This window comes from Macaca fascicularis, chromosome 1 (assembly GCF_037993035.2).
Source record: "Macaca fascicularis isolate 582-1 chromosome 1, T2T-MFA8v1.1".
Lineage (NCBI taxonomy): Eukaryota > Metazoa > Chordata > Mammalia > Primates > Cercopithecidae > Macaca > Macaca fascicularis.
The window spans coordinates 137856311-137928399 of record NC_088375.1 but is presented as its reverse complement, the minus strand read 5'-3'; the positions used below and the strand labels follow the sequence as shown (position 1 = coordinate 137928399).

General features: G+C 39.0%; 1 long non-coding RNA gene across 1 annotated transcript; it reads left to right on the top strand.

Annotated features, from left to right (window-relative positions):
* Window positions 1–34025: 34025 nt before the first annotated feature.
* On the top strand, window positions 34026–37359 carry LOC135968697 (uncharacterized). Its single transcript, XR_010583637.2, has 2 exons — window positions 34026–34235; window positions 37056–37359. It is a non-coding gene; the product is annotated as an uncharacterized lncRNA (long non-coding RNA).
* The last annotated feature ends 34730 nt before the right edge of the window (window positions 37360–72089 follow it).

Here is a 72089-nt window from a genome sequence, read left to right as displayed (position 1 = left end):
CTTTAACAACAGAAGCTCGTTTGTTCCCCTTCTGAGGCAAAGAATGTGGTAACAGCTATGGCATTGTTGTTTCTGGCGTGCCAGCTACAGCCCGGAACAGGACTACATGCCATTGATTTCAATAATTCCTGTATGTTTTTGAGGAAACACACACACACATACGCACACACTCACACGCCGTCATACTTTAAATAAATTCTACAATAAGCCACCTGTTCATTACATACGATTACACAAAAGTGATTTAAAATGCTTACTGAGTTTTCCCTTGAATTCCCTTTTTAAAGACAACTTGGAAGTCACCTGTAGATTCCAGACCATGTTGTGACCCCTTTATGGCTTCTTTCCAAACTCAAAATCAGTGGCATAATTGCCAGCTTGGGTTCAAGCCTTCTCTATCTTCTGAATACGTTACCAACCAGTGAAATGGTACACAGAAGCACCTGCAAACCATCTAACTTGGTCAATCACTTCAAAACCTCTCTCTGGCTTTTTGCAGGCCAGGCTTCACGCTGCCTGACGCAGCATGCTGGTTGTGTTCAGCCATTATGCAATGATGTTCTATGTTGCCAGTAAACCATGGCTTTATGCCACCGTTCAGTATAGCAGCTCCATTTAGCTTCATTTATTGGATTTTTAAATCCTCTTGTACAGTAGGTGCTGATCTCTCTTGAAGTTGTGATTACAGCTCTAACTATTGACACTTTGATCACAGCCAATCCCTCCATTCTTTGCCCTCATGCTGACATGGAATGGTAGTTCTCCCAACTCTGTAGTCTCTGAGTTCTTCAGCCCCCACCCCACACACTTGGCCACACGAGCATAATACGGAGTACCTATATATGCTGATTAGTTCATTCTGTTAGCAACTTGGAACCCTCACGTTGCCTTCCCTTGCTGTGTTGCTTCTCTGCGGAGACAGGGGAACTGTGGTGCTAAGTCTGACCACACACAGGGCTCTAAGATTCGTTTGCATCTAAAATGCTGCCTCTTTTCCATTCAGAAATTTGGTTTCTGACATTATCCACCTGGAATGTTGTCTACTAAGTTATTGAAATAATTGAGAGCGAGCACTTGTTCAGAAGAGATTCTACCTTTCTGTTTGTTGTCTCGTCTCGGGGATGAGATTTGCTGGATTTGCAAATTCCAGCACTTTGAGTGTAATGGGAATGAACCGACATTGAAAATCACAACATCCAAGTTTGAATATCAGCTTAGCAATCAATTAGCTGTGTGATGAGTAAGTCACTCAACTTCTCTGAACCTCAGCTACCTCATCTATAAAATGAGAACTCAACCTTCTTCATAGCCTTAGTGTGAGGCTTTAAATGAGAAAACACGTGTGGAAGTATCTGACACACAGCAGATTGTCAGTTAGTTTTTATTTCATTTTCAGTTTTGCCCTTTGCTGTCTCGGGTTCACTAGACCAATTGTTGCCCATGAAAGACGAGACAATCATTCTGTCATATTTCTTCACCTTAGTGTAGGTCAGATTAAGGAGTTTGATCTTATCATGCTGCTAGTCTGACTTGTGTTACCCCTACTGGCCTCGTCTTGGTGCCTGGAATTCTCCTAGAATACACTCCCGTTAGTGGAAGCAATGGTTCAGTGATAATGAACCCTGATGGATGTTTAACTTCTTACTTAATTAAGCAACTTTCAACTCTAACATATATTTACATTGGTTTTAAAATATACTGCTCCATTCATAGGTTCTAATTGTTAGGAAAAAGAAAAGAGAAATATACGTGTGTGTGTGTGTGTGTGTGTGTGTGTGTGTGTGTGTGTGTGTGTGTAGATATATATATATACTGCTCCAAGTAGATCCAGGATATCTGTGGAACAATCCTATAGAATTCTTACTGAAGAAATATATAAACCTTGTATATAAGCATTCTATATCTTTGGCAAAGGAAGACCTATTTAATATAATATCATTTCTAGAAGAAAACACCTAGAAGGCTACAAGGAGATGGAGCAGCTCCATTCCCTTTTGACAATTAAGTAGATAATTGTCTTTTGGTTTGAAAAGACTAAATCAGTAGAGAACAATTCACATACTAATTGTACAAAGTGCTAAGTTTGCTGTTGCTTTCTTTTTGCTTATGAAATGTGAAAAAGAGAAACAAGGAACCATTAAGAGAGACAGATAACACAGAAGAAATTAGGTAACCGATCATCAAAGTTCCTTGCTATGACTTTCCTAGACACAAGAGCTAAAGTCTCATGAAAAGTAATTTATAGGCCGGGCGTGGTATCTCATGCCTCTAATCCCAGCACTTTGGGAGGCTGAGGCTGCTGGATCATTTGAGGTCTGAGGTTCGAGACCACCCTGACTAACATGGAGAAACCCTGTCTTTACTAAAATTACAAAAAAAAATTAGCCAGGCATGGTGGTGCATGCCTGTAGTCCCTTCCCAAGGTAAGCTCCAAAAATAAAAGGGAAATCCAGGCCAGGCACAGTGGGTCACACCTGCAATCCCAGCACTTTGGGAGGCCGAGGCACATGGGTCACCTGAGGTCAGGAGTTAGAGACCAGCCTGGCCAACATGGTGAAATCCCATTTCTACTAGAAATACAAAAATTAGCCTGGTGTGGTGGTGGACTCCTGTAATCCCTTCAGGAGGCTGAGGCTGACGAATCACTTGAATCCAGGAAGTGGAGGTTGCAGTGAGCCGAGATCGTGCCATTGCACTCCAGCCTGGGCAACAGAGTGAGACACTACCTCAAAAAAAAAGAAAAAAAAAAGGGGAATCCAAAGTATCAAAGTCTAGAGGTCACTGTTAGTGTATTTGGTGCTTGGTACTAATTTAGTGATTATAAGGGCACAACAAAAAGACCCATAGTTAAAGTACTAGAGCAGATTTCACAAGATCAGCATTCTGGCCACAGACCTGCTCCAACCAGCCGCCTAATTATAACCACAGGCATGCCAATTAACAGCTCTATGTCTTAATTCCCTTATCTATAAGATGAAGTTGAAGTTTCCAGAATCTAGATGAAGATTAAGCACCCATCAGTTATATCATTCATAGAAGTGCATCTCAGAGTTAGGAGGCTCCTCTTAGACAGGTGATGAATCATCCAAGTAATGAATTCCTGTTGCTGTCCCCAAGAGGTGAACATCAAGCTCTATTTAGACCTTTTAGTGCAAGAAACCCATTCTTGCAAGAAAGTCCATTCTGCTTTGGACAGATCTAGCTGCAAGAAAATTAGAACTGTTCCTTATTTTGAATGAAGTCTATCTTTCTATAACTTCCCGTCATTTGTCCTTATTTAATTTTCTGAGGTCATAAAGAATTACTCTGAACTTTTAAAAATGTGCAGGCAGTTATCATCTTCCATAAGTATGTTCTTCTCTAGCATACATATTCCTAGTTTCTTTAACCATTCTTCTGACATAGTTTAGTTTTCCTCAACACACTGTCTTTTGAATATGCTATGGTTTTTTGACGTCTACATAAATCATGGTACCGCAAATGGAGTAAATACCAGACATATGTTTTTTGTGGCCAATTTAAAAGAGAACAATATCCTCTCTTCCACGTTTCCCAACATTATATGTATATAATGTGTATATAGATGCCTTTGGCATTTGCTATGTGTGCCAGGCACTGTGTAACATGCTTTACAAACAGTGATGTATTTAATTCTCACAATAAACCTGTGAGGTAGGTACTTTGGTCATTCTCATTGTTTTAGATGAGGAAACTACAATCTAGTCTTCATCACTGCCCCTCAAACTTTAATGTGCACAAAAGTCATGTGTGGTTTTTATTAAAATTTAGATTCTAATTTAGTGGCTATCTGCGGGCCTTAAAATGCTGCACGCACCAACGTGATATTGATGCTACTGGTCCAGGGACCATAATTAAAGTAGGAAGGGTCTATATAATGTGACAAAATTATATGAAATGATAAAGCAGAAAAGCATCAATCTCCAGTAGCAAGAAGTATTTTTAATGACATTATAGATATAGAAAGTTTCAGAGAACTTATGTGTATTTGAATAAACTTTTTAGCTTAGACCCTAATTGGGAAGATTTTCCTACACTAAGAACTGGCTTATAAAGCCCCTTCTACCACTGAAGTATAAAATAATAACAACAACTAACATTTCTTAAGTACTTGCCATATGTCAGATCCTCTTCTTAGAAGCTTAAACATCTCACATCATTTCATGCTTCCCACAACCCCATGAGGTAAATCCTTTCATTACCTTGTTTTAAGAATGAGAAAACCCAGGCAAAAAGAAGAACAAAACTAACCCCTCTTTGTTTCTGGTCAGAGAAAACAGAAAGATTAAGTAACTACACTGAAATCACAAAGCTAGTATGTGGTAGAGCGGGATGCAGAGCCGCCTGACTCCTGACACCAGACACCTGACACCAGCGTCCAATTGCCTAACTAGGAAGCTGCACCACCTCACATTTCATCTCCTGGAGAATAAAGGAAGCAGTGCAAGAGATTCAAGGGATGGAGAAATTGCAGGGGCAAGTGAATAGAAAAAGGTCACTTCCTCAGTTTGATGGTAGCTGTGAAGCAGGCATTTCCCTAATATTGAAGTAAATCAACCTTCAATAGGTTGTTAAATTCTACAATAAAGGCAATACTAAGAGTGCATAGTACTCTGATAGTACACCCTGATCAAGTACAGAGAGACTACAGATTTTCTGTAACTAATAAGGACTTTAATGTTTAAAATACCAGATCTAGCTGAGATCCTGTGCTAGATACAGTCTTACACATGTGAGTGATGTCCTCTGTGAGCTCACAGTCCATCTGGGGAGTCATTGATAAACACATAACTCGCTAGTACACTATAACCACTGTTGCGATAACAATGGAGCAGACAAGGTGGTTAACGAAAAGCTACAGTGGAGACAGTCATCAGGTGATTTGAGGCTAAAGAGAATTCTGGCAGAGCAAACCATGAGAGCAAAGTCAAGGATGACCTAATGTGACTTTTTCTTAGTTGTAACAATACATAGGATAATTTTTAACCAAATGTTTGCTCCATAAGTGTGATTCATTTTAATGATTCTCAAATTTATGTAAGAAAACACTACCCTCAGGTAAAGTCAACTCTTAATTGTAATTTTGATTTTCCTTATATTTTTTCTTAAACCAGTTGGCATCTACTTTGGCTGATTATTAAGAAATATCAAACAGATATTAAGGAAACCGTTAAAGGTAGATATTTGAGCCTAGCTTAATAACGTGGATAGTAAAATTATCCCTAGAATCTTTCCACCACTAAATTAACATAAATCAATTTTCATATTATTGCCAAATGCCGTAGTTTTCAGGAGCTGTGCAGTGCAAACAAGTATATTTTGCCTGATAAGAATTGTTAAAGTCACGTGTTTTGATCAACTTTATATTTTATGTTTTAAAAGTTGGGTGCGTATCTTAGGCAATCATTCATGGCAAAAGTGAACTGGTCCTACACATCAGTAATACAAGCAAATTCAAGACACACAATAGTATAAGTAACAAAAATAAAATAATTTAAGTTGAGGAATTTATTTTTGCAAGTATGTGCAGGAGAGATTGGTCAAGGAGCCCCATGTGAATTGCAGGCACAGCACATGGCTTGTGGTTTACACACTGTGACCAAGTCATTTTCCACCAGCTGGTACCAGTGTAGCTCAGTTTGAGAAAATATCCAGGGGTAGCAGAGAAACTTCCAGTGTTGAAAACTCTACAACTCTACAAACTCTTAGTTTGCTAAAACATAGCAAACATCATTTGGATAGAAATGTTTTACCTATCTGTTTGGGAAGAAGGGATGGTAAAGAATCAAAAGAGAAAAGAAGCAAAAAGATGGTTGGCAAATCTTGCCATCTCATCACTTTTTTTCTTTCTTTCTTTTTTTTTTTTTGAGATGGAATCTCGCTTTGTCGCCTAGGCAGGAGTTCAGTGGGGCAATCTCGGCTCACTGCAGCTTCTGCCTCCCGGGTTCAAGTGATTTTTGTGCCTCAGCCTCCTGAGCAGCTGTGATTACAGGTGCCCGCCACCACACCGGCTAATTCTTGTAGTTTTAGTAAGAGACGGGTTTTCACCATGTTGGCCAGGCTGGTCTCGAGCTCCTGACCTCAAGTGATTCGCCCATCTCAGCCTCCCAAAGCGCTGGGATTACAGGCGTGAGCCACCGCGCCCGGCCTATCTCACCACTTTTTAGGAACAGCCTTCTGTAGCTTCTTGTGCTACTTCAGAGTTACACTGCACCTGAGCAGTGGGCACATGCCTACGTATTGAAGGTGTCTGTTTATTCACACTGTAGGTTTCCCTGAATCATTGATTGTCACTCTAGTATTTGCTGGGGAAATAAATGCCTCATGCCATCTACCAAAGGAGCTAACATTTGTAGTAGAGAAAGACAAACTTGCAAAGAAAGGTAACTAGTAAAGCATTGTAGTGCAGGTTAGAGTTGGAACAAAGGAGAAGAGCCATTTTCACTGAGACCAAGTGAAGAGGGGAAAGAGTGTGAGGGGGAGAAGAAATGCTTCTTTTAGGAGAGAAGTGACCTCTGATCAGAGTATGAAAACTGAGAGCAGAATTTTAAGCAGACTAAAAGGAAAGAATTTTTTTAGAAGGAAACAAAAGGAGGAATTTACAAAGGCACAGGGATTTTAAAGAATAGGGTTTATTTAGGAAAACACAAATAATTTGGTATGGCTGGAGCTTAAGGTGGTACTCCTTGCTACACATCTATTTCCTGTAGTAGCTGTTTGGAGACAAGGAGATGAAATTGAGTTCTATTGCAGTAGTTGAAACAGATGATGAACATCAGAATGGAGGGGAGAGGAGATGGCAAGGAGGACTAGATGGCTGTGACTAGAGCTGAGCCAACTTTAGTAACAGATTGTCCACTGGGAGTGAGGCAGAAGGGCACTATGAGGATGACTCCCAGGACTCAGTTTAGGAGTGCATAAATGGTGACGTCAATTGATACATACATGGATATGTATCCAATTTTGGAAATTTCTGTCATTGGTCTTCTGATAAGCTTCCTTCAAATTAAAGAGAGGATACTAATTGGGAAGGAATTCATTGTATTATTTTGTTCAAGTAAATTATAACTATTTGAATGATTTCTCATAGTCTTTGGGCTAAAATTAGACACTGTATGATGTTTTAGTGTACCACATTATTATAATATTCCCTCTCATTTGGGACATGGCAATTGCTTTTAAAACAGCATGGAAAAATAAATCATAAGGAGTTAAAAATGTAAGAGAGAAGCATCAAGTTACTAGGCAAGGCTTTGAGAAGATAAATGGTTTGTGAGAGAAAATGTAATTAACAGGTTACACTGTATATGTTTGCAAAATGCCTATGATGCATGAAAATGTTTTTGTCTACTTAATTTTCCTAAGATTGTGTGTTTATAGTTAAATTAATTAAATGCATACAGCCTTGTGCTCTAAGTAATTTTGTAGTAACTGGTATGTGCAGTCAAATCAGTAGAATGTAGTTAAAAATGGCTAACCCAAAAGCTTGCGGCCCCAGAAGTCATTCTCACCGGTTAGGGCCTGAAGACAGTTGTTCCACAGAGTAAGCTTCCGTCCTTAAGGGGAAAGAATCTTGAAGCCTCAGTGTGTAGCAGCCAGAGCCTTCCCATACAAAGGGAGATTTGCAGCTTATTAAGGCTTCCCAAGAACATAAGCACCTTGAGAGCAGAGATATCCATCTCTTTTGTTCACTGATATATCCTAAGTGCTTAGAAAACACTACATGTCCAATAAGTATTTGCTGGATTAGAAAGTCACTGAATAAATGCCTCAGCAACCTGACAGCATAATATGAGAGCAAAGATTTGGTTTCGGAGTCCTGGATTTTAACCTTCATTGGTAGTGTGATATTGAGTAATTCAATGTTTCTAGACTATTTTCTCATCAGTAAAAAATGGGGACAATAGTTAGGAAAATGAGTTTACAATGGAGAATTTATGTGAAAGCACATCACAAACATTAAAGGACTAATGTATTCAGTTACCATCTTAGGGGCAGAGATTCTACTTATGCATCACTAATTAATTCTCAGTCCCCAGTGCTTACGTATTATTTATTTTCCATTCCCCTGACCCACAATCAGTCCATAGTAAATGTTTATTAATTTGACTTAAATTCACTATGGCTGGTCCATCTTACATTGGGGAATGGGGAAGAAAGCAGGTTGGTGTGAATGGTAAGAACTCATTGCCAGAAAGTATCTGGAGTTGGGGTTTCTAAGATCTAGGTTTCTTTCTCAGTCTGGTGCCTCTCTACACGTGCTTTTTAGAATCATTTTCAGTCAGGACAATTCTTTCCCCTACGTCCGTATAAAATTACTACATTATGTAGAAGACTGGCCTAAACCCATTGGCTCTTTGCAGCACGGTGCTATTGCTGACCAAATGGTACCTCATTTGAAAATGTCATCTACAAATACCATGTATAGATATGTCCATAAACATTTTTCTATTGGCATAGAAAAGTATACATATACTTGGATAAGTCTCTGTCTCAGGACAAATTACTTTTCAAAATTTCACTTGTAAGAATTCTATTCAAGAATTTCTTCAACAAACATTAAGTCCTAGTTGTGTTAAGACCTCTGTGTTGAGCACTGGGAAAGAAAGATCCCCTATCAGTCATCCCTGCCATCTCTGGCTACTCATTTTCTATAGAAAAGGAGAACAAAGAGAAAGCTATATGGTAATATGAGCAAAAGATGCCTTGGTGGCAATGCAGATTTGGAGGAGGGCTTGGAAGAGTGAGATATTGACAGGTCTGCATGATTATTTGGATATGATGGAGTCGATGGAGTAGGTATACTCTAAGATGACTGTGTGGATTTATGGCTTCAGTGAGTGGGTGAATGGTTTGACTCTTTATGAAGAGACACCAAAATGATAAGCAGTTTTAAGCAGAAAATAATTATTCTAATTATGTAATTCTTCTAATTACTTAACATGACTCTGGAGTTCAACAGATAGTACCTCACAAGTATCTTGCACATAGGCACTCAATATGTATTAAATGAATAAATCAGTGAATTGAATTCCTGCTCTGACACTTACTAGATGTGTGACTTTGAGTAAGTCACATAACCTCTTTAAGTCTCTTATTTTTCAAACATAAAGACAATAATACCAACTTCATTAGGTAATTAATTATTTATACAAATAGAGTGAAAGGCTGTATGTAAAGTGCTTGGCACAGGTAGTACCAGGTGTATACTAAGATTTCAATAAGCAGTGACTGCTTTTATTAATCCCTGTCTCTTTATCATTATGTCGCTCATACAAGGCAGAGACAAAAAATGGACAGATATATAATTGGTAATTATATTAATAGTATTAGCACATTTTTTACAATTGTTGACTGAATCTTTCACTAACACAGAACATATAGCTTTAGTTTATTTTTGGGGGGCATAGCAACCTGATAAACTGAGTCCAGCACTCTCCACGTTGGGGTCTGGTTTAAATTCCTGTCAACACTCAACACTCTACCAGCCCAGTCCCTATGCACCTTTTCTTTGCCTTTCCCACAAGATGGCTAGATTAGAAGAAATCAAGGCAAGAAAACTTAAGAACTGACTCCCACCAGCCTATTAAACTTTAATATTGTGTATAAGGGCAGACCATACAGTCAACATAATCATATGCATAGTATATGTGAATATGCAAAAACATGTAAATCATACTGCTTTAAATGCAAATGTGTGCGTGGCCTTTTTTATTATCTTTGCCACTTGAATATGACCCTCAGGATAACCTTAGTGGAAACTACTGTCCTAGGTACCATTTTTTAACTAAATCACTGATCTGAGATTTTCCTAAAATGGAATTCAGAAACGAAAAAGAAATATGTTTTACAGTTCACATCTGTGTGGGTTAAACCACCTGCTATGATTCTGTAGATTGTTTTCCTTTTACTGCTTTGTAGTATTAGTTGATTTTTATGTGCACATGTTTTCTATCCAGCCGCCCCCAACCCCAGATTGCAAGTTCCTTGAAAGAAAGCACTGTGTATTCTAATCCATTATGTCCTATTATAACCCTGGCAAATCAGGTTTTCAAAAATAAAAGGAGCTCCCTCCCACATGAAATGATATCATGTTATCTGTTCCTCATTGTTCGTCCCAGTCTCCATACCCCCTAGCTTCCACATTTCTATCCTTTTTTCACCTTGCTAGTCCTTCTTGGTCTCCTACCCTCCCTTCCCTGTGGACTGTGCTTTTGTCTCTCTTCTCTGGCTAGGCACACTCACGGATGTTCTGCTTTGTAGCAACCCTCTGCCTTTAGATGGATCCCCAAAACACCTCTCCCTGCACCGTGGCCTCCCAAGTATTCTCCCACCAGTTCTCTACTAATCTCATTTTGGAGTATGCTCATCCATGGTTTCGAATCCTCCTTTTCAGATTCTACACCCAGAGTCTTTCTATGCAGTTTGAAACTATCCAGACACCTAGAGTTTTAAGGGCTTACATAATATCATGTTCCTTCAGTAGTATTATTGTTGGCCCCCATAGTCACCCAAAATAGACTGCATGCTCCTCAGGTGTACCCTAACAATAAGACCTCACACAACTCTTTCCCACAACCACATCTCACACTGTGGTAGAATGGGATGCCCTACTTATAGGTAATAAAAATTGCTAAGCTTAATGCCCTGTCCAGTGGCTCCTTAAACTGCTTCTGGGATTTTACCATCCTTATTTTCTTTTTTCTTTACTGTTGTAATGTCTCCATTTCATCCGGGAACTCTTCAAATCCAAGTTAAAGTTTATTGACTGCTGCTTCATTCCCAGGTACCTGCCTAAACCCCAGGTCTGTCTGTGCTAAACTTGTCAATGGTTTTTCTTGGTTTAGGCATATACTACCTGCTCAAATAGCTTCTAAGGTCCTCTGGGAAATGAGCAATTCATTTTTGTTCTGTCAGCCCAAATCTATAGAGGATAGTTTACAACTGTGTTGCTGTTTTTTAGGGAAATAGCTCTTTTAAGGAACAGCTCTATTACATATGCCAGGGAGGTTCAAGGTATTTTCTGAAAGCCTGCATGTTTCTATTCTTAAAAACCTTTTTCTATACAGTAGAGGTCAGCAAACTTTTTTCTGTAAGGGCCTGATGTTAGTACTTTAGATTTTGTTGGCCGTCCAGTCTCTCTGACAACTGTTCAACTCAGCCACTGTTATGCAGAAGTATCCGTACAAGGTACCTAAATAAATTGATGTAGACTGCATTAAAACAAAGAAAGGGAAAGAGGAAAGGAGGAAAGGAGGAAGACTGGAGAATTTGAGGGGAAGGGTAAAGGGCCTTGCTTTAATCTGGCAAATAATACATAATATAGCAATACTTTGATATCCAAAGGTGATCTATTCTTCCCATGTCTATACAAGTCAGTATGGTGGAGCAGAAAAGCAATGAGTGGTTAGGATTAAAATACTCATTTCTTATGTTTTCATCAGTTAGTGATCTGGCTGCTCATTCATAAATTGAATCTGATTTTTGACCTACATAATGGGAATAATAGTACCTGCATTACTCGGTTGTTATAAAACACAGTACTTTGTAATCTATACAGAAAGCTTTAAAAGGGAGCCTTTTGTGTTATTATCATTCAGATATATAAAATCATCAATAAACTAATCAGCCTAATGAAACAATTATCTTATTTAGCAAAATATACCATTTGGCCCAACACTGCAGTTTAAGGAAATTATTTGGTGACATATTTGGGAATCACAAAGTAAATAATGTAAAGCCCTCCAGCAATGCTTCTTTACTAAAACAAAACTGGTATTTAAAATGGCCCACTGATTAGCCAACAAGACTTTGTCACACTATATGAATCAAAATTAATGGGAACAGCTCCTTTTAAAATTAAAATTTTTCTGATTTTAAAAATTAGTTTATATAATTTATGAATTTTAGGAAAATACAGGAAATACACAAAGAAGAAATTAAAGATCATATTTATGATAATATCCTAGAGATAACAATTTTAATAGCTCAATTTTTTTATTTTCTATGATTTAAGGAAATTATTCAATGTCTTTATATTTAATTGGACTGATACTTAATATATTAAAGCTCTGTAAACTGTTCTTTTCCTTAACCAAAAAGGAAATTTTTTTCTCATTTCTTTAAACGTTACATGAAAAGATTTTACATGCCTTTATACTATGCAATCCAATAGATATGCCCTACTTTATTTAACTAATTACCAATTTAAGATATTTAGATTACTTCCAATCTTCTAGTATCACATGTAATATAGTCATAAACTTCTTTTTACATAAAGTTTGCCTATATTTATGACTATTTATTCAAAGATTAAAATTCTGTATATAGAATTAAAGTTTAAATATATGTATGTGTGTGTATACACATCTGCATTACCTCCAAAATAGTTTTAATAATTTAACTTCATTTTTCAAAACCCTGCCAGCCCTAGGTTTTATATTTTCATCAAATTAACAAGTGACAGTGGTATTATATTATCTTAATTTGCATTCATTTTAGAATTAGCATGGTTAAATGCATTTCCATAAATTGATTAGTCATTTGCAATTTTTTAGTGAATTTCTACATTTCTATTGAGTTGTTCACGTTTTAAGTTATTTTTAAAGAAGCTGCGAATCTTTATAATTAATTTTTGACCAGTCATTCATTACAAATATTTTTTTATTTGACATTTGCCTTTTAAATTTATTTATATCATTGAACATATGAACAGTTTGTTTTCATACTTTTTTTTTTTTTTTTTGAGATTGAGTCTTGCTATGTTGCCCAGGCTGGAGTGCAGTAGCGCAACCTGGGCTCACTGCAACCTCTGCTTCCCGGGTTCAAGCGATTCTCTTGCCTCAGCTTCCCGAGTAGCTGTGATTATAGGCGCCCGCCACCATGCCCAGCTAATTTTTGTATTTTCAGTAGAGACGGGGTTTCACCACGCGGTCAGGCGATCTACCTGCCTTGGCCTCCCAAAGTGCTGGGATTACAAGCGTGAGCCATCGCACCTGGCCTATACTTTTTATATAATCAAATAGAACACTCTTTGCCTTTATGGTGTCTATATTTGTTTTATGCTTAAGCATAAATTTGCCAACCAGATTTCAAATTAATTTTTGCTGAATTTCTTCCTTTCTTCATTTATTTATTTACGTATTTATTTTAGATTTCATGTTTCGTCCACTAGAATTTATCTCAGTGTGTGCCATGACATGGGAATGTAATTTTATAGTTTCAAAAAATTAAACAAATATTCTGATACCACTGATTTAAAATGTTACCTTTATTCATATTCATACATGCACAAATAAAAGCACAAACATACAGGGCTTTCTCATACTTTGTATTTGTGCCATCACTTGGTTTTCATCACTATGATTTTAGGATGCACTAAAATGTATCTGATGGTATAAGTCACTTCTTGTTTATCTTTTCCAAAATTTTCATGATTGTTCTTATGCAGCAATGAATAATGCATCATCTTGGGTTAGTTACCACCAGATACCACTGTCATCTCAACGCCTGAAGGTACAAAAAGGGCTGTGTAGAGAAGTCATCCTGACAATAGAAGATTTATTCAAGCCACAGTGATCTTTGAAGGAGGCAGGATTTTGTGATCTCAGAGACCAAACCAGATGCCCCTTTACCAACTAAGATGGATTCTAAAGTTAAAGAAACCAAGTTACCTACAGGTAGAGGGTTCAGGGCCTGGATAGCATGGCAAATTTCTAAATTCCTATGGCCAAGCTTCCTAAAAATAGAAGTTTACAATCCACAGGAGAGGGCTGCCTTTTTGGTAAACTAAAACAGTTTTCCTTTTCACAGTCTGAGATAACATTCTCATGGGAAGGGAGGTGATTGATGCTAAAGAGCCCTGAATGGATTACTGTTAGCTCGTGTGAATCCGGGTAGACTAAGAAAATCCTGGAAGAACATCACTACAAGAGACCTTCTTCCCTTCCCACCCTCCCTCCTTTTTTTCTTCTTTCTTCTTTCTTTAACATTACCTTGCAGGTTTTCTCTCTTCTTTATTTTTTAATTTATTCCCTTCATATCCATTTTCTTCTTTTCCCCAAAGGCAATAATTGCCATTTGTTTTTGTATCTTTTTCAAGTATTTATATGTGTCTCTATGAAATGTGTATTTATTTGTAGGCATGTATTGTTAATTTACACAAATTCTATTGTGAGATATGAACTTCATTCTGTTTCTTGCTTTTCTTTCACTCCATGAAATATTTTTAAAATTTGTCCATATTACTGTGAGTATACAGCTCCACGTCATTCATTGATTCTAACCTGTATGGATTTCTATGGATGCAGTCACAACATTTGTGTATCCCTTCCTCCAGTGAAGGATAACTGGATTACTTCCAACTTCTCAACATCACAAACAATGTTTTAAGTGGAAACAAATGAGGATGCTTCCATTTATGGTTCTGTATAGAGTAGAATCACTGATCATAAGAGATACCTTTATTTAATTTGGTTAGGTATTGCCAGTTTGACACATATAGCTAAATTATTCTGTAATCCAACCAGCCGTGCTGAATAATTTATTCAGTATATATCAAACTGCAGTGTTTGAGTATACCTATATTTTTTTCCTCCTACCAACACTTAGCAGTGTCAACTACTGTTTTATCTATCTGACAGGTCTTCGGAGATATGTTATTGTTATTTCAATTTGCATTCATCTAATTACTAGTGATTTTGAATATCTCTTCATAAGTTTATTGGTCCTTTGGGTTTGCTCTTCTATGAATTGCCATTACATATATCCCTGGATCATTTTCCTATTGGGATTCATATCCACTTCTTTATTCATATGAAGTTCATGTATATTCTAGATATTAGTCTCAATGGTGTTCAACATTGAATACAAATCTTTAATGTGATGTAATCAAATATCGCAATTTTCCACCTCATGATTCTGGAGTATTGGACTTTTCCACAGTTAGAGTACTGAGATAGTCTACCCTATTCTTTTCTATTAGCTTTATGATTTTCACATTTACATAATTAATCCACCTGGAGTCCCTCTCTAGACCTCATGTTCTATGTTTCCTTATACAGTAAGACATTTTTCCTAACACTATCTGCAATCTATCCCTTTTCCACTAATACTTTGGGCTCCTACTATTGTATATTAATGTTCCACATACACATGACCCTACTTCTGAACTCTCCAGACTTCCATTGGTCTACTTTTCTTTGAACAGGTTCTATAATTGTAGCTTGATTGCATAATAATATCTGATTTTTAAAAAGTCTCATCTCTTTGTGCTTCTTTTTCAAGTAGACTTTCTTTCTATTTACTTTTCCATATGAATTTTAAAATAAGTTTAATGAATTTCTACTGTTAAGTTTATTCAAGAAATTATATACATCTTACTTTTCTTTTTTCTTTTCCTTTTTTTTTTTTTTTCAAGACAGGATCTGTCACTTTGTCACTCAGGCTGGAGTGTAGTGGTGTGATCTCGGCTCACTGCAACCTGAGCCTCCTAGGCTCAAGCAATTCTCCCACCTCAACCTCCCAAGCAGCTGGGACTACAGGCGCATACCACTAAGACTGGCTAATTTTTGTATTTTTTTTGTAAAGATGAGGTCTCACTGTGTTGCCCAAGCTGGTCTTAAACCCTTGAGCTCAAACCATCCTCCTACCTCAGCCTCCCTAAGTGCGGGATTACAGGCACGAGCCACCATGCTCAGCCTAGATTTTACATTTCTAAAGTAACTAAGGCTTCATTTATATTGCATTCTAAGGATCAATAATACATATAAACATTTTTACTTTTTCCAATACTTGTTTTGTATCTGACCTTGTTATTGAATTCTATTTTTGATAGTTTTTCAGTTGATTTCATTGGATTTCCCACATCGCGAATTCATATCATATGAAAATCTCTTCTTTTGTAATACTTATTCATTTGAATTTTTTTTTCTTGACATGTTGCATTGGCTAGAGATTCCTGAAAACTATTGAATAATACCAATGATAGTAGACATCCTTGTCTTGTGTCTTGCCAACAAGAGCGAAACTCCATCTCAAACAAAAAAAAAAGAAAACAGAACATTAGTTATATTTGTTAAACCAACTGTTTTTAAGCCATTTAAATCCTTTACATCCTTATTTGCTTTTTGCCTGTTAATCTTTCAATTATAGTGAGATATTTCTGTTGACTATAATGATGATCAACTTTAAGGCATTGTTACCATTTTTCAATATGAAATTACTCTATTTCATTTAAGGCTCTTTTGCATTAAAAACTACTTTAATAATAGCATTTCTATCCTTGTTTCTGTTTGTTTTCATTACCAGGGATGCTTCAGACATTTTTCCATTAAGTATGGTAGACATTCTCTCCATATTAAAGAAATAATCTTCTATTATTAATTTACCAAAAAAATAGCATAACAAATAGAATTTGAATGCTCTCAAATGTATTTTTGTCATTTATGTATCAAGGTACAGTCTTTCTCATTTCATTTATTAATCTAATTGCTATTCTAATAAATTTCCTATTACTGAGCCCAACTTCCATTTCTGGAATAAATCTAACTTAAGCATGGGCTAATATACTTTATTATATGAACAATTTCAATTCACAATATGTATTTTAACTATAATTTTTCTAAAATTTTGATACTAATCTTAATATTTTATTGGGATGAAATAAATATCAAAAATGAATTTAAAAACTACATCTTCAAATTTTGAAAAACTTTGTTCATAAAACCATTTGCATTTGGCATATTTTTGCAAGTTTTTTTTTTTTTTTTTTTTTTTTTTTGAGATGGAGTCTTGCCCTGTCGCCCAGGCTGGAGTGCAATGGCCGGATCTCGGCTCACTGCAAGCTCTGCCTCCCGGGTTTATGCCATTCTCCTGCCTCAGTCTCCCAAGTAGCTGGGACTACAGGCGCCCGCCACTTTGCCTGGCTAGTTTTTTTGTATTTTTTAGTAGAGACGGGGTTTCACCGTGTTAGCCAGGATGGTCTTGATCTCCTGACCTCGTGATCCACCTGTCTCGGCCTCCCAAAGTGCTGGGATTACAGGCTTGAGCCACCACACCCAGCCTTTTGTAAGTATTTATTTGACAACTTTCAAAATTGTCATCTATTGAGACTTTCCATTTATTTAATCAATTTGTTACTTTAGTTTACTAAATAATTATGCACTTAATCCAGATTTTAAAGTCTGGATTGAACATAATAGCCTGGATTTTGTTTTGTGAAATCTTCCAGTGCCTTTGATAGTTCATTTTTCCTTCTCTTCTTCTAGAATTATGTACTTGTTTTTCTGTTTTCTTGATTTGAAAAGTTGCAGAGAGTTTTCCTTATAAATCATTGGTTGCTTTTCAACAACTAGCCCTTGTGCTTATTTTTCAAATCTACAGTCTTTGTTGTTTATCAATTTCTGCTTTTATTTTATTACTTTCTTTCTAATTTCCTTATGTTTGTTTTATTGTTTTGCACTTTCATGAGTTAAAGGTTTAGATCCAATATTTTCATTCATTCTTATTTAATAATGAATGAATTTAAATAAGATGCCTGTGATTGCAGCTCTAACTAGATAGATCCCATATATTTTGAAATATGCTATTCACACAATATCTATTTTCTAATTATTGAAAATGCAGTTTTGTTTCTTGCCTGAATCCTGCAATTACTTAGAAAAATTGTTTAATTCTCAAAGTGTTGGAGCAAGGGAGTAACTTAATACATTTATAATTCACTCCTTGCACTGTGGTCAGACAATGAGCCCTGTGCACTTTTTGCTACTTTGCATATGTTTAAGGAGTTTTTGTACTAATATAGTTTGAAATGTTTAAAAATATTCGTTGCCCACCTGAGTAAAAGATATTACCTATGCTTAAGAAAACAGAACATTAGTAGCTGGGCATGGTGGCTCACGCCTGAAATCCCAGCACATTGGGAGGTTGAGGAGGGCAGATCACCTGAGGTTGGGAGTTCAAGACCAGCCTGACCAACATGGAGAAACCACATCTCTACTAAAAATACAAAAAGTTAGCCGGGTGTGGTGGAGCATGCTTGTAATCCCAGCTACTCGGGAGGCTGAGGCAAGAGAATCACTAGAACCCAGGAGGCAGAGGTTGCGGTGAGCCGGGGTTGCACCATTGCACTCTAGCCTGGGCAACAAGAGCGAAACTCCATGTCAGAAAAAAAAAAAAAAAGAAAACAGAACATTAGTTATATTTGTTAAACCATCTGTTTTTAAGCCATTTAAATCCTTTACATCCTTATTTGTTTTTTGACTGTTAATCTTTCAATTATAGTGAGATATTTCTGTTGACTATAATGATGATCAACTTTAAGGCATTGTTACCATTTGGCAATATGAAATTACTCTCTTTATTCCATTTAAGGCTTTTTTGCATTAAAAACTACTTTAATAATAGCATTTCTATCCTTGTTTCTGTTTGTTTTCATTTACTTTAAATATTTTTGCCAATTCTGTTTTTAATTTTCTGAGTTACTTGGAGTGCAAGGGAGATCACTCTTATAGATAGCATAGATTTGGTTTTACTTTTTGGTTCTACACTTTTTAAATTTTATATTTTTTAAAAACAGAGTTATTAAAATTATATTCATTGTCATAATTAACATGGCTAGTCTGAATTATCCCACAGTCATATTTTATACCTTTGTGATTTCTTTGCTCTTTGTTTTCTGGTATTTTTAAATTTCATTGTATTTTTTTCTTTAGATTTATTTAAAACACTATTTTATAAAATGAGACTATATGTACTTACGTCATAAACTTGTGAGGTTTTAATTACCTATTATGCAGAAAGCATATTGAACAGTACCTGATGTATTAAATATGCCCAGGAAGTGTTTAATTTTTTATTATCACTTATCATCATCAATATCACTATTATTCTGGTATTTAGAGTTATCAAAGAAAACTCAGACTTTTATTGATTTCTAAGTATCTAACAGGATGACTCTGGAAATCATTTTGAATTTTGAAATTCCTAAGTTCCCAGTAATCTGCCTTATCGTTCTTCTCTTTTAATTAATTTTGCTCAACACATGTTAAGGTCTCTAATTCCACTGATTTCCTTCTTAAACTTCAAAAAGTTACCCCCTTTTTAGGCCTAATCATTGCTTCTTTTTCTTTTGTTTCCTTCTTCTTCAAGAATATGAAACATTGGGGGGGCATGGTGGCTTACACCTGTAATCCCAGCACTGTGGGAGGCTGAAGCGGGAGGATCACTTGAGCCCAGAAGTTCAAGACCAGCCTGAGCAATAACATATTAGCTGGACATGGTGGTGCGTACCTGTGCCTGTGGTCTCAGCTACTTGGGAGGTTGAGGTGGAAAGATTGCTTGGGCCGGGGAGGTGGAAGCTGCACTGAACCGTTGACTGTACCCCAGCCTGGATGACTGTAGGAGACTCTGTTCCAAAAAATAAAAAATAAAATATCTATGTGTTGGATTTCTTTACTTTACTTTCTAAATCCACTGGTTTTTTCCTTTTTTCTAAGTTTCGTAAAATCACCTTAATTAACTGCCACATCTGACTTGATTTTCTTCAGTGTTGGCTCTGCCTGCTTCTAGTATACATTTCCATTTGTCTATTACAGAACTATTATATTATTTTCTGGTCTTGTTATTTATGCACATAAGACAGTTTCTATTCTCTCTGTCTCTTCTCTGTCATCTTCCGTTTCCTCTTTCTTTATAGTTCATGGTTTCTAGAATTTTATGGGCTGCGCAAAGTAGATTTTATACATTTACTTCTGCTTCATTTAAAAAAAAAATGGTCTTTAAAAAAGTTCCTCGGCTCTTAAGTACTATCTTTTACTTACTCTTCTATGGAAGAAAAACTTTTTTGTTGCCCTTTACCATTTATCTTTGAGGGACAATTTGACGGTCCTAACCTCTTACTTGCCTAAGAGCAGAAGTGTAGATGCTCTCCCAGTCTCCATTTCATCTTCTTGGTCAGAAACCTTTGTCCAAACCTTGTGCTAGAGTGCAGATGGAAGTACTACATATTAAGATCCAACAGCCAGAGGAATTGTGAGAAAGTGCTTGTCTGAGTCCTGGGAAGTCCATGCCACAATCTCTAAGCAGATGTGTAGCAGAACTGCCATGCTTTGCTATATCCAGCTTTCTGTTTGTTCCATTCTCCAGCCTATTACCTTTCGTAGATGTCCAGGCCTTCTTGCTGGTGTTGCCTTCCCTGTCGGGAAAATAGTCACTGGTATTCAGCTAGAAACCTTTGTTTTACTGCTGTACTGTATCGTTTGTGCTGTGCCCACTTTCATAAACCTCACAAACTCCCAATGCAGCCACATCTAAATGTACAAGCCTTTTTAAAGACAAAGAGATTCTAAGGAAAATGCTTCCATCTGTTTCATGGTCCACTACATTTAGTAGGTATTAGTTAGGTTCTACCAGGTACTTCACTCTTGTCTGGAACATTTTACTGCTTTGTCATAGAGGAGAGCTGTATATCAACCCACAGTGGCTCGTTTCAGTTTTACCCCATCTATGTCATCACTAGTTCACTCAGAGTACCTGACGGGGAAATGGCAAATACTCTCTAGTTTCCAGTATTGATGTAGATTGTCCTTTTTTACAAATTTTTATTGCATTTTATTTTTTGGTCATTTCAACATTATTTCAACAGGCTTCTGAAGTGGAATTGTGAGGGCCCCTAGGGAAGAAAGTTCAATACAGTTGGTCAAGTTGCTGTAGAGCCTCAGAGTACAGAGAAGCAAATATATACTGCTTGTATTGCAAAAGTCTGAAATTTCTTGACGACAGTCTAAGAATTTTGCTATTAACAGAATTCATGCCCATAAAATCTGCACTTACATTCACACACATCACCTTGTCAGGCTATGAAAAGTGGCACTATCTTAACAGGTTACTCAGAAAACTTCAACATAAATCTCACAGAAGGGCATGGCAAGTCACATCACCTGGCATTAGAGTTTACCTTATAATCATGACAAACAAGCCTGGGAAATGGGCTGTGTTCAGAGGGCTCGCGGGAAGGTATTTGAGGATACTGCAGCCTTTTGCACAGAATTAGAAAATGGCTAAGATTGCCAGATGGGAGTCAATACTGGCTCTGCTCTGTCAGTCAGTAAAGATACCGACAGTGAGGCTTTTTGCCACTGTGTGGCGGCCACCACGCACTTCTCAAGATTATAATGATTACACAGATGGCATCCACAGAAGCTACATGCTGAATGTGCTGCATATATCCTTTGGAGAGAAATCTTCCACCAGCTCTGAAAGGGGCATTAGAAACCTCTCATAAGGAACTAGACTTGCCACAAGAAGCTGAAAGCATTTATACCACAAGAACAGTCTAACTACAGGAATTGGTCAAGAGAGACTCTGAGATATTCACCATGGGTTCCATCTTAAAACTACTCACTTTAAACATTATTTTGGCTCTAAGGAAATATTTCTAATTGTTTGAGTACATAATCGCAAGAGGTTCTTAAAACAATTACAAACAGACTCTTTGAAGGAAGCATAAATGCTTTTGGCTATATCGACCAAAAAAAAGGCGGGGAGAGATGACATATTCAAGACTTTAAAAATTTAACATCCCCTCCCAAAAGTGCCTAATCCACACCCAGGAAGTAATTTTCTTACCTGGCAGAAGCTGGCCTAGCCATTTTGGACCAGTTTAACAGCTGGTTGTTGGGCTCCAACAATTCTCTGGCCTCATCCTCTGTAAAAGACTTTAGAATTGTGTAGGGAACAAGCTAAGTGATATATGGCAATCTTATAAATCCATCCATAACTTTAAAATGTACCCAAAGCAGAATATCTCAAATGGCCTAGCTCCCATTAGTCAATTGCCTTAGCACCTCAAGTGTGTTACAGCCTCACAGTTCTTTCAGCACCATCTATTATTTTACTTATCATTGACATAAAATTACCTTTGCAGAATTCAACACATGAACATTCTAGTTTACTGTCAAGTGGAATGCATTTGCTGGATGTAGCATTAAACGTGATGTCTACTTTAAGCTTTCTCATAATGTGTTGCATTCAACAAGTTGAACAAATGGTGAATATGTGGAGAACTGACTTATTCTACTATTTGGGTGCTCAAAAAATCAAGATGATCCAGGATCAAAGGCTTCACTGAACTGGGGCAAAGGAGTAATTCCCCTGTATCCTGCCAGGAAACTGGCTGCCATAGACACATGCTACTCCTAAGGTAAGGACAAATATAAGGCTCCTCCTTTGCCAAGAATGCAAATAAAGGACTTATCCCTGTTACATTTCCCATGAGTTGTTGTTGATGTCCTGACAGTTGTCTGCTGACCCTTCCAGAAAGTAAAGGAGGGGGACCACACTCTCCTTTCCTTCCTTGTGTTAATAGACACCTTTAATACTCTTCTGAACATTATCTCATTTAATTCTCACAGCAATTCAGTGAAGTAGATTCCATTATTAATGCTATTTCATAGGTGAAAAGTTGAGCTGTGTAAAGATTAAATAACTTGTCCAAGGTTACATAGCTTACAAATGGTAGAGCCTGGGATTTAAACTAAAGCCTTTGGGCCAGAGGTCACATTCTTAATTCCTCTGCTCTGCTGCCAGTTGATGCAGGTGTCCTACCACACGAGGAACCCTTGAGGCACAAAGTGGTAGATACTAAGAGCCAGTAACAAGCATGCACTTCCATTTCTCACTTACTCAGGCACGAGGTGTGTGTTCATATATTGCTTCTATCTCATCCATCTGACCCTCCTAATACCTGGTCCTGGCTTTTTTCTAAGTCTTCCCTAGTATCATTGTCAGTCATGAGTCAAGACCTCTTCTCCAGATACCTAGGTCAGTGGAGAAAGTTAGCTGTTCCTGTCTGGCTCCAAACTTTTTTGACTTTAGGAGATCATATGTTAGTGGTTTGCTTCATGTATGTAACTGGAAACCACCCTGGCTCAGCCAAATATTTTTCTTACCTCTGAAGCCCCACCTGTTATTCAGTCTCCTTAAACTGAATTCCAATATAATCCACTCTTCCTGAAAGGCCTCTTTCTCTTTCCCACATCCCACCCTGCTCTCTTCACTCTCACCACCTCATCTGGTTTCTTTTCTATTTTGTCTCTGCCATCCGTCTCCTAATCCTTTTCAAACTGCTGTTTTCTCAGGCCCTTAACCCAGGCTCAACTCCTCCTGGCTCCTCTAAGACTCCTTACTTCCTTCTGTAAACACACAGGTTTACTGAAAAATGTTCTTTCCTCTCTAGCTGCTTCAGCAACCTCCTGACATCTTACCAAGTAGAACATTCCATTGTCTCTACTCTCACCCCAGCAGGAGAGATCACATCTCTCTTTCAGGGATTCCTGTCACTTAATAAAGATCCCTGAAATATCTCTGGGCGTGTTTAAAGGCAGCCATCGTCTGGCTCTGGTAAAGTACATCAGCAAACATTCTTGGAAATATTAGAATCATTTCTATTTGATAACATCGACTTCATTTTTCCAGAACTTTTAATCCACACTCACCATGTAGATATGGAGGCTACTCCATGTGTTCATTTGTTCCCGAGAAGGTCTATGGAGACATTAGCTCATAGAACTGAACTTTCTTACAAATATTCTAGTGTTGCAATGCATCATAAACAATACACTTTATAGCCAAGGTTTGATGGAGAATAGGGCAAATAAACATATCCTGGTTTTCCAAAGTTTGTTTATTTGTTGTTAACAAAGTATGTTTTAATCATAGTTACAGACGCAGAGGACAGGACACATTCCCAGCAGCAGGAAATAGGAGAAAGTCCAGGCAGATGGCAAATCTGCATCAGGGGAGTCAGCAGTGAGCAACAGGTGTGCTGGCAGAGAAGACAAATACAGCATCAGGAGCCAGGTTGGCAGCAGACAGAGTCAATATCAGGGAAATCTGACAACAGGTAAAGGAAGCCAACCACAGCACTAAAGTTCAGGTCCATAAAATAACTCAGATGACAAAACAGGATCACGATTGTGGAGGATATAGGATTATAGGCAGCAGCACCGTGGATTATTTTTCTAATTATTGGAATTGGGATTCAAGGTAGAGTTTGATTCACAACAAAGGTGATAGCTAGGGTGGAAAGTGAAAGGTGATAGCTGGGGTAGAAAGTCAGAAAGATAGCTAAGGTAGAAAGACTGACCAGAGCCTGAGCTGCTGACTCATTGTCTTCCACTTTAATTCTACCCACCGGTAGATTTAGAATAAAATTAAATTTCCAGGCCAGGTGCAGTGGCTCATGCCTCTGATCCTAGCACTTTGGGAGCATCACTTGAGCTCAGGAGTTCAAGACCAGCCTGAGCAACATGGTCAAACCTCATCTCTATTAAAAAATATATATACATACAAAAATTAGCCAAGCATGGTGACACACATCTGTAGTCCCAGCTACTCGGGAGGCTGACATGGGAAAGATCACTCAAGTCCAAGAACTCAAGTCTGCAGTGAACCATGATCACTACACTCTAGCCTGAATGACAGAGTGAGACCATGTCTCAAAAAAAAAACAAAAGAAAGAAAGAAAAAAGTAAAGAAATCCAGATGAGAGTCAAGCAGCCCAGCTCTATAATTCAACGCAAAAAAGCCCATCAGATGGTTACCAGGTGAACCACAGGTAGTCAAAACATGATGAAGGGGCCAGGCGCAGTGGCTCATACCTGTAATCCCAGCAATTTGGGAGGCCAAGGTGGGAGGATCACTTGAGGTCGGTAGTTCAAGAGTAGCCTGGCCAATATGGCGAAACCCTGTCTCTACTAAAAATATAAAAAATTAGCCACACGTGGTGGTGCATGCCTGTAGTCCCAGACATTCGGGAAGCTGAGACAGGAGAATCGCTTGATTCCGGGAGGCAGAGGTTACGGTGAGCTGAGATCACGCCATTGCACTCCACCCTGGGCAACAAGAGCAAAACTGTCTCAAAAAAAAAAAAAAAGGTGATGAAGGGTGTAGGATCAGCAACTTGGGCAACTTCTGGGACTACCGGGTTGTCTCCTTATCCTTTTAAGTATCCTTTTAAGAGTTTGTCTGACACAGATTCCAGCCTCCCATTGGAAACCTGCCTGCCCATAGGCTGTGTCCCAGGTGCACCTGCTCCAAGAACCCTTAAGTCCAAGGCATAACATCTTCTTTATAAGCCCCAGAAAGAAGCAAATTAAACTAAAAATCTTAGAGCATCCTGGCGGCTAAAATTTGCCCTGAGAGGATCATCTCACATCATTTGACAGAAAAGGCAAATTAAGATTATGGAATATTTTCAACGTGCAGGCCAGAGAGAGCAACATGACTTCCAGAATGCCTTTTGGTCAGTGTAGGCACACAATAAATACTTGTAGATTAATTGATCTTGCCATTATCTTTAAGTTTCCAGAGAAATAGAAACTTGCTTCCAACCATGTGCTTGGCCACTCTTCCTCATCCAGTAGCCAAAATGTGATTAATCCTCACCTCAATAGATTATTTGGTAATATTCAAGAGTTGGGTGACACTGTTAAGGAATAATTCCCTGAAAGCAGGGAGACCTGCTCTAGAGATTTCCTGACTATAATGTCTACAACTCAAAACACAAAATATCTACTGTCTGGGAAGTTGTCCAGATTTTCAATGCTGGCAAGTTTCTGAGTTACCCAGAAAAACTTTTGTTTAAATACAAAGAATGGTGTGTATAGGTGTGTACCACCTATTTGAATGTGAGTTGTTTCAGAATTTAAATGCATTTTAAATGACTATTGTTTGTATGTTTCTCAATGAAATCACATTTGCCAAATAAATCGTGTCCTAATTGAGCGTGGCAGAAATTTGTCCTTTTTGCTGTCATGAGCAGTTTTGGAGGCCCTCATTTTCACAGCCACAGAGCAAATACTGATACCACTCTGCCATTCATGCGTACACAGGGTGACCAATAAATGCCTGAAATGTTTCTACTTTGACTGTCCAAGCAGGAGGTAGAAAGAAGTAATCCATTTCATTTAGAGTTGTGAGTATCATTTTGGCATCAAAATGACAAATGATCCTTCTCCATGTGTGAAGCATGCTGGAGTTAGTGGGCTATGTACCAGGGCTATAAAAACTTGGAAATGTCAACGGCATTTCCAAGCATCTGCTCTCTCTAGCCCCACATTTCTGGGCAACTGCAAAAATTCTTCAGGATGATGCATTCAAGCCCCAGTTCTCCAGCAGAATCTGTCAGGAGAAATTTTAAATTTACATCAAAGAAATTAGGTGAATCATCCTACTCTCCCCTGTTACTGCTCCATGGGGGTCTCTGGGATGAAATGAAATTGTGGTTACATTTCCAAATGGGTTATAAACCCAATACAACTCTCCTTAGAGACTCACAACTTATACTTCACCATTTCCTGATACAGTATTGCATCTCTAAAGCTACGCTATACACACTCCATATAGCAGTGAGCCTCAGGGAAAAAGCAAAAATAGGGAAGAGAATTCTGACGATGGATGGTTGATAGCTTAGTGGACCTTATTAAACACAAACACACACGCACATGTGCATGCACACACTCACACACACGCAATCTTCAGCCCTGCACCACTGATCACTGTTTCATGGATAACTCTGTCCCATTATGTGCTGATATAATGCCATGCTAGCAAATAGCTAAATAACAGTTCTCCACCCCTGAAAGGGAATTTACACCCTGTGAAGCCTCCTTTATTTTTGTGACTACTGAGCTTTAAATGGGGCTTTCCCTTCGAAGCTTTCAAAGAGGAGATTTTTTTTTGCAGTGACATCTGGAATTGAACTTGACTTTTTAACCAAGTTTTCCACCAGATACTTACGTTAGCCAGAGGATTTCCAGGTGGAGACAGAATCACCTTATTTCGGTAAGACCTACTCTTGCCTCATCCCAGAAACAATAGTGAGAACCCCAAAATGGCAAACTCTGGCCAACTTTTTCATGCTCTAATTCAGCTTCCAGGGAATTACCAGGATATGCATAGCCTTGGTCTAGGTATTTTTAGAAAACAGGCAATAACCAAGAAATAAACACATTGACTAAGTGCACACATCACTGAGATGATTGCTAATTTAGAAATACACTTCTAGCAACTCATTTTCTCCTACTGTTTCCAGGCATAGTACCAGCAAGAAATTAATTGCTAGGAGAAGGGGGGAAAATGTAAGTAAAACAAAATCAGATAAACTCCTCTTAAAAATAATAGCACATATGGATTTTTAAGATCATTTTAAGATTGCCCAGTTAACAGAGTAGTCAGGCCCACTTCAGCAGTGTGAGACCGAAGTCAATACACCAAACACGCATTTCCCAGTCTGTGGCAGTGGCTCATCTCTGGCAGTTTCTGTGATATATGCACACTTCTACTCATCATGAAGTTTTTGATTAATGTTCAGTTCATCTTTCTTCTTTCTCGCTAATAGACCAAAATATTTCTCATCAAGGAATAAATGATCAGACTACAGATACAAGTGGCTTTTGAGAAGTCCATTTATAATGCAGCACCTTCAGCAAGAAATCCTTGATTTAAAGAAAGAAGAAAAACTAAAATTGATGTATTTAGTCTTTTACAATTCTCTCCCACTTCTCCTCTTGGAGGGAGTTTTTTGGGTGGTAAAGTGGACAGGAAAAAGAGGGACAGAAAGCAAAGTAGCATTAACTGAAAACTTACAATGTGCCAGGCCCCACACTGAGCACTGAATTGTGTATTATCTCATTGAATTCCCATAGCACTCTTTCATAGCCAGCATCATTATCCCCATTTCACTCATGAGTAAACTGAGTTTTACTGATGTAATCCAGGGTCATGCAGCCAGCAGGCAATAAGAACCAGTTTTCAAACCATGATATATCTGACCATAAAATCCATGCTGTCAACACCCCCACAGTATTGGGTGTCCACACACTGAACACAGAGAAAACGTGTAATCCTGTCATTAGAAATGTATATTGTAGACCAGCTCCTATAAAAATATGCAGTCTGTTTCCTGATTAGCTGAACTACGGATGCAGAACATTCACACAATTATTGTAAAGGATAATAGTCAACCTGTGGCTTATCTAGGCACAAGAACCTTAGAGCCCCAAAGAGACAGGAGGTCAGCAAGCCGAGTGTCAGAAGTTTTTAACTTACAGGATTAATGCTGACATTTATATAAGATGCCTTAGAAAACTAGTGCTTGTCTCCACTTCATCCCATAGGAGGAATAATCACCAAGTTTTACTCAGCCAATGCAGGCAGCAATAGTTCTTGGTATGAAGGCCACATGTGGGGGACGAGGTAGGGAACACAGGTTACAGCAGGTACAGTGACCAACCCAGCCTGGAGAAGAATGTAACTGACAGGTGTACTGTAATGACACCCGATTGAGAATCAGGAGCTGTTCATTCCAGTTCTCACTCTTACTTGTGGTAAGATTCTAGATGGGTCACTTAACCTCACTGTTTCATTTCCTCGTCTCTTAAATAAGAATTTTATATTAACTATCCCCAAGGTTTCCTGCATATCATTTTACACTTTCAAGTCCATGTTCAACAAAGTGGAAGTAGGAGAGAATACAGAGTGGGAGCAAAACAATACTGAAGTTCAGGGTTGCATTCCAACAAAGAACATGGACAAAACATCAAAGTCTCATTGTTCCAGGCCAAAGGGTCAAAACAAAGAGTAAGCAAATCCAAGCAAAAGATAGCACAACACTACAAGATACCAACAGTAAAAAAAAAAATCTATGGAACAGTCCATTAAGTTTTAATCTCAGGCTTTCTTCCTCAAGAAATTGAAAACTAATTCTGAATAAGGACTAACCTAAGGTTGGCAGGTGGAAGGAAGGAGTATGCCTGGTTATAATGAGAGGCCTTCTGAAAGAAAAATTTCTAACCAACCCCTTCATAATGACATACTACACTTACTGTTTCTAAATACTATTTTGACACTCGTTTCCTAGCATTTAGTATTGGTATCAATTCTGTTAGCAAATCCCATATTCTTAAAGAAGCAGAAGTAAAGAAATCAATAAACCACAGAGACATTTTAATAACATCCTTCTAAGAAAGGAATTTGGGTTCTTAGGTTTTTTTCTCTGAGGGAGATTGGTTTAATTGACTCACAGTAATAACGGCTTGATTCATGAAAATTTTTTTTTTAATTTGCACTATGTTTTAAATCGGTTTTGCTAATAGCGACCATCCCAACTTGCCCAGCTTTAAATAACATAACCCAGCCAAGTGATTTTTTAAAAGTGGTTTTATTTATTTTATGATTGTGAGGAAGATGGGCAGGTAATGTGGGGGTTTCTTCAGATCAGTAAGTAGTGTAATGCTAACTGCCTTCAATATCAAGTGGGACAGTGCTTTTACCTATGGGAAGAAATATATATGTATGTGTATGTGTGTGTTTGTGTATGACCCCATATTTATGTGTAGATAGTATATATACTATCTTTCACATATGTGTGTATATGTATCAGCCCAAATGCTTTGATGTTTAACCTAATAGTGAAACAGGGAATTCTGAGTTCACGGGTACACTTCATAAATAAATATTTACAAAAATGAACTCTATAACATTGATTTTAATAGAGTTACTCTTGGCCAGGTGTGGTGACTCACACCTGTAATCCTAGCACTTTGAGAGGCCGAGGTGGGCACATCACGAGGTCAAGAGATCGAGATCATCCTGGTCAACATGGTGAAACCCCATCTCTACTAAAAACACAAAAATTAGCTGAGGGTGGTGGTACGCACCTGTAGTCCCATCTACTTGGGCGGGGGCTGAGGCACAAAAATCACTTGAACCCAGGAGGCGGAGGTTGCAGTGAGCCGAGATTGTGCCACCGCACTCCAGCCTGGCGACAGAGCGAGACTCTGTCTTGAAAAAAAAAAAAAAGAGTTACTCTTAACAACTCAAATATTAATTAAATATAGGTTAGTTAAACTATTATTCAGACTTATAGCAAACACTATACAGCTGTTAAAAAAAATTAAAGGTGAATTTACATGTATGGACATAAAAAGACAATCCAAATCTATCAATAAGTGACAACCATATTGCAGCACAGTTCTGAGTCTGTGTTCCTGTATCAGTATACATGGATAAGAAAGCTAGAAGCCCGTGGATCATACTGTTCTTAGTAGTTCTCCCTGGGGATGGGACTTTCATTTTCTATATATTTTCTCCTACATGCAAATTGGTCGCAACTTTATATTACCATTAGAATCATTAAAAAATTTAAAGGGAAAACAATACGTAAGTAAGCTGCCCATAGACGTGTACACTCCTCTCTCAATGCCTTTTGTTTTGTTTTGTTTTGTCGGAAGGGGCACGGAGTCTTGCTCTGTTGCCCAGGCTAGAGTGCAGTGGTGCAATCTCGGTTCACTGCAACCTCTGCCTCCCGGGTTTAAGCAATTCACCTGCCTCAGCCTCCCAAGTAGCTGGGATTACAGGAGCCCACAACCATGCCCAGTTAATTTTTGTATATTTGGTAGAGATGGGGTTTCACCATGTTGACTAGGCTGGTCTCGGACATCCTGACCTCAAGTGATCTACCCGCCTAGGCCTCCCAAAGTGCTGGGATTACAGGCGTGAGCCACCGCGCCTGGCCTCTCAATGTCTTAAGCATTAGGGCACAGTTTGGCAGGATGCCATTTGTCTTATTTCAGAGAACTTATTATGTTTTTAATTTTTATAAGGTGTCTAACACATGTATCACTCACAGTAATATGATGATGATGGTGATGATGATGATGATGATTGACAGGAATGAGCTTGGCTGTTAAAAACTTATGCTGAACACATTCCAACAAAGAGGAGTCAGGATAGGAAACTTTGATTGATAAAATCTGGTTTATGTTTAATCTTCAGCAGTACCAAATATTTCATGACTCATAACTCCAACTAACACAATTTTTTATTTATTAATGAATACAAACAAAGGGGTAGAGGAGCTGTTAGAAACTTCTATTATGATTTGAAATAAGATTGTACTTAACCATTTCATATAGTGTTTCAAGGTCAATTAATACCTGTTGCCTTATTGTAGGCATTATCCTAGGCACTTTAAATCATACGTTTTTTGTTGTTTTTAATGTATCCCACAAATGGAAAAGAATAGATTGCATTCAGAAGAGTCCAACCTGGGCCAGGCATGGTGTCTCACACCTATAATCCCAGTATGTTCAGAAGTCAAGGCAGACAGATCGCTTGAACCCAGGAGCAAACACCAGCCTGGGCAACACAGGGAGACCCTGTCTGTACAAAAAAATATTTAAAGAATTAGCAGGGCATGGTGGCATGCTCCTGTAGTCCCACCTACTCACGAGGCTGAGGTAGGAGGTTCACCTGGGCCTGGGGACATTGAGATTGCAGTGAGCTGTGATCACACCAAAGAAGCATCATTGTTCGGGGTAAATACCTGTGTAATTTTTTTGTCTTCTCGTGCTAAGAAGATCAGGGACACTGGAAATATATGGGTGGGTTAAGAAGCAGAAAGTTCAGCATGCAGAAGAAAGGAGAGAGGAGAGCAGCTCTCTCTCTCTGGAGAATGAGAGAGGCTTCCAAAAGGAGAAAGTCCATCTGTGGTGGACCACAGATTTTATAGACAGGCTTGAGGAGGTGGTGTCTGATTTCCCTAGGGCCCACAGGCAGGTTCAACCAGCTGTGATGTTTACATAGCGCATGGGGAAGACTGGTCACCCTACTCTAATCTTATTAGGCAAATATGCAAATGGACTTTCCACTTGGCCAGTGCAGTCTTGTCTATTCCTTACTGTACACGTGGCTGTCAAGGAGAAGAGAAGAAGGGGCTGCCATTTTGAACACGCTTAGTCCCAGGCAGCTTATTCCTACTGGCACAACTGCCGGCATCCGCCTGCGCAAGCTTCCAACTTGCTTGTTTATGTCCGCAGCTCGATTTTACAGGCTGCTCTTTGTTAGAAAAAAGTATGATTTGGGGGCTGCTTTTCATTAAAAGGAAAACCTTACCGAGGACTCCCATACCCTCACTCTCTGCCTAAGTAATTTCTTCTTAATTCCTGTATCAACGTCACTGCACTCCAGCTTGGAAAACAGTCTGGAGACCCTGTCTCCAAAAATGAAAAAACGAAACAAGAGTCCAGTATGGAAGTCAGTCAGGGGACCTGAACTCTTAGACCCAAATGTGCTTCTGACAGACATGCTGGGTGAGTCTGGTCAACCCACTTACCCTCTCTGGGTTTCAATTTTCTCATTAGACTGCCTTTTGTCTACATTTTCTTCCACTGAGTCTATTTCACACCACAGGTAATAAGTGTGAACTGCCTGTATTGGTTTTTGTGGGGGTTTTTGCTGTTTTTGTTTTTGTTTTTGTTTTTTGGGACGAGTCTCACTCTGTCGCCCAGGCTGGAGTGCAGTGGAGCGATCTCAGCTCACTGCAAGCCCCGCCTCCCGGGTTCACGCCATTCTCCTGCCTCAGCCTCCCGAGTAACTGGGACTACAGGCGCCCGCCACCACGCCCGGCTAATTTTTTTGTATTTTTGGTAGAGACGGGGTTTCACTGGTTAGCTAGGATGGTCTCGATCTCCTGACCTCATGATCCGCCCTCCTCAGCTTCCCAAAATGCTGGGATTACAGGCGTGAGCCAACTGCCTGTATTGTCGACTGCTGTATCTCCAGCAACTAGAAAGAGGTTTACTACATAGAAGACGTTTAATTAATATCTGTTGAAAGGGCAAATTCCTTAGTGGTGTGCTCTGAGGTTTTATATGTGTGACTTTTGCTCTTAGCATAACTTTGAGTAAAAGTGGAGAGGAAAGAATAAAGATCAGGATCTGTTTCTTGGACAAGAGAACATCCTTGCCTAAAAAACAAAACCAAACAGTCCAAAAAAAAAAAAAAAAAATCCTATGGCAAAGCCCTCACTGGGTCTTGTTCTGCTTCAGAAACCTTGTGAGCCCTGCAGTGCGCCTGCTGGGAAGGTTATACAAACAAGGCAGAGCGCACTCACAGAGGCCCAGAGTCAAATAATTGGCCCCCTCCCCCTTTGCATTCCTTGCCTTCCTCTTTTACTGTCGCTGAAACCTGCCCTATAAATCAGATTTAATTATCTATAAAATTTGGTGTAGAAAAGGATTTACTCATTAAAAATGTTCATCAACTTGCTACCCACGTTCCAGACTAATAGAAGCGGAAAAGAAACACCATGGAAACACCAGACGGGCTGGAGAGATAAGCAAGCTTTGAAATACCTGAACCTCGGTTAAATAGCAAGTTCCAGTTTCTGTATTTGCCTTCTAAAATATCATGTCAGGAATAAGTAAATGTCACCAAATAATCAACCTGTTTCGCTACCTTTTCTTTTTGGTTACTTCCTTCAACAGGTTTTTAAAAATGGGTTTTCTTAGTTTACCTCCTTTGCCTGTGTGATAACCCAAGATATTCTCCCCAGTGGTGTGTGTGTTTGCAAAATGTCATAATCCTCTCTACAGCCAAACACAACGGCTTGCATTTAGTCACAGAGTGAGGAGCAGTTAATTAATGAGAGCCAAGGGAGGCAGTGAGGAAACATTGGAGAAAAACGTAGCCAGAGGAAGATCAGAGGGGAAATGTCTGAAGTCAGTCCAAGATAAATCTTCAGTCCTTCGAGAAAGCCCTGGGGTAGATGATGTGGGCTGCCAACTAAGTTGGATTTTGTGTGTGTACGTGTGTGTGTGAGTGTGTGTGTGTGTAGCAGAGGGAGCAGTTGTTTGTTCTTTTTGTTTGTTTGTTAAAGTGGTAGAAGCAGGGACTCTAGGAACTTGGGGAGGAAGAATGTTAGAGTAGCTTCAACAAGGCAAAGCTTCTATCTAAAATTGCACATTAATTTCCATGAAACTCTTCATTCGTGAAAAGGCAAAGATCTAAAACTTTTTCTCCTTTCTAGCACATGACAGGATTTTTGTCGTGACTTTCCTAAATTCTCACTGTGCCAAGCAAGCAAGAAAGTGCCCACAGGAGTGGGAGGGAAAAGACACATGGGATGGCAGCAAGGAAACCTGCCTAGAGGAGCCAGCCATCCCGTCTGTCCCCTCACTTCCTTCCAGAGAGAACGTCTTTCCTTGACAGCGCCTGCCTCCTGTCATTTCATCCCAACACTTTGCCCAGCCCGGGAAATCTGGATTTTCTTTTTAAAGAAAGATGTCTAGAGAGAAAAATAGAAAATGAACAGCCAATAGAAAGTGCAGCAGAGCTTGTTGATTTGGTTCTGTCAGAAGCCCCAAGTGTTCGTGGTAAGGCCCATTTTTTATTTCTAGAGACTTCTTTCTTTTCACTTGCTGTATTCTTCTTTCTTCTGTGTGCCTTAGTGTATATGTTCTTTTGTTGTTTGTCCCTAGGACCTCTTACTGAGCCTTCCATTAGTGATTTATCTAATCTCGTGAATTCACCAAAACTGACCCAAATTAGGGGTTGCGCATGTTTTAACTAAGTTTGGAGAAAACAGGTTGCTCCATTTGCTATCCCCTCATTAATGGGATGGGTTCTTGTTCTCAGCTCACATAAGATCTTTGGAGACTCATGCTCTTAGCTGGGCACGGTGGCTCACGACTATAATCCTAGCACTTTGGGAGGCTGAGGCAGGCAGATCACTTGAGGTCAGGAGTTCAAGACCAGCCTGGCCAACATGGTGAAACCCCGTCTCTACTAAAAATACAAAAAAATTAACCAGGCATGGTAGTACATGCCTGTAATCCCAGCTACTCAGGAGGCTGAGGCATGAGAATCACTTGAACTCCGGAGGCAGAGGTTGCAATGAGCCAAGATCGCACTACTGCACTCCAGCCTGGGCAACAGAGCGAGACTCAAGAAAGCCAAAAAACAAACAAAAAAGACTCATGTTCTTGACCATACAACTGTAAGATTTCACAGACACACCACCCAGACTGATGGTCTAACTGAGTAAGGAGGCTTGGTCTTGGCCCAGTGTTTGCCCCAGGAGACTGTGAGGTTAAAAAAAATAAATTATATGCTAGGTTGTGCTTTGTGATCTCCCCCCGCCCGAGCCACTGTTTTGTTAATACACAGCAACTGTTTACATATATGACTCACCTAGACTGAGCAGCTCATAGACAGGCATCTTGTCTTATTCACAAAGTCTAAGACAATGCCTAGCCTGTAGAGGGGTTTCAGTAATTTGCAATGAATGAATAAACAAACAGCCTTTTCAATGTTAGAGCTACAGAACCATCTGATTCAAATGCAAAAGCTAAAATTTTTAAACCTGTAGCAGTTTGACCTTTTGAGTTTACCCTATTACTAAGAATATAAGACACCATGAGCGATGGCCCTGGTATTTTCCATGAGCACTGTGCTCTCCGTCTCTTGCTGTTCCTATTTTGTCGTTATCCTTGCTCCTAATCCAAATAACCATAAGAATACACCTACTCAAATCACTATGCTGTCAGTAAAGAGAATCTGTGGCTTTCATTCAAATGAATAACTACTGAATCTGAAATTCTGTGCCACTGAACTTTTACTGGCAGTGTGAGTGCATGTATTGGGAGTGGGGGGTGGAGCAAAGAGTTGCAAATGAGGGAAAGGAGGAGGGTGAGAAGAGGGGAAGCAAAGAGGATGGAAAAGCCTTGTTGTTCATTGAATCACGATTCATCATTTACTTACTCTAAGCCAAGTACTGGGCTTTGTTATTGCCAAATAATGGTAAACACAACATAGTCCCTGTTCTCAAAGAGCCTGAAATCTACTGGGGGCTGTTGTATATCAACCTTATAGCCTTACTGATTTCACTGCCCCAACAGCATACTATGTAAGTGGTTGTTAGGCCTCGGGCTGTTCTAGTGTGGAAGGTAACTGATAATGGACGAAACCTCCCAGAACTTGAGCCATGAGCTATTAGTTTATGCATTGTTGAGCACTATGGTCATTCTTCCATGCCAATAGGCTTGCTGCCACTGCCCAAGTGAATACCAAATATACTCCTTAGGAAGTGGGGGAATCTAATGAAATCCAATACATGGCCAGCTGGAAACAGTAAGCAGCCATCCTTGTCTTTCCAAATTATGCAAATACAGCAGTTGGCATGCATAGGCAGAAAGGCCTGACACCTCTGAAGGAGCCTGAAGCCCATCCTGTCCTAGAAAATACCCTCAAACCAGCCACAAAATTCTTTTTCTTTTTCCTTTTCCCTTTTTTTATTCTTAAACTAGAGATGGAGTCTCACTATGTTACTCAGTCTGGTCTCAAACTCCGGTGCTCAAGTGATCCTCCCTTGAGTCTCCTGAGTAGCTGGGTCTAAAGGCGAGTGCCACCATGCCCTGCCAACTACAAAATTCTTAATAACCCTCTGAGAAAGCCATTTTCACCAGAGTGAGTCATCAGATGCCTGGAAATTTAAAAAAAAAAAAAAAAAATCCATGATCAAATCTTACTCATTATTGGGAATTAATGTATTTAATTAATCCATTACCCTCTCCCCTCTCTCCTCTTAACCCCTGCCTTTATCCCCACACATTCCCACCTCAGTCTCTGCTCCAGTAGCTGTAAATCCAAGACTGGGCAGTGGAGTGGGATGGCAGTGATTAATCCCTTATTGGGGAAGAACATCTGTTTTGATCAGAAGGCTTATAGGTATCTCAGTGGGGAGCCTTGCTTTGGTTGTGGGGATCTGGAAAGAAAACATAAAGGAAAAGAAATGTTGAAAACAATTTTTCTCCACATCACAATTTTGTGAGCTACCTGATCTGCAAGCAATAGCTCTTCTCCTACTCAAATCTCAACTCTGATTCAGAGCTTGCTAGAATGTCTGCTACAGACACAAAACCCCCATTAAGATGCTTGACAGTCTAACCCATGCCATTTTTTCTCTCAGAAGCAGCTACACTAAGTGACATTCAAACGTTGGTAATGAGGAGACATCTGCATACACACTGGTTTTGAAACATAAAGCACTGGAGAAGTTATGAGCTGTCACTCACTTTAGCTGTCCTCCGCCCTGTGTTTATTCAGAAATAATTTTCAAGGCTGCAGAAAGTGTTGTTACTAACTGATGAGCAAGTTTGAACACTGAAAATGAAGAATGATTGATGTTCTTTTAGGTAAGCCGGAAAACTCTCCATCCACTAGAGGCAGCCACAGCTCACCATGCTGATAAGGTTCTGACACAGGGAGTGAGTGATGAGTGGTGTGTAACGTGCTGAAAACAGGAAGTTCTGACAACAATGTGAAGAGGAACCCTCTGAACACAAATTCTATGGCTCCAAACAAGCAATTAATAGTCCTGATATCTTGACTTGATCTACAGAAGAAATCCCACTCGGGATAACTTTTACTTTTCTGGTGGAAGAGACAATAAGAACAAAGAATCATTAAATGGTAATAAAATCCTCTTCGACTTACTAATTGGTTGGTAATTTTGGAATTTTCTAATCTGAATGTTTAACTCCAAATAGTTTTCATCCTGCCATATGTTACAGTATTAACAGTTATAGAAAAAGAACAGGAACTATTAGAAACATTAAAACTATTCAAATCTAGGAAATGTGGATCTTAGGATTTGTGTCAGGGAACCAACAACCCTAAGATATTCCCCACAGTTGGCTTTCCTGAACCCTGATCCCAGAATGCAAGAAGTCAACCCAATACAAGTCCATGCTTTCTGACAATGGCAGAAAATTTTTTGGTCATTGTCCATTGACTGAGTGACTCACAAACTTTGACAATGTCCCACCATTACACTCCACTGACTCCCTGGTGAGGCTGCCACCTGTCTTTACCTGCAGCAGCTGCATGTATGTACACATTTAATAACACTTAGTGGGCACATGTTCTATTCTAGAAATGGTGCCTGCTCCAAAGATATGTGGTGGTGAGCAAAATAAAAATGCTCCCTGTCTCCATGGAGCTCATAGTCTAGCAGAAAACAAAGACACAATATGAAATACACATTTCAGTAAGTGCTATGAAAGATAAGTTGTACAGTGATATGAAAGAGAATAACAAAGGGATTCAAAAGAGTTGTGAAAGGCCTCTCTGAGGAAGTCATGTTTAAGCTGAAAGGTGAAGGTTACCTAGAAGAAGGTCACGCAAAAGACAGGGTGTGTGAATGGGGAAACATTCTAGGCAGAGGGAACAGCATATGCAAGATCCCATGGCAGATTAGAAAAAGGAAACAGCACCAAGATATGACCTATTTTCCTTAGATGACTGAGGGAATTCAAATTCAATGAATACCTTCTTTATCTTAAAAGCTAAAGCCTTTACACTTATTATTAATAGGGATTTGTATAAATCCTGTCAACTCCCACTTATCCTGCATTTCCATCCTGTATTTAGTCACCAACATCTTTGAGCTCTTTTCTCTGGCCTTATCCTTATTCTTTCCAAAGTGTATCTATCTTTTTCAGCAACCCTGATAATGAGATAGGATAATCTGTTGAGATATTAATTTGTGATTTGTATTTGTGATTTGTGCTATAGAAGACTTGAAGGATTAGAAGGGACTTTCTTCCTACTTCCTTCACTGGAAAGACAACCAGGCCTTTATCATCTAAGGTCTTTTTCCTATTTTCAAGCAATTAACAGTTTACTTTTGTATCAGAACATCCTGTCCCATCCCTCAAGATGTGTTGTGCAAAATATAGGCCCATCGGGAGAAGAAAGTATTGAGATAGGGCTTTGGGTTTAGGAGAGAGGTGATTTGCCTTGCTGGCAACTTGTTGACATGTCTTTGCCATGCTCCTACTCAGGAAACTAGATCCCAACATCTATAAAATTCAGTCAAAACTGCAACTAAACATATACCCTCTGCTATATTGGACCTGAAGTCTCTGCAGCCATTCTCCCCCATTGCCACATTCATCTCCCTTACCAAGTTGTGCCGCATCAATTCTGCCTGTCCCATAATTCATCTCAAGCTTCTTTTCTTCTATGTTGTCTCCCTTTCCCACTTTTTAATTTCACCCTTATTTTAATCTCTCATTTTCCTAATGTTCCATAGTGAAACCACCTTTGCAAAATTATAACCGAGGAAACTATGACAGTGAAAGAAATCAGACCTAACTGATTCCATCTTGCTTGTAATGTTTCCGCTGTCCTTGTTCTTTCCTGGGCATAGGTCAAACTAACTTTGGGAAGGAATCCAGTTCATGTTTCAACTCTGAAACAAAATTGGAACCAGCCCTTTCCTGAAAAATCCCTTTTCTTGCTTGGAGACCAGTCTGCCTTTGCAGGACTAACAACTTAGCTACAACATTAGAAACTACAGTTTAGGGGTCATACAGCCTCTGCTTCCAAGAGTCTGAACCTCTCAAAATTGCTCCTGGGGATCACATCACTATTGTAAAACCTAAGATCACTGCTTAAGACCCTGCACTAGATGGATCAGCTGACACCACCCAGAGTGGTAATCTGGCTCAACCAGTTCTGCCATCCCACCCAAGAACAGCAAACAGCAAACAAACAAACAAACAAACAAATAAACAAAAAACTCACTTCGACCCCCACCGCCCCCCAGGATTCCATCTCCAACCTGACCAATCAGCACTCCCCACTTCCCAAGCCCCTACCCGCCAAATTGTCTTTAAAAACACTTATCACCGAATGGCTCAGGGAGACTGATTTGAGTAATAATAAAACTCTGGTCTCCCGCACAGCTGGCTGTGCATGATTTACTCTTTCTCCATTGCAATTCCCCTGTCTTGATAAATCGGCTCTGTCTAGGCAGCGGGCAAGGTGAACCCATTGGGCGGTTAAAATGGTACTTATTGCCTATACCATGCATGTAGTTATTAATTACATCCTCTTGTGTATAAAACAATTAGAGAACAATGTATGCACTTTTTCTCCTTAACTAATTTGTTGAATGCTTAATTACAGAGATGAAGTCTTACACTCCCTTGAATCTCTTCCAATTCCTAGTGCAAAGCTGAATCTGTGGCAAGCGCTCAAAAATAAAGAATTTAAATCAAATAAAATCATTTGGCATCTAGTCTATGTGCAATGCCATGCTGGGTGCTATGAAGATTTGTAAAGGACATATCAGCGTAGCCAACTCCTTCTCATCTCTCCAGCCTCAGTTTACATAGACTAGTTTTCCCTTGGTAGCTTCCCAACTCTAAGTACAGATTAGATGTTCCTCCTACATGGCACTAAAGTAACCTGTACTCCCCATAATACATCACATTACATAGTGAGACACTTCGTGCCAAAGCTCATTTATTCATCTTTTCCTCTAGGCTAAAATCTCCACGTGAATGCAGGGCCACATTTGACTTATCCATCATTTACACCAGTGCCTGGCTGTCCCGTGGTAGACACTCAGGAAATACTTGTTGAATAAATAAATGAAAAATTTACTGACCTCCAGACATAAATGATCTATTTATTGAAGCAGAAGAAATGCTTAAATACTTATGTGATGCACATGTATACTAATTATATATGTTCATGTTTACTAATGCATCTGTATAATCATTCATCTCTAAGGCTAACTATTGCAGTTTCAACATACTTTTGGTATGGTAAGAGCTCCTCATAATGGCAGTTAGCTTGGTAACTGATAAACTGTATGGCTGAAAACAGTAATTATTAACACAATATGCAAATTTGTAGATTCACCCTGGATAATAGCAGATCTTAAAGTTTAGCCAGGTGTTCACCTCAGGCCCTCACACACTCACCTTTCATTATTCTTGTCTTCTTGACCATTCTTTATTCCTCATTAAGGCCAACTCACAAATGAAACTCACCCTTGAGTTAGGTAAAAATGCTCATAAGAAAAATTTTCATCCCCATATTTCTGTGAGTCCAAAGAATTTTGTAAAGACTGAATTAAGTGGAGAAGGGTTTTATGAGCCACCATAAACTTTTCTCTACTTCTACACCAGGCTGCATTAAAATCCACATTCCAAAAGCATAAGTACTGAATGTAGTTTAAAATATTTCCTGAATAAGCAAGCCCTCCCACCATTTAACTCTAACTCTAAGACACTCCCTCCTTTATGCCTGGATTATAGATGTCAATCATTTAATACACCCTGATATTTTCTATCAAGTGTGGATTATCATTTTTAATGTATTAATTCCCTCCTTGGGGTTTCAAGGTTAGATAGAAGATTTGAGTGGCATAGCAGTGTATTCATTTATTCTTTCATTGAGCAAATATTTAAGGAACTTCTACTATGTGCCAGGCACTGTACTAACAACCAAGAATTTAACAGTGGGCAAAAAATCCCACATTTTCTTCCCAAAGTTTTTACTTTAAAACAGAGAGACAAAAATCCATTTTCTCTTGGCCTAGGATCTTTTACATAGGTGCTTAAGTTCCTCAGTATCTGATATGGTTTGGCTGTGTCTCCACCCAAATCTCATCTTAAATTCCCACATGTTGTGGGAGGGACCTGGTGAAAGGTAATTGAGTCATGGGGGTGGGTCTTTCCCATGCTGTTCACGTAATAGTGAATAAGTCTCATGAGATCTGATGGTTTTTAAAACAGGAGTTTCCCTACATAAGCTCTCTCTTTGCCTGCCACCATCCACGTAAGATGTGACTTGCTCCTCCTTGCCTTTCACCATGATTGTGAGGCCTTCCCAGCCATGTGGAACTGTAAATCCAATTAAACCTCTTTCTTTTGTTAATTGCCTAGTCTTGGGTATGTTTTTATCAGCAGTGTGAGAACAGGCTAGTACAGTAAATTGGTATCAGGAGTGGGGTGCTGCTGAAAATATATCTGAAAATGCAGAAGTGACTTTAGAACTAGTTAACAGGCAGAGGTCCTGCATCTCGGCTGCTCCAGCTGTGGCTGAAAGGTGCCAGTGTAGAGCTTGGGCCATGGTTTCAGAGGGTGTAAGCCCCAAACCTTTACAGCTTCGATGTGGCGTTGAGCCTGTGAGTACATAGAATTCAAGAACTGGGTTTGGGAACCTCTGCCTGGATTTCAGAAGATGTGTGGAAATGCCTGGATGCCCAGGAAGAAGTTTGCTGAAGGGATGGGGCACTCATGGATAACTTCTGCTAGGGCAGTGCAGAAAGGAAATGTGAGGTTGAAGTTCCCACACAGAGTCCCCACTGGGGCGATCCCTAGTGGAGCTGTGAGAAGAAGGCCATCATCCTCCAGACCCCAGAATGGTATATCCACAAAGAGCTTGCACTGTGCACCTGGAAGAGTTGCAGATGCTCAGCACCAGCCTGTGAAACCAGCTAGGAGGGAGGTTGTACCCTGCAAAGCCACAGGGGTGGAGCTGCCTAAGACCATGGGAACCCACCTCTTGCATTAGCATGATCTGGATATGAGACATGGAGTCAAAGGAGATCATTTTGAGGCTTTAAGATTTGACTGCCCTGCTGGCTTTTGGACTTGCATGGGGGCTGTAGTCCCTTTGTTTTGGCCAATTTCTCCCATTTGGAATGGCTGTATTTACCCAATGCCTGTACCCCCATTGTATCTAGAAAGTAACTAACCTGATTTTGATTTTACAGGCTCTTAAGCAGAAGGGAATTGCCTTGTCTCAGGTGAGACTTTGGACTGTGGACTTTTGAGTTAATGCTGAAATGACTTAAGACTTTGGGGGACTGTTTGGAAGGCGTGATTGTGTTTTGAAATATAAGGAGATTTGGGAAGGGCAATGGGTGGAATGATATGATGTGGCTGTGAACCTACCCAGATCTCATCTTGAACTCCCACTGTTGTGGGAGAGACCTGGTATAAGGTAATTGAATCATGGGGGTGGGTATTGTCCGTGCTGTTCTCGTGATAGTGAATAAGTCTCATGACATATGATGGTTTTTAAAATGGGAGTTTTCCTACACAAGTTCTCTCTTTGCCTGCCGCCATCCACGTAAGATGTGACTTGCTCCTCCTTGGCTTTCACCATGACTGTGAGGCCTCCCCAGCCATGTGGAACTGTAAGTCCAATTAAACCTTGCCCAGTCTTGGGTACGTTTTTGTCAGCAGCATGAAAACAGATGAATATAGTATCTACATAATTATGAATGTGAATGTGAAGCTTCAGGTACCAAATGAAGTGTTATCATTATTTCTGAATTGCTCTTTAAATTACTTTCTATTTTTATTATTATTTTTTTTTTTTATTTTTTTGAGACGGAGTCTCGCTCTGTCGCCCAGGCTGGAGTGTAGTGGCCGGATCTCAGCTCACTGCAAGCTCCACCTCCCGGGTTCACGCCATTCTCCGGTCTCAGCCTCCTGAGTAGCTGGGACTACAGGCGCCCGCCACCTCGCCCGGCTAGTTTTTTGTATTTTTTAGTAGAGACGGGGTTTCACCGTGTTAGCCAGGATGGTCTCCATCTCCTGACCTAGTGATCCACCCGTCTCGGCCTCCCAAAGTGCTGGGATTACAGGCTTGAGCCACCGCGCCCGGCTAAGTTACTTTCTATATCATTACTTTGGAATATCTTTCACATACTGTTAGTCATAATTTCTGTAGCTGCTTTATTTATCTGAAGAAATTATAAACTCCTGGAGGACAGCAGCCTCATTGTGTCATGAAAAGCCTTTCAGGCAATAGGAAAACGCTTCTTATTTTGCAGTTTTTATTTAGGACTTCTTTTCAGGAACCATTCTGAAGATGCCTGCTGCAACTGTAATACATCAAGAGGGGCTCATTCTGACTGAATGAATTATTTTTTATGAACTATAAAAATAAAAATGGGGAGCCTTATTTCCAACTGATCTCATTAAATTCCACTCTCAGAGTTTCAAAACATTTCAACATTAAATGGAAAAGATCTATACATTTTGGTGAGTATCAGTGAAGAATCATCTGAAAGAAAATATAAAATAAGAAGTACTCATAGTCCAGTGGAAAGACTTCAGGATCATGATAGGGGAAATGTGTAAGCCAGAGATCAGACCCCAGAGATTTCATTTGTTCATTCAGCAAGATGGTCTGCTTGGACCAGGCTTCAGGGAAGAACAAGATGAGGTCTCTGCCCTCACAGCACTAACAGTTTAGTGAGTTGCCAATATAGCAACACTACCTCAATGGATGCACACGGCCATGGCAGGAATGACACAGAGTAAGTGCTCTAGACCTTCAACACCTGGGACATTTCATATCCAACCTATTGAAGAAGGGGTAGTTTTTAACCACTACATCATAGAGAATATTCCAAGCCATTCCTTGATTGGGAAATGAGTGCTCTCAGCTGTAAAGAAGGAGGAATTAATTATTTATTGTTAAAACTAGTTCATCCAAAAGGTCAGTTTTCCTGGGTGTTCTCTCTTTTGTTGAGGAAGAATTGTTAAAATATTATTCTGATATATAAATATTTTAAACTATGGTTTTTAAACTTTGCTCCTAGGATCCCTAATATTTTTCAAATGTGCCTCTGGGGACCCTGTGTTGTAGCAGGTTACGGTTAGGAAGACGTCTATCCCAGTCTTGCCACCCCTTCTTCAACTTAAAAAGCTCCATTTAACGTTTTAGGATTTGGGGTGGGGGGCTTAATTTTACGGTTTAATATGAAATGGGTTTTCTTTGGTGATGGGGGGACTCTGCAGCTTTTTACAGTGTATAAACAAGTGGTTTAAAAACTGGAAAAGTGAGATTTAAGCACATGTTTTATCTATTTCTGTTTGAGAAGCATATTGAATTTCAATGATGTACAGCACAGGATGCAAGGGGAAGTTTTTTGTTTTTTGTTTTTTTGGACTTCATTTACGCAAGTTAGTGTCATGAAAATTACTTCTCTAGTAGGTCAGGGCGCCAAGTGATACTGTGGAATAAACATTTAGGAAATGCAAAGCTACTTGTCAAAATAACTTAAGATCGTTACTCAGTTTTCTCCAAGAAGATCCAATGGAACTGGACATCACTGTCAAATACCATTTCCTAGCACCGGCAACAGAGACCATATTGAAGTAAAACATTTACCAATTTTGACAGGAAGCCTACATATATAGAATGTTTATGTAAGGTAAAGATGTGTTCATTTGCAAAGGTAGTTTAAAATTCAACCAAACTAAAATACCATATGATATGGTTTGACTCTGTGTCCCCACCCAAATCTCATCTTGAATTGTACTCCCAGAATTCTCATGTGTTGTGGGAGGGACCTGGTGGAAGATAATTTGACTCATGAGGGCGGTTTCCCCCATACTGTTCTCATGGTAGTGAATAAGTCTCACAAGATCTGATGGTTTTATCAGGGGTTTCTGCATTCGCATCTTTCTCATTTTCTCTTGCTGCCATCATGTTAGAAGTGCCTTTCACCTCCCACCATGATTCTAAGGCCTCCCCAACCATGTGGAACTGTAAGTCCAATTGAACCTTTTTTTCTCCCCAGTCTCGGGTATGTCTTTATCAGCAGCATGAAAATGGACTAATACACAATACTATTCGTTATTTCAATTCTTTTAAAATTATTATTATTTTATTTTTTAATTGACAGATAAAATTATATGTATTCATTCACACACAACATGATGTTTTGAAGTATACATACATTGTGGATTAATTAATTTTAGCTAATCAACATATGGATTACCTCACATAGTAATGATTTTTGTGGTGAGAAAAGTTAACATCCACTCTCAAATATATCAAACATAGAAAGTTAAATGCTACATACTGTCACTTAAAAGTGGAAACAATAGTGTGTAAACATGAACATAGAGAGTAGAATAATGGACACTGGAGATTCAGAAAGGTGGGAAGGTGGAAAGGGGGTGAGGAATGAGAAGTTACCTAATGGGTACAATGTTCACTATTTTTCAGGGTGTCCAATCTTTTCACTTCCTGGGCCACACTGGAAGAAGAGGAAGAATTGTCTTGGGCCCCACATAAAATACACTAACGCTAACAATAGCTGATGAGCTAAAAAACCAAAAAAACAAAAACAAACAAACAAAGAATCACCAAGAAAAAAAATCTCATAATGTTATGAGAAAGTTTATGAACTTCTCTTGGCCCACCTTCAAAGCCATCCTGGGCCATGTGCAGCCTGCGGGCTGAGGGTTGGACAAGCTCAATTTAGATGATGTTTACACTAAAAGCCCAGACTTCATCATTATGCACTCTATCCATGTAATAAACTGCACTTATACCCCCGAAAGCTATAAAAATAAGAAATAAAATTTTAAAATCCCCTCTTAGCATTTTTCAAAAATGCAATATATTGCTATTAACTATAGTCACCATGTCGTACATTATTTGAATTCTCTAATGCATTTTTACGCCCTTCCAGTGCCCACTGTGAACTATTGCTACAGGGGAATTTAGTTGTGTAATTGCCATTAACAATATGACAGAAATAGCAACTGTGTAACTAATTCCCCACATTGTATGTATCTTCTGCTCACACTACATAGAACATTTTTCCTCATGATTCTGAAAGGAGGCAAGCAGCATACCACCCCCTTGAAAAGTGGAGCAAATTCAGAAATTCTTGTGACTGTATTGGGTCAAGTCTTGGTCATTATGTGTGCTGTGTGCTGTGTGTTGTGTGCTGGAGCCATTATCTTGACGTACACACAGGATACTAATGCTGACATCTAATTATCATTATAAAACTGATGAACTCTCAATAAGGTCAGCACAAAGCAGAGAAATACATCTTTATGCAATCTATTAGGTCATTTATTTAATAAATTAAAATACTTAAGGAAGGAAAATCAGTCTGGCATTTTCTTTAGTCAATTCTCTTTGGCAGATGACTGAATTGCAGAGAAATTCAAAGAGTGGAGGCAACACTACATTAAAAGCTCCGTGATCAAAACAAAGAGCATAAAAACACTTGAGCATTGTCTAATGGACAATTTATCATCCAAACAGATGCATTCATTAAGGGAAAAATTACCTTCAAATATCAGGAAAATAAATTGGGTCTATTCTGATTTCTTGTTTTTGCAGCAAGAGTGTTCCAAACTATGGAAACAAGTATATAAAAGATGCTTCAGTGCAGGAGCAGAACATTTTGGGCATTTAAGTTTATTGTGCAAAGCTGTTCGAACTGCTTGAAGATGGTAAATCAAGCAAATATGGAACATTCGAACTGATAAAGTCTTTCTGGGCCAATTACTTCTCTCCTATATTTCAAAGACAGAGACTGTTTTGTTATTTCATGGCTGTTGTTATTATTAATGCTACAACTACTACTAATAAGAAATCATTTTCTGCTTTGCCTTAGCAACATGGACTCCAATCAGTCACCATAGGCTCCACCTCTGTGGCAGGAAAACATCTCTCAAGCACAGAGCCAAAAGGTTGGGCCCTCGCGCTGTCTCCCCTCATGTGAATTCTTGGTGCTAAGCTCACAGTCAGATGGCAGAGGGAATCACTGTGTACAGCTGCTGGCCTGAGTCTTGTGCTCCATCAATTTGCATTACTGCTCAGAAATTAACACCGAGCAGCAGCGCTGTCATTGCCCTAAGACCATAATCCAGCCACAAATGGAATAAAAAACTTTCATAAATAAACAGGCTAAGCAGTGGCTCACTGAGTTGTGGCCCTCAGGCATGTGCAAAGCTCATCTTTTCCCTGTGGGTGAACTTACAGACAGCTGCTCTAAACTTACTGGCACTGATGGTAGTAGTGACGATAATGACAGTTGTTTACAGGGCATCTACTATGTGCAAAGCAGTGTTCTTGCATTGTCTCTAATCCTCAAAACAAATCTGCCTATGGATGTTATTACCATTTTACAGATGAGAAACGGAGATTCAAAGACAGGTACCGGAAGTCTTCCCACTATATACACTGCTGCTCTGCTTATCGAACCCCAACTATAAAAATTTTCTACATGTTGATTAATAAGCTACTGAATATTTGGGTCATTTTATTTTGCACATGATAAAATGGAGGCAGCAATAGGTAAAGTGTACACCATCAGTTTGAAGCTGACCAATTAAAATTCAGATAACCCACATGAAATTTTGGTACATTGAGCCAGTATCCCTTTGTAGAGAAGGAGGCGTTGTAGAGACAACAGCAAGCACTTTGATGTCAATCTGACTTAAGGTTGTATCTGATTCTGTGATCTTTGGGAAACTAGTTAATTTTTCTGATCTTTATTTTTTCATGTCTGAAATAATAACAATAGCCCAAATTTATTGAGCATTTACAATGTATGAAAAATTTTTTGAAGTCTCATTATTTATAATATCCGAATTCATTTAATCTTCAGAACTTTTCTAAGTCTCTTATAATATCTAAATTCATTTAATCCAGGGTGATAATGGCTAGGAAGTGCCAGAAGAGATGTTGTAACTCATATATTCTGACTTTAAATCCTGGGGTTATGGCTGTCTTATACCTCCCTGCCTCACCAGGCTGTTTTAAAAACCGGTGGTTATATACAGTATATGAAATACATGTTCACATGCATTTTGGCTTATTGAGACTGTAGCCACATTTTAAAAACTTTTAAATGCCAATACATACATCACACATAATAATAATAACTACATTATGGTAGTTGTTTAGAGCAAGCTGACTTTGAAATGTCTATGTAGCATATTTGTAGCAAGAATATGCTACAAATTTGCCGTATTAAAGAAACAACAGGCTCCCTAAAAGTCTTTATTCAAAATGTATGTATAAATGAGATAAAATGGCCAGTTCTTGAGAGAAGAAGCAGTGTCTTCAGTAGCTTGTTAGCCTAGGAACAGTACTTTGCATTTGGAAAACACTCTGAAAATTGACTCAAGTTGTATTGCATAAGGAAAAACATAAGGATAAGCATTGTGTTTATAGTTTAGTTGTCTGAGGATGCAAAGATGAATTTGACATGACTCCTGTCCCTGGGGAATCCATCATCCAGTAATAGTGAAGATATAGATAAAGAAGTAAAATACAAATTTTAAGTGACATAGCTGTGATACGGAGGACTCCTGGAAAGAGTGGCTTACTCTGCCGGGAATGTTGAAGAAGGCCTCTTCAAGGAGGAAATTTTTAAGAACTATCATGATGGATGATTAGAAAATATCTAAGTAGACAAAGAGGACTCTGTGTGCAACATAATGGAGCTCAAGTTGTCAAAATTTACAAATGGCAATTTTAGGTTATAGATTGGACTCTGCAACCAAGTGTATACACTACTGGAGTAAAAGATGCATAATGATTAGTGGGGAGCCAGTATGAGGTTCCAGAATTGACACTAGAAAGGTAAACTGTGGTGATTTTTAAAGAGGTTTTATGCCATGCTAAGGAGCTTATATTCCAACTACAGGCATCACGGATGTAGACAGGGCAGTGGGACTCATCAGAAATAATGATGAGAATGAAGTGAGGAAGGCCCAGCAAGGCTGCCACTCTTAATCACCACTTTATATTCTCCCTCAGTGGACAAATTACTACCAGTTCGATTTCAGTATTTCAAAATTTTTCATTTACTTATTTCTATTTTAATATTTATTTATTAATTTATTTTTGAAACAGGATCTCACTCTGTCACTCACTGCAGCCTCAACCTCTCCCACTTAAGCAATCCTCAAACTTCAGCCTCCCTAAAAGATGAGATCACACACTTGGCTAGTTTGTTGTTGTTGTAGAAATGGGGTCTCACTATGTTGCCCAGGCTGGTGTTGAACCCCTGGGCTCAAGGGATCCTCCTGCCTCGGCCTCCCAATGTGCTGGGATTACAGGTGTGAGCCACTGTGCCCAGCCTCTATTTTAATTTTAAATTTACCAGTAACAAGAAAATCCATGAAGTAGTCAAAATAGAGCTATATGCGCTTTCTTCTACACAAACTCTCTTCTTGCTCATCATACCTTCCTATCCAGTCTCTCAGGCATAGGGGTCTTGTTGATAGGGGGATGACAGAAGATGAGATATAATATGCTTTTTCATGATAACCAAGATTTGATTGGGAATGACTAAGTTAGGGTAGCATATGCAAATCAAACACCCTAATAGTCCCATGAGGAAAAGCCTAAGGACTAGTCTTATTTCTCCTACAAGCAGAAGTATAGCCCCCGGTTTATGGATTTACTAGCTGTGTGATAATTTGGCAAGTTTCTCGCTTCTCTGGGTTTTACTTTCTACATCTGCATAATGAGGGGCTGGACTGGATGATATCTAGCGTATGTCATGGCTCAAACATTCTCTGAGGTAGCTGTGGTCATGAAGAATTTCAAACTCTCAGTGCCTTAACAAACACACAAAAGTTTCTTTCTCACGCTCTGCTACATATCCCTCATGTGTAGTCTTTGGAGATTCTGCTCAGCAGGGTCACTAGGACCCAAGCTAATGGCCTTTAATAGCTGCCCTGTCTGAAACATGTGATCTCTCATTGCTAGGGCAGAGAGAAAGAGGGCGCTGAAGGATTTTGCACAGACAACTAATTTCCACTTACAGCCCACTGTCCAGAGCTAGTCACAAAGCTCTTTTTCCTGCAAAGAGGCCAAGAAGTGCAGTTCTTCCTGTGCTCAGACGGAGAGGACAACAGGAAACGAACAAGCACTTGAGTTCTCCGGTATCTGGAGCAAGCAGAAGGAATGACATCAGGGCATCTAGAACATCCTGTGCTCCCAGGCTCTCTGGTAAAGAGATTATAGAGTGGGTGAACAATGGTAGCTAGCAAGGCAAAGTGAAGAGAATATTTCCTCCTTTCTCTACAGTCCTCTTAAGGGAAAAAAATTCAAACCATCTGAAATAATTTTAGCACTAGCTCTTACTTTGAAGAGCAGCACACTGCCAGTCCATATTTGGTTTGTTTTAGAGGGTTCATTATTTAAAACAAGCAGGTAATTTCCACTGAAGATTTTTTTTTTTTAGGTTCCTTATACCTAAAGTCCATTTCTAAACTTGAAGGGTTTACTCAGCATAAGAGCCAAATCACATTTTAGCAAGAGCTACATTGCATAACGCGAAATGCTTTGATTTCTCCCATCTAAGTTGAAAAAGTTGTCACAAAACACCAACAGATTCAAAACAGCTCTCAAAATGACTTTTGTTAAAGGCAGATTCCTGAACTATTCATCTGTGTTAAAATGCATTTTGCCTTGAATCATATGTCATGTTGCCAGCAAAGAGTTGTTTCCATGCCAACTCGTTTGCAACACGAGGGAAAAAAATCAAAGCTACTAACATCTGGAAGATGTCAGTACTGATGTAAGCCACTTACAATGAAAAACACGGGACTGCGAGTGCCTGCCAAAGAGACCCTATATAAGGGGGTAACATTTTAATATAATTGCCTAACAATGTATTACTATTCCTTTTCTGGCTGTTTTCTTGATCTAAACACTATTCTAGAAAGGGCTTGCAGAAAGGAAAAATTAATATGCTTCATATGCAGTGTTTTTCTTACAAAGCTAGCACATCTTTCTGACATGAGTCTTTTAACAAGCCACTTAATTTTATGCATAGTCTTGAAAGTGGGATACAAAACAAATGGTTTCATTTTCTATACCTTTTCCAGCTATGGTCCTGCAAAGTCTATTTTTAAATAGTGTATCAGTGAGATAAATGAGACCCAGGGTCTCAACAATGAATTGCATGACCAGCAGTTCCTACATGCTTATTTGTCTTCCTACATAGTTCTGCTTTCCTTTGACTGTGTGTATGTGTGTATGTTTGTGCCAGCAGGTGTGCACTTCTGTGCATCTACCTCTATAGGTTATTAAATAAAATGGATTCGTTTCTTTACTTCCTAAGTGATAAATAATGTCACAGGCTAGAGTGGCTTCTCAGAAGTGCTATCCAAAGATCAAAGAACCTAAGGACACTAAATTTTGAGATGGCACCGAATGCTGTCAGAACAGCTCATCTTTCACAAGTGGAAAGGCCTCACTGACGACACTTACTTGATAATGGAAAAGCACGGGGCTTTTGTGTCATGACTTAAAAATGGAACATAAGTTTGTAGTAAACTTTAGCGGATAGTAAGCACACAGAGGTTCATGTGAACATAAATCATTCGTATTCCTTCCCCAGGCTTACTCAGGCAGGACTTCAGAGTTTCCTCTTGTCCTCCAAATACTTCTAGGTGTCTGCAGAGCATGCCTCATTCATGCACTCAGGAAAACTCTGCTCAGCTGTACTGTCAACAGTTCTTTTTCTCTTCTCCTGCTTTGCTCACTTTCATCCCTAGCAGGTGCCATCTGCTGCCAGACACCAGCTCTGCCACCCAGCATTGCTGCTCCTACCAGCAGGTTAGGGTTTCGATGAGCCAAAGCTGCACTAGTGTCTAGTTCAAGGTGGGGAAGAATTTCCTGGTGGATGTTTTCCTCCAAGGAGATTCTACTCAGTGTTAATTGTTGTCCGAATATGTGGTGAAACAGTTTTAAAAATTTTAGTTAAATTTCAATAGTTTTGCCAGTTATATTAGTCTTTGTTCACACTGCTGATAAAGATATCTCCAAGACTGGGCAGTTTATGAAAGAAAGAGGTTTAATGGACTAACAGTTCCACGTGGCTGGGGAGGCCTCACAATCATGGCAGAAGGTGAAAGACACGTCTCACATTGCAGTGGACAAGAGAAGAGAGCTTGTGCAGAGAAATTCCCCTTTGTATAACCATCAGATCTCATGAGACTTGTTCACTATCATGAGAACAGCATGGGAAAGACCTGTCCCCATGATTCAATTACCTCCCACTAGGTCCCTCCCATAACACGTAGGAATTCAAGATGAGATTTGGGTGGGGACACACTCAAACCATATCAGGGGTACAGGTGGATTTTGGCTACATGGATAAGTTGTTTAGTGGTGATTTCTGAGTTTTTGGTGCACTCACCGCCTGAGCAGTGTACACTGTGTCCAATATGTAGTCTTTTATCCCTCAACCCCCTCCCATCCTTCACCCTGAGACTCCAGAGTTGATTATATCATTCCTATGCCTTTGCCTCCTGTCAGCTTAGCTCCCACTTACAAGTGAGAACAGAAGATATTTGGTTTTCCATTCCTGAGTTACTTCACTTAGAATAATGGCCTCCAGCTCCATCCAAGTTGCTGCAAAGACCATTATTTTATTCTGTTTTATGGCTGAGTAGTATTTCATGCTGTATATATATCACATTTTCTTTATTGTTGGTTGATGGGCATTTAGGTTAGATCCATATTTTTGCAATTGTGAATTACGCTGCTATAGATATGTGTGTACATGTGTCTTTTTCATATAATGACTTATTTTCCTTTGGGTAGGTACCCAGTAGTGGGATTGCTGGATCTAATGGTAGTTCTACTTTTAGTTCTTTAAGTAATCTCCATACTGTTTTCCATAGTGGTTGTACTAATTTACATTCCCACCAACAGTGTAAAAGTGTTTCCTTTTCACCATATCCACACCAATATCTATTATGTTTTGACTTTTTAATTATGGCCAGTTTTTCAGGAGTAAGGTAGTATCTCACTGTGGTTTTAATTTGCCTTTTCCTGATAATTAGTAGTGTGGTGAAACATTTTCTAAGGGGGAAAAAAAAAAGCCTACTGCTTTCCATAGAACTCATGTATGATTCCACTGGGACCTGGGCCTGTGCTAATCTATGAGATAGATTCCCAGTGATAGTCACTATACTGCATCTCCCCTCTGTCCTGACACTGCCGACATTTTCAGATTCCCTTTCTGAGTCAACCTACTCTTTTCTGCATTCTCTTCATTTTAAATAAATTCTTTACCAAAAAGCTCATCGATCCCTCTGTCTAGCAGGCCCAGCCCATCAGTTCACCAAACATACCCAGATAGGTCTAAATGGCAGCTTAAATGCTAGATGGGAATCAGCTACAAAGTGCTTAGGACATCTTTTGCTTTTCAAAGACCTAAAGTCTTCTGAGTCATTTTCAGAAAGGACTTTTCCTAGAAACAGCCTGGGATTATTCCTTCAGGCCCTCCACCTGTGCTCTTACCAGCAATGAAAATGGATTGTGGACATGCTTCCAGGTGTTCTCAATATTAATATGTTTTTTTTTTTTTTTTTGCTAGAAAGACAGATCAGCAGTCCCTCAAGCTATTCTGTATTCTTGACATATTGACTTTCCTGATCCCTTGCTCACAGCTGAATTCTAGCCAGAGTTCCAGCTAGTTCTAGTTCCTTCCTCAACTCACAGGCTCAGCCCTGTCTTAGGCTTCGGGGTTATGGCTGCTGTTATTGTTGAATGAGAGCTAGTGGGTTATAGATCCCTCATTACGTAACCCAAGTGACTCTGCATCATGCCATTTATTCTAAAATCACTTCTGTTCCACTTCTGAAACCAAGTCTCCAGCTCACAGCTCTAGGTCATATCTATGCGGCCCCTCTCAATCCCTTTTTCCTCTCAGAAATCCTCCTACTAATTGTGCACAGGCAGGCCATCCAGACAGACACCCACTACCTTCTCTTCACCACACTGAGTCTGTCCCCATTGTCTGCCTCCACACTGCCACCTATCCCCTCTGTTAGGTCTTGCTGAGTTCCTAACATGCCCTCTGAAACTTCTACCCCACCTGCTGCTAAGTTTGCACTGCCCCACTGCCCGTTCTCAGGGCTATGCCTACTTTCCAGTTTCTAGCCTCCATATCTAGTTCCTCCCACTGCTTATTGAGCTCAGAATACAGGTTCAGACCATGAAGTCCCTTGGATTCCAACCTAGATATTCTCCTACTCTTAGCTGATTAAAGCAATGGAGTGCTTTAGAGAAGCCAGATCTAGAAGAAAGATCACACAAAGAATTGGGCCACCTTCAGCTGACAAACAGGCTTTATTTCATCCATGTGATGTTTTAAAAATATTTGTGTCAATCATGAAATTTGATAAATCTCACACAAAACCGCTGGTTTTTGGTTTCTTGTGAAAAACCAGAAGCCCTTATGCTCAAATTATCCTGTGGTGACACTCAACTGAGGCTGAGCAGGGTCTCCTCCAAAGGACAAATGTCCCCCAGCGTATAGTCATCAGTGCTCCCTATGGCACAAAGGTTATTTAACATAACCCTGGCACTGACGATTTTCTAATAGTAGAGAAAGACCTCTCTGTGCCCCTGTCTCTATCAAAAGTAGGAAAATAAACAAAAGAAAGAGAAGCCCAAGTATTTAAAGAAACATGCAAGAGTGAGACACTATTGTGCCTCTGTGTGTGTGTGTGTGTGTGTGTATGGGTGTGTGTGTATGGGTGTATGTAAGAATAGTCTTACGTGTTTAATAAGTAGAATGTGTAAGTATCGATGTTTTAATTTAAAACCCTGTCCACATCAGCCATTTACATTTATCTTGATTCAGCCCCTGCCCTGAAAGATTGATAGAACATCTGCAACCAAGTCAGGCTCTATAAATATTTCAAATAAATAGCAACCTATACATAGTATTTTAAGGACCAGTGCAAGTTGGTGTGTATTCATCGAGAATCTCCTGAACATCTAGGTCATGTTTTATCCCACTTCCTCACCAATAGCACAGGTGCAGTTGCCACTATTAGAGTCATATTTTTAAAATGGAAAAAAGGAGCTACAAATTAAAAGCAAATGTATTGCTTGAAGACAGCTTCTAGTCCTTCATTTATTAAACTCCTTCAACTAATATGTATTAAGCTTCTGTATGTACTTGGCATAGTATCGTGCACTTTATGTAATTGTATGTGTGCTGTCATTCATGGAGGGCTTACTGTATACTGGGGGTTCTACCAATCCCTTTCCAGATGCTATATTATTTATAATCCTCCAAGGTAGCAATTATTTGCATCTTATAGTAAGGAAGGTGGTGCTCAGAGAGCTAAACAACTGGCTGGGAACAGTGGCTCATGCCTCTAATCACAGCACTTTGGGAGGCCAAGGCAGGAGCATCACTTGAGCCCAGAATTTTGAGACCAGCCTGGAAAACACAGCAAGACCTCGTCTCTACAAAATAATAATAATAAGCTAGACGTGGTGGAGCCCGCCTGTAGTCTCAGCTATTCAGAAGGCTGAGGTTGGAGAATTGCTTGAGCCCAGGAGGTCGAGGCTTCAGTGAGTCATGATTCTACCACCACACTCCAGCCCAGGCAGCAGAGCAAGACCCTGTTTCAAAAAAAAAAAAAAAGAAAAGAAAAGAAAAGAAAGCTAACACTAAACAACTGGCCTATGGACACACCTTGTTTGTGAGGTACCAAGACTCAAACCCAGGCCAGTCTAAATTCAAATGGAGATGGAGAATGGAGTCATCTGAGAATTATTTGCTTAGATGGGTAAGTCTTTTTATATTGCTCAAAGCTGAATATTATACACCATGAACAGCAAAGATGGCTTAGCATGAAACTCTACCATTCCCCCAAATAACCTAGAAGAGATCCGCCTACAGACAGGAACAATGGACTCACCCAATAAGACCCAGCATGTTTGTTTTAAAGCCTTGATGTTTAATTTTTAAAATATCCTCAGCACTTTATAATACGAAAAGCAGCTAATATTTTATTGTAACCTGACTTCAAACTGCGTTCTCCATCGCAGGACTTCACTTAGCCTTCCATAATTTTGTCATCAGATCTTACAAAAACTTTAACCTCCACATGTTAATAAATAGCAACAAAAATTCATATGTAGTGGCACAATGAAAAAAAGTAATAAAGCTGTTCGTTACCCTTGACTCTTCTGCTCCTTTAACCTTGTTTTTTCCTCTGCACATGGTCAGAAATTGAATTCATATTGAATTTGCTTCACTTGTGTAATACTATTCATACACGCTTTGTAATTCATTCACTTCACTCACATTTCACCTTTTGTCATTTCAATCACTTTAAATCTGCTTTGGACTTCTTCACATTCAGTCTCCTAAGTTCCTGGGCAGGGGTAGAGGATTTATTAACTTTACTTTCTGGGTTTCTGATTACAGTAGGAATAATCTCATCAGGGGACAGGTTTAGATATTGACAACACTGCTAAAATAGCCCTCAAATAAGGCCTCAAGAGCAGACAGATGCCAGCCTTTCCTGGGCTGGACTTTCCCAAGCAGACACACAATCAGAAAGTGTGGCATTGCAGCCTTCAATGACAGTATAAGAAGTGGCTGAATGTGTGGGTTCTATAGTCAGACAGGCAGAGTTCGCGTCCTGGAGTGCCAGTTCCTACCACAGGAACCTGAGCAAGTTCCTTAGTCTCTGTGTGCCTCCATTTCCTCATCTGCAAAATGCATACAGTATCAATCACATAGGATTGTTTTGAGGATTAAATGGGGATATTCACATCAAGCATTTACTCAGATGTGTTCAATAAATACGCATGATTATTATGGTAGAGCTATTAAGGTGTAGAACTGATCTCGTTTCTTTTAGCATAAAAACATGAAAATGGCCTTTAAAAAAACACGACTTAACAAAGTAAAGAGTATATAAACAATAACAACCAAGAAAACAAGCATCATATAAAGTAATTATTTATTCAGGCCAACAGTCTAATGCCAAGAGTTGCCTTTAGTGAAAAAGCCTGGTTGTCCTTCAATATCATCTTCAAATGTTAACAACACTGAATATTAATAAATTTCCTTTAGCGAATGGTGAATCCAGCCTTCCTTAACTAAATTCAAGTTCTTTGAGGGCACTCTTTATATTTGTCTTATACAACTCTGGGATAATAATATTCCTAGGGCCTGCTATTTGCTGTGAAAAGGGCAGAATATTTTACCCTCTAGTTCTTAAATTTTAGATATTTAGTGAATGAATCACAATTTCATAGACTTATCAGTAGCCTACTTTCCCTTTCTCTTTGTACACAGAAGAGCGCTAATTTCTCAGTCTTGGGTGTAAAGGCAAAGCTGGTGACCAAAGACTTGATGTAACAAAACAGTCCAAGACCCAGGCAATGTCATAGAAAAGACAGAGTTGACTTCCTGGGATCAAAAACAGTAAGAGCACTGGCATGGGTCTGACTGATGCAGTCCTGCTTACAGTAGGGATAACACATGAGGAGACCCTGAATCCAGGTAAGCTTCAGATTTAAGCAGGGTTTAGCAAACTGGGTAGATTAAAAGAATCTGGGTGGAAAATTCTAAAGGCAGCTGGTAAATCTAGCAAAGATAGAAAGTAAAGGAAATTTGATTATCTGGAGAAAACCTCGGTGTTTTTCATCTTACAAAACCAGCGACTGTTACTGCAGGCCTGAATCCTAAAACACAGAAGTGTTCTCCTCATTCATTCAGGATCACTGACACCTACATGTGTGGATAAAGCTACATGTGCCATCCAGACCCAAGGATCCTTTGCCAGCCAGACCTAAGGATCCTCTTATGAATCTAGTCCGATAGAGGCTGTCCTATTGGAGTCCTTATATTACATTTATCAAAATCTTCCCTTGTTATGCACGTTATAGGTGTTGCTCTGATAGCAAATGCCTTCAGATGAGGCCAGAATACTAGACATTTTTGTTTGGTCTTATCAGGAAACTATTCCAGCGCCTTTATCAAACAAAAACTGCCCATGTCTGACTCCTTTCCAAGTCAGTGATAGCTTTTTGGAAGTGTAGTGACCAGAACATGTTCTTCAAGGGTAACATTATACTTTCTATTTTCATTCTAATACTCTGCTTGGTGATGCCAAGAACACTCTGCCCTTTTTTTTGTTGTTGTTTTGTTTTGTTTTTGTTTCCTTACAGCTACAGAATCTTCCAGACCTTGAGACTCCATGTTCTCTTAGAAGCAGTTCAGTCCAGCCACTACTTATTGAGCAGTTACAGAGGATACAAAAGAAGCAGAAGGCTCAGTCTTGGCAAAAGGCTCAAGTAGATACTATACTCATGAAGTCATAAACTTATGAACATCTTATATAAAAAACAGCAACATATTACTAGGTGACAGACACTAGAATGCAAATATTTCAGAAATTTTTAAAAATCCTGTCATGCACATCCGTGTGAAGAGACCACCAAACAGGCTTTGTGTGAGCAATAAAGCTTTTTAATCACCTGGGTGCAGGCGGGCTGAGTCCGAAAAGAGAGTCAGTGAAGGGAGATAAAGGTGGGGCCGTTTTATAGGATTTGGGTAGGTAAAGGAAAATTACAGTCAAAGGGGGGTGGTTCTCTGGTGGGCAGGAGTGGGGGTCACAAAGTGCTCAGTGGGGGAGTTTTTGAGCCAGGATGAGCCAGGAAAAGGAATTTCACAAGGTAATGTCATCACTTAAGGCAAGGACTGGCCATTTTCACTTCTTTTGTGGTGGAATGTCATCAGTTAAGGCGGGGCAGGGCATTTTCACTTCTTTTGTGATTCTTCAGTTACTTCAGGCCATCTGGGTGTACAAGTCACAGGGGATGCTTGGCTTGGGCTCAGAGGCCTGACAAATCCAGGTGCTTTTAAGGCAAATATGTTGCTGGGATATAATAATGGTAATATAATTATTCCATAAACGGGACATACATAATAGAACGAATTCAGTGATTACTTTTCCAGTAGTTGTAGTTCAATGGTAAGATATTTGCCCAGGATCTTATTGCACATTCTCAAGCGACATACACAGGAGGAACATTCAGGCAAATACAGATGAAGATTAATAAGAAGCCTAGGTGCTCCTGGCCATGAACAGGTAGGCTATCTCACATATGAGCTGCAGGAATTTCTTCTAAATCACTGGCCTAAGGCCCAGGCCAGAGATGGCAAATACATAGCATAAGGATTCCTCTGCTTCCTAAGGCAAACATCACAGTCTTTTTCTCGCTGAGCCCAAAAATGGCCACAGAAATTTTCTCAAGTCAGCCCTGCTGCTGACCATCACCAAAAATCAGCAATTGGCCTTGTAGACCTGTTTGTCAACCTGACCTCTGATCTAAGCATGGCTTAACTCATATTTCAGCCTGAGTAAAGAGGTAAAACCTCACCCATGTCCTAATAAATGATTGGGATGCTTTCTATCTTTATAACTCTAACAATCTTGAATCAGTAATAACTGCAGACAACTTATTTATGGAAGATCTTCATTTCTAAATAAAAGTGGAAGACATGGCTATAGTTTTGGTGTAATATGCCAGCTGTGTCAAGAAATACAAAGTACGCTCTGATCATGGAAAATGTCTTTCTTGAGTAACTGTATATTAAAGGCCACTCTATTAGGGTTCTCTGGAGAAACAGAACCGATAAGATTACACAGAGAGAAAGAAATTTGTTTTAAGGAATTGGTTCATGTGATTATGGACACCAGAAAGCTCTGTATCTATAGGGTAGGTCAACAGGGTAGAGACCCAAGAAGAGCTGATGTGGCTCTTCAAGTCCTAAATCTGTCAGTCTGGAGACCCAGGAAGAGTCCATGTGGCAGTTCAAATCCAAAATTCATCTGCTGACAAAATTCCTTGTTGCTCAGGGGAGGTCAATCTTTGTTCTGTAAGGCCTTCAACTGATTGACTGAGGCCCATCCACATTATGTGTGCTTTACTGAAAGTTCACCCAATTAAAATGTGAATTTCATCCAAAAAACATCCCCACAAAAACATTAAGAATGATGTTTGAGCAAATATCTGGGCATTATAGCCTAGTCAAGTTGACACACACAATTAATCTTAGGCTGTTATAAATATGAATTACTAAATGAATTGTAAATCGATGTGAAAATAATGTTAGTTATTTCCAATTCATAATCAGCAAAATCTGAAATCACCTAGTATGAATGAAGTGTCTTCACAGCCACAGTGGATGATTTGGTGAGGGTGTCCTCCACCCTGGAACTTTGCTTTCCGCAAAGCTTTCATTCTTTTGGGCAAGAGTGGCCCCTATAAAAGACTATGAAATGTACACTTAACAATTGCAAGAGAGTAATATTATCTGAAATTTTACAGTCAATGTATCCAAACAGGAAAGTTTATTTCTAAATCCTGTAGTAAATGCCATCAAAAGAAAAAAAAATCCTGTCATCAAAGCAGCAAACTCACGCAGTCTCACTGCCAAATAGGGTTAAAAAAATAAAACTTCAAACAGTGTGGAAAATCAATTTTTTATTATACTGACTTTTTGTGTTTTCTTTTAAATGCTAGCATATAAAAATACTGTCTAGAATAGAACCCAGAATATAAAATAACTCCTCCAAATTAATTTTTAAAAAGCAACCTAATAGAAAAAAAAGGGTACAAGATGTAACAATGAGAAAATCTACTAGTGTTCAGAGAAGTGCAACTTTCCACTATGAGATAACACTTCACATCAGAAATATTGTCAAAAATTTAAAATCCTGATATCATCAGACATTGGAGAGAAAATGGAGCAGCAGGAATCCTTCTGTACAATGAAACCACATTGGAGGACAATTTAATCACATCAAGCAAAGTAGAAGCTTCATGTACCTTCTGTCCAAGAAATTCCAATTCTAAGAAATTCATCACACCTCCACAAAGGGATATACTAAAATATTTGTAGCAGCATTTTTTTTTCCACGATAGCCAATAAACTCCTACTCTTGGGAATAGAAGAATAAGTAAATAAGTTGTGGCATATTCACGTTATTTTTTATCTCAAAAATATTTTGCTAATGAAAAAAGTAATTGCATAAGAAAGATTTTTTAAAATATATGACAACACTCTACATTATTAATGTACAGACTGGAAGTAAGAAAATAATAAACATTCAATTAACCAGGGAGAGAAAGGGAAAAAAGATGAATCAGGATGGAGTTTAAAGAAGCTTCAATTAAAACTGGATTTTTTTTTTTTAAATTTTAAAAAGAAAACTGGGTAGGTGCAGTGGCTCATGCTTGTAACCCTAGCACTTTGGGAGGTTGAGACTGAAGGATCACTTGTGCCCAGGAGTTCAAAACCAGCCTGGGCAACTTAGCAAGGCCCATCTCTACAAAAAATAAAAAAATTAATCAGACATGGTGATGTGTGCCTATAGTCCTAGATACTTGGGAGGCTGAGGTGGGCAGATTGTTTGAGCCAGAGAGGTTGAGGCTGCAGTGAGCTGTCATTGTGCCACTGCACTCCAGCCTTGGTGGCAATGTGAGACTCTTCCTCTAAAGAAAGAAGGAAGGAAGGAAGGAAGGAAGGAAGGAAGGAAGGAAGGAAGGAAGGAAGGAAGGAAGGAAGGAAGGAAGGAAGGAAGGAAGGAAAAGAAAAGAAAGAGAAAGAAAGAAAGGAAAGGAAAGGAAAAGGAAAGGAAAGGAAAGAAAGGAAAGAAAGAAAGAAAAGAGAAAAAGAAAAAAAGGGAAGGAAAGAAGGAAGGGAAGGAGGGAGCGGGGGAGGGAGGGAGGTAAAGAAGGAGAACTGAAGTAAAAGCGGCAAAACGTTACCATATGTTGAGTCTGGGTAGTGGCTACACATGTGATTATTCAAATTTCTCTATATTTTCTGCTATTTGAAATATTGTATAATTATTTTCCAAATAATTTTTAAAGCATAAGACTTTTCTTCTGGATTTATTTATTTTGTATAGTTAAGACAACTTTTACAAAGGAAGTAAATGCAGAAAATGTAACTGTATGGGAAATCTTTCAAATCAAGCCTTGGATTCAGGACAGAAAAGGTCATTTCTGACCTTCTCAGAATGAGGCAACAGTATTTTCTCTTCCACGGAGCTCCATTCTTTCCAGAACCAAGGACCTCTTTTTTGTATTCATTTTAGTTTTTCAAACCTCTGCCTGTAAATTGCTTCCTTTTTCCCTTCATCACTAGTGATGTGGAAGGGATTTCCTCACATCTTTTCCACAGCTCCTGTGGCTCTCTGCACGACTTCAGTCTCACAGGTGATGGGTTGATGTCAATGCCCAACATTTGACTAGATAGACAGTAAGAAAATTTGGATTCCAGGTGTAAGATTTTACTGCTCTGTGGACTGTTTTCCTAGCTATTCATGTTTTTGGATTATATTTAGGTGCCTCAATTCCCACAAGTGTAATGTGGAAATGATGCCATTTCTAACTGTAGAGGAGTACTTGGGGCATTAATACAAGAAGAATAATAAATTTTCTGTAAGAGCACCAAACAAGCCAATCTCCTTCTTAATCTTACTCATTAATTCCTGACCTTGTTCAATCTGTTCCTTTGATTCATCCATTAATTCATTCAATAAGCAAATTTTCATTTTGTACCTACAACATGCAAAAAATAGGTAAGAACTCAGGAATTCTAAAACATGCCATGTCATTCTTTTTACACAATATATGAGCTAATGGAAAACGCACAGACTCTTCATAAGGAATGAGAGGTGTTTGATCCAAGAGGACACTTCAAACACGAAGAGTAGACTCTAAGACCACATGCAGTTATAGGTGGGAACAAATTTAAAAGCTGACAGAGGGCGTTGTCCAAAGCACGAGTAAAGAACAATGATGTAGATGGCAGGACAGTGCATTTCATTCTTTGCTATATAGCTGTGGCATTCAGGCTTTGTGATTTAATAAACCAATAAAATTTTCCTCCCAAATTATACATGGTGGACAAATTTTATTTTCCAAATATAGTCATTAAACCAACAACGAAATAAATCTTACCATAGTCTATCATCAAATTTAATTAGAAGAAAGTACATAATTATAGAGTAAAAACAGTCGTTTCAATGGATAAACTATTATTTTTCTCATTTTGCTGTGATTTGAAAAACCCTACTATAGTGTCATAGAATGAAGCAGTTTCATTGATTTAATAAATATGTTGACTTCCTATCATGTTCCAGAAATTCTTCTAGGCATTTGTAGTACATCGTGAACAAAATGAAGATTCTTGCCCTCATTCTAAATTATGAAAAAAAAATAAAGTTTATGATGAGGGTTAATTTAGCCTGAAATAAAAAACCTGCTCTTCATGTTGAATTACAGAATTTTCTACTAAAATTAAATGCAGATCTTACATGAAAGCAAACAAACCTGCTCCCTTTTGTAAAATACAATGGGACTTACTAAAATTAAAGGGAAATTTTGATACTTCATTTCAAGTTAAGCAGTAAGTTTAAGGTTGAAGACAAAACTATGTTCAGTTGGCTGAATATAGAAGTAGAAGTTTATTTTGAAAATATTAAAATCTGCACTATTTTCATTTCCTTTTATAGTTAATGTATGCATATTCCTGGCCAAGCAGTTTTTTTGGTTGTGTGTTTGTTTTTTGACATTGGATCTCACTCTGTTGCCCAGGCTGGATTACAGTGGTGTCACCTTGGCTCACTGCAGCCTGGACCTCCCCAGCTCAAGGAATCTTCCCACCTCACCCCCTCAGATCATAGCCATGCACCACCACACCAGGCTAATTTTTTGTGTTTTTTGTGAAGATGGGGTTTTAACATGTTGTTCAGGGTGATCTTGAACTCCTGAGCTCAAGGGATCCATCCCCCTTGGCCTCCCAAAGTGCTAGGATTACAGGCATAAGCCGTGGTACCTGGCCTGGCTGAATAATTTTAATAACTCAATTATATTAGCATGTTTATTAAACCTGGGATAGGCTACTTTCTGATGTACCAATATGATAACAATTTTTTTTATTATTATTATCCTCAATTTACCTTCTGATCAATTTGGAACGTTATTTTTTATTAGTCATACCTACTTCCTAAGGTTTTGATAATATTAAAATCTGCTCTGTTATTACCTGATTATCTTCATATATATTTCGTTTGTTACAATTAATCTTGACTCAATTTATACTTGCTTTTCTAAAAATTATCAGGTTTGGCATATGCAATCTACCAAAGTACATCTATCAGAATTTCCTTAGCATCTTTAAAATGTATAGACTTTCAATTAACTGATATGTTGTGTGAGTTAAGAATAGGCCTAGATATTCAGCAGTCCCGGAGTTCTCAGCTTGCACTTATCAGTAAAACTTTTCTCAACCTATACTTCATTCAGAGGTGATATCCCCATTTCTTCAGTGTTGAGTCTCAATACTTTTCCTTGGTCTTAAACCAAAGATATGCTCTTAAATGCCAACAGCAGCCAGAATGGTAATAGAATCATGATCTGAACAGCCTGAAAGATAGTAAGAAATGATGGAGGCTAAGATATGTCCAGAGTGCGTATGCCCTTGTAAAGATATTCCAAAATGTATTGTTTCCTTTTAAGCACTTTCTATGGCCAAATCAAGCACACCTGCAGTCATGGCCTGCAGGTTTGCACTTTGCAGCTTGTCTTAAACATTATTTGCCTAGATTACTATAGTATGCTTGGCATAAGTCATCCTGACATAAATCCCCAGTTTTCAATTATCGTTACATGAAATGAGTACTGTTAAGTAACCAATAAAGATGTGTTTTATTGCTCTAGTACTATCCTAGTTACTATGATTAATCAAAAAAAAAAAAAAAAGGTATGGCATCTTTCCCTAAGGAATGAGAATAGAAAGGAGCAATTATTTGGCACCTGCTATGTGTAAAGCATTATACAAATATAAAATAATACATTCCTGTCATTTAGTGGTTATCACGTTTGCCTAAGAAATAAAAAAATGTTTTTTTAATCTATACAACTTCACAAGTACCTATTTTTCATTGTAGTTATACATTCATTCAATAAATATTTATTAAGTATGACAACATGGTTAAGGACTGGAATTGTAAAGGTGAACGTAATGAAAAGCAGAAAGATCAGGAAGTGTATCCAAGGACAAGAATTCAGCCTCTTACCTTTCTTAGTCCGATGCTCATGATCTTCCCCACAACCTGCCTTTTCGAAAGAAGCACAGACAAGTATGAGCTCCAATAAATCTAACATGGTTTTGAATCCTACTCCAGCGCTTTATAGCTACATCTCTTTCTGTGTTGTACTTCTCACTGTCTCTCTCAGAGTATTGTGGCAGTGGAAAGGGCTTTATAAACAGTCCTGGCTTTTTGATGGATAGAGAAAACCTTCCAAGCTGAATTTGAACTGAAATTGTTTTCCCACTGTGCGAAAGACATTGATTCTAGGATACTTCTTGTGTAACCGTATGAAAAAAACTCCCTGCTTTCGGAGACTAGTGTTTTGCTATTTAGCTATTTGCTATTCTAGCATATGTGTGTTTCACTGATAAATATGTAACCTAGAAAAATGTGCTTATATTTGCATATGTGTCTCTATATAATGGTTATTATCAGCAAAGAGCTGGCCACTGTTCAACATGAATAAAAATGCTCAATAGTTTTCAAGATTATTGTTTTGTGATTAATATAATCGATTCAGCTGTTTTATCAGAGATGTCAATAAATACTTTGGAGTACACCAACTATTAGCTATCAGTTGAATGGGCTCAATTGTACCTTGCACTGGTATGCTGTTAACTAAAGACCAAAAATTATTTAAAAACAGAGACTGGAACTCCTTTCACTTATTTACTTATTTTTAAATTCCCCACAGCAGAGGGAGAAGAGTTAAATGAATGAGTGGGGGTGTAGGTAAAGAGGCTAGTCCTTCTCTACACGATCTCTAAATTTGAACAGATCATTTTTTAAGGGAAGTCTATATCTTAGGGATTCATTTTTGCTCTCATTTGACAAATTTCAAATGTTTTAGGATGTGAAGTAGTGTCCTGGTATTCAATCAAGGTTTGATGGATGGTGGAAAGAGGGTATATGTTTGGAACAGAAATACTTGTAATTGAATACTGTATTACTGTTAGTAGAGTTCTTCGGCCTAGACATTAAAGAAAATAAATACACATAAAAGTATTAATTCCAAAGTGTCATTTTAGAAAGTTACCTAAAAACTTTGTCTAAGAGAAAGAAGGATGTATTGCTATTTTACCTGCTAGGGGAATTTACCAGTACCTACACTTGAATTTTTATCAGTCATTACTTTCTTGATCATACTTATATTTCTTAGCATAGCATTCTGTTCATGTCCTCAAGAATACATTTCATCTGGTTTATATTGAGCTAATTGGCAATTTTACTCTGTATTGACCTTATTTCTCATCTGCAGTCATTATTTGCAACTACCTCTCTTTGAACTCTAAGTTTTTGGATAGTGACCCTGATTTTTTCTATTAGCCTTTCACATAGAGAGAAATTGACATCATTGTGCTGGGGAAAGTATAACTGTCTGCCCGTTGTCATTCCTGTAGGCCTCACACAATGCACTTGATTCATTTTTTGTTCTTGTTTTGCTTCTCCAGAGCGAAGCCGTAAAAGCTGATTTGCCCTGAGCTGATTGAGCACCAACCCTGCCAGGAACTTTCAGATCTTCTACTGCATTTAGCTTTGGTCCCATACTAGGCTTTACATCTTTTTTTCTTTATGTATACTGCAGCTATACTGATGTACATAGCTTCTTCCAAAATACACCAAGCAATTTCGCCAAGATAATAACTAATACTATTGAGTGCTTATCACAACTCAAGCACTATTCCTGGATTACTCCATTTAATCTTCACAACAACCCGAAGGGGTAGGTATTATTACTATTATTATTATCATCATCCCCATTTTACTGATGAGAAATCATGTTCTTAACACTGCTATTCTTGCAGGGCTCCTATTTCAAGCCATCGTGCCTTTACACACATTCCTTCTGCTTATCAGCTGAAACCTCCCTTATTCCCCTTCCACAGCCTTGCAAACTTCTATTTATCCTTTAAGACCCATTTTAGATACTTTGTCTGTGAACTCTTTTTAAATCTGTTTCACAGATTTGATCATTACCTTTTTTGAACCAAAACTGTAGCAACTACAAAATTTAGTATTGCTCGTCTCTCACTTCACAGCACTTTTTTTTTTTTTTAAATGAGACGGGGCTTGCTGTGTCACCCAGGCTGGAGTGCAGTGGCATGATCACAGCTCACCACATCCTCAACCTCCCAGTCTCAAGCAATCCTCGTGCCTCAGCCTCTTGAGTAGCTAAAACTACAGGGGCATGCCACCAGGTCCAGCTAATTTTTAAATTTTTTATAAAGGTCTCACTATGTTGCCCAGGCTGGTCTCAAACTTCTGAGCTCAAGCAATCCTCCTGCCTCAGCCTGTAGGCTTCCCAAAGTGCTGTGATTAGAGGTGTGAGCCACTACACAAGGCCAGCGTTTTTTTGTTTGTTTTTTTGTTTTTTAAACATATCTGCCTCCCTTAACAAATTGTAATGACCTTGAGAGCAGGAACTTTAAACCCTTGTCTTCTGTACCTAATTCCTGGCCCATCTCAGAGTTAATCTCTATCTACTGTGTTGCTTCTTGACTATTAATCATAATTTCCTGGTTAAAAAATTTTTTTTGGCATGTCTAGCAATTTTTGATTGAATACTGAATCATTGCTAACTCATTGTAGAAACTCAATTCTGTCATTTTCTTTGAAAGATTATTGATTCTTATGTTATCAGGCAGTTCTATTGCTGTTTGTTCACTATGTACTACAGCAACCTTGGTTTTATACTTTATTATTAAGATCCATGAAAAACCTAATGTCTTTCACAAATGTCTTTAACTTGCCAGGACTGAACATCCAAACTGAACTTTGTCTCCTCTGAAGATCTTGTTGAATCACAATTTTAGGTTTTGTTAAGGAGGGTCTAGTGTAGGCCTTACTCGAAGTTGTCCCCCTTACTCCTAAAGTGCAGCTTTTGTGTGTCTCAGCTGCATGCAAGGGTGTTAGCAGGAAAGGATTGAGGGATCTCTTCACTCTGGCAAGGCCAGAATTCCAGTGTTCCCAAGCACTGCTCTTCCCACAGATGCTCACCCACTAGTGTCTCAGTTTTTCTCTCTAGTGATCCTGAAGTGGTTCCACTCTCCACGTATATAACCCAGTCCTCAGCCACAAATCCACGAGGGATCCCACACAGAAACTTCTAGGTCCTACTCTGCACAGTTCCCAGTTTCTGATGCCCTACCCTGTAGATTCCAGCCATTTCAGTTGACCCTAATGTTGATCTTGGTCTCCTCAGCTGAATGAGGCCACAATGCTCTGCTCAAACTCCAGATCTTCACACCATGCTGAGGCAATTGTCTCCAGGCAGAAGGTTGGCCAGTCATGAGGCTCATCTCTTGTTTTCTTCGTTCCTAGCGTGGCAAGTGTTGTGTCAACTACTGTCTGAAAATAGTTGTTTCATATATTTTGTCCAGTTTTAAAGTCACTTATGTCAGGAAAGATAGTCTAGTATCGATGATAACAGCATAGCCAGAAACAGAAATCTCTCTTTTTAGGCCAGGCTTTGTGGCTTCCACTTGTAATCCCAGTGTTTTGTGAGGCCAAGGCAGAAGGATTCCTTGAGGCCAGGAGTTCAAGACCAACCTGGGCAACATAGTGAGACCCCATCTCTACGGAAAAAAAAAAAGAGAAATCTCTCTTATTTATCTTTATAACCCAGGCACTTATAAGTGTCTAGCAAACTGTTTCCTCACTAATCAATAAGTCTTTATGTAAGAAAGTATTGAATGAGTGATGCCTTTTAATGAACTATACTGTTCTAGCTAGGTAATGTTTTTATTATCCCATGAGATCACCAAAATAGATTTTTATTCTGACATAAAATTAATTTGCTAAAATTAATTGGGGGGCAGTGAGGAGACAATTTTCTCTGCTAGTCTTCAGTTGCTTCCATTTATTTACAACTAACACAATTTTCTAGTCCTTTGATGGTAGACAGATAAATACTTAGGCAAATTAAAGCAAAAATCTAGGTTAACAAGAGTGCCTCAGAGAAGGGAATTATCTGCTAATGTAATTTTTCCACCTAGTGAGGGTTAACAGAAAATTCTTTCTGTTTTGATACTTATTGTTGAAAATGTCTATGAAATAAAAGAATTCATTTCCTTTAGAAGATGTAGTCTTTGAACAACCAGCAAATTTGAGATAGGTGAATTTTTCTTCAATAACTCTAAATACCACTCCACTCTGTTGAGTCCAGACAATCTCTAATACCTAAGAACATATTAAGGAAGAGGAAAATCTCCAGATAACTCCCCTAAATTATGGCTACACCAAATTTTGATCGTTCCCAATATGGCAAATGAATAGGACTTCACTCCCAACATCACGTGTGATTCCAGAAACAAATGAATACTCTTTCACAACACCTCCTATAAGAAAGTCACTGTATCAACCCCAGCTATTCGTAGAGCAACTTGAGGGAACACATGCCCTTTCTCTGTTTCATGTCATGATCAGAGGAAAACCAATACGCAAACCATCACTGAAATCTCTAATGATGCAGAGCCACAGTTGAAGGAATCCTGGACCAATGTCTGAGAAATATCTCCAGACTGCTGCGTTTTGTTTCTTCTCAGTCACGTTCCTCGAGAACAAGGAAACCAACCAGTCACTTTCCTGATTGAGGAATCAAGTTTATTATCTTTCCTTTATTTATTTATTTCTTTAAATTTGTACCACTTGGGATTTATTTGACTTCTCAGATCTGTGAATTATCTTTCACCACTTCCGAACAATGTTAATTATTATTTTCTTCAAATATGACCTCTGCTACCCTTTGTTTCTCTTTTCCTGCTCCATTCTCCATTATTGTTTATCTCTCTCTTTTCTATTTTCTGTCTTTTTATATTTCCTGAATGCATTCTAAATAATGTCTTCTGACCTTCCTTCTAGCTTATTCATTTTCTCTTTAGCTGATTTAAACTGCTGTCAAGCCAATCCACTGAGCTCTTTTATTTACAATAGTGTTATTCGAAGTGTGGTCTTCAGACCAGCAGCACTAGTATCATCTGAGAACTTGTTAGAAATGAAAATTCTTAGAACTGACCTCAGAGCAACTAAATCAGAATCTACAGGAGTAGGGCCCATAGGAATCTATGTTTTGACAAGCTATCCAGCTAATTTTTATGCAAGTTAATCTAGAAGAAGCAATGATTTACAGTATTATATTTCTAAATTAATAAATTGAATTTGATTCTTTTTAAAATACGCTTTGTAATCTCTTGTTTTTTGTTTTCTAGAATGTCTTTGTCTTCTTTAGGCATATTTGTTTTGTGTTTCAAAATTTGAAATCTTAGAGGACCGGTTTCTGCTTTATCTAATTTCTGAAAGTCTCATGCCTAATGACATGTTTCCTTCTGTACTTAATGGTTTTGGGTTTTTTTAATTGAAAAATGCTAAAGCTACTTGTGGATATACTTTGAAGTCTGGGCTGAAAGTGCATTCTCCTCTGGAGATAATCTGCATTTTCTTATGCCAACTGTGTAGAGATACTTCAGATTTACAAGTGTTTTGGACCGCTCATGTGGCCTACCAATCCATTTGAGGGCGGGCTAGTGGTTAAAACTTCTCAGAGGCAATTTGTTTTCCTCCTTCATCTGATTAGCTTGATAACAAATTTCCACTCAGTCTCCAAAGGCTGGATGAAAAGGAGATATTCCTTCTGATTGCACTGAGGATATTGCTCCTGGACTTTTTTTATGGGGAGATTGTCTCTTTTTAGGCTTCTTGCCTGTATGAGCCTGAGGCTTAGTCAGCGATTGCCCAGGCCCAGGAGGCAACACAGTTCAAAGCTGAACGTCATCAACTGTAGCAAATGACCTCAAGATAAAAGTGGAATTGTTATGCCCAGACCCTCTATTCCCCAAAGAAGACCACCAGAGTCCAGAGTCAAAGCCAAGCGGCAAGGATCTTTACGACAAGTTCGAACTTGGTCCCTCCATTACACATCATACAAGAGGGCCCCGAACAATGCGAGTGTTTGCTTTTTATAGCCCGAAAGTTACAGGGGAACAAAGGAATTCTTTTGGTTCCCGCGCTTTCAGTAAAACTTTGAACGGCTGCCTCCTTATCGGAGACTTTTCCAGGTGGTGTTTGTACTGGGCTCAGGAAGTTTGAGAGATATATGGTGATATGTGGTGGGATGGGAGGATGGAATGTGTTTGTACTGGGCTCAGGAAGTTTGAGAGATATATGGCGTTATGTGGTGGGATGGGAGGATGGGATGTGTTTGTATTGGGCTTGTTTGTTTTGAGCCCGGGGCTGAGGAATGTGCCCGGCTCCTCTCATTCCCCCCTTCTTTTCAGGTATCGCTAGAGCCAATCTTGGGTCTTACAAGTCTGATTCTGTTTCAGCGTCTACAGGTTGGTATTGGGCTCTGAGGACCATGAGTTGTACAGTGTCAAATCTTTCTCTAACGAACCGCAGAATTCTGTTAACAACACAAGGTCCTACGGTAAGCAGAAATAGAAGACTCAGCAGGGGTCCAAGGAAGGGGGCTAACAGAGAAAACATAGATGAGTTCCACCATTGGTCTGCAGCTGAAGCAAACTGCCGTGTTCTTACTTCTGTGCTTAACTTGCGTAACTGTTGGACCCGGTCCTCCACAAGTCCTGTGCTAGGGACGTGAGCTGCCGCTGGAGGGAGGCAAGGGACTCAGCTGACTCCTCCATAGCAATGGCAAATTGTTGGTACAGGTTGTTACTTTCTATGAGGGTGTGACCTAAGGCT